The sequence below is a fragment of the Microcaecilia unicolor genome, chromosome 8, assembly GCF_901765095.1.
Source record: "Microcaecilia unicolor chromosome 8, aMicUni1.1, whole genome shotgun sequence".
Lineage (NCBI taxonomy): Eukaryota > Metazoa > Chordata > Amphibia > Gymnophiona > Siphonopidae > Microcaecilia > Microcaecilia unicolor.
In genome coordinates this window covers 73,899,434-73,960,007 of record NC_044038.1, presented here as the reverse complement: position 1 = coordinate 73,960,007, position 60,574 = coordinate 73,899,434, and the positions used below count along the sequence as shown (strand labels likewise).

Sequence of the window (60,574 nt, the reverse complement as noted above, 5' to 3'; positions counted from 1 at the left end):
GAATTCAGTGGCTCTAAAGGAGATTTCATCAGCTGGGTGAGAACGACATCAAGATCCCATGACACTGGTGGAGGTTTGACTGGGGGCTTTGACAAAAGCAAACCGCTCATGAAGCAAACTACTAAAGGCTGACCAGAGATAGGCCTACCCTCTACATGGCGATGATAAACACTAATCACACTCAGGTGAACTTTTACGGAGTTGGTCTTGAGACCAGACTCTGATAAGTGTAGAAGGTATTCAAGCAGGGTCTGTGTAGGACAACAAAAAGGATCTAGGGCCTTGCTGTCACACCAGATGGCAAACCTCCATTTGAAAGAGTAACACTTTTTTGTGGAATCTTTCCTGGAAGCAAACAAGACTCGGGAGACACCCTCTGAAAGGCCTAAAGAGGCAATTTCTAAGCTCTCAATATCCAGTCCGTGAGAGCCAGTGACTGGAGGTTGGGATGTAGAAGTGACCCCTCGTTCTGGGTGATGAGGCTCGGAAAACAGTCCAATCTCCACGGTTTTTCGGAGGACAACTCCAGAAGAAGAGGGAACCAAATCTGACGGGGCAAAGAGGGCGCAATCAGAATCATGGTTCCACGGTCTTGCTTGAGTTTCAGCAAAGTCTTCCCTACTAGAGGTATGGGAGGATACGCATACAGAAGGCCTGTTCCCCAATGTAGGACAAAGGCATCTGACGCTAGTCTGTCGTGGGCCTGAAGCCTGGAACAGAACTGAGGGACTTTGTGATTGATCTGAGTGGCAAAAATATCCACCGAGGGGGTGCCCCACGCTCGGAAGATCTTGCGGGCTACTCCCATGTTCAGTGACCACTCGTGAGGTTGCATTATCCTGCTCAGTCTGTCGGCCAGACTGTTGTTTACACCTGCCAGATAAATGGCTTGCAGAAACATGCCATGATGATGCGCCCACAGCCGCATCTGGACGGCTTCCTGACACAAAGGGTGATATCCGGTGCCCCCCTGCTTGTTGGTGTAATAGCAACCTGATTGTCTGTCTGAATTAAAATGATTTGGTTGGACAGCCAATCTCTGAAAGCCTTTAGAGCGTTCCAGATCGCTCGCAGTTCCAGGAGGTTGATCTGAAGATCTTTTTCATGAAAGGACCAAACTCCTTGAGTGTGAAGCCTATCTACATGAGCTCCCCACCACAGGAGGGATGCATCCATCATCAGCACTTTTTGTGGCTGAGTTATTTGGAATGGACATCCGAAAGAGAATTCCGAAAGTCGGTGGGCAGTTGGATTACATCCTCTAGATCTCCCGCAGCTTGATACCAGTGGGAAGCTAGGGTCCATTGAGCTGATCTCATATGTAGACGTGCCATGGGAGTTACATGAACTGTGGAGGCCATGTGCCCCAGAAGTCTCAACATCTGCCGAGCCGTGATTTGTTGAGACGCTTGAACCATGGACACCAGGGACAGGAGGTTGTCTGTCCTTGCGTCGGGAAGATAGATAATCTTGAGCTGTCTTTGTGTTCAACAGAACCCCAATGAATTCCAACTTCTGTACTGGGGTGAGATGGGACTTGGAGTAATTGATCACGAAACTCAGTAGCTCTAGCACCTGAATAGTCATTTGCATGGACTGTAGAGTGCCTGCCTCCGAGGTGCTCTTCACCAACTAATCATCGAGATAAGGGAACACATGCACTCCCAATCTGCATAGCGATGCTGCTACTACCACAAGACACTTTGTAAACATTCTGGGCGCAGACGCCAGACCAAAAGGCAATACACAGTACTGAAAGTGCTGAGTTCCCAGCCGAAATCGAAGATACTTCCTGTGAGCTGGAAGTATCAAGATATGTGTGTCAGCATCCTTTAAGTCCAGAGAGCATAGCCAATCATTCTCCTGAATCATGGGAAGAAGGGTGCCCAAGGAAACCATCCTGAACTTTTCTCAAACCAGAAATTTGTTCAGGCCCCTTAGGTCTAGGATGGGACGCATCCCCCCTGTCTTTTTCTGCACAAGGAAGTACCTGGAATAGAATCCCAGCCCTTCTTCCCCTGGTGGAACGGGTTCGACCGCTTGAGCCTTTAGAAGGGCAGAGAGTTCCTCTGCAAGTACCTGTTTGTGCTGGGAACTGTATGAATGAGCTCCTGGTGGGCAATTTGGAGGTTTGGATTCCAGATTGAGGGTGTATCCTAACCGGACTATTTGAAGAACCCACCGGTTGGAGGTTATAAGAGGCCACCTTTGGTGAAAAAATATCAACCTCCCTCCAACTGGCAAGTCATCCAGTATGGACACTTTTATTGAGGCTATGCTTAACTGGAGCCAGTCAAAAGCCCGTCCCTTGCTTTTGCTGGGGAGCAGAATGGGCCTTAGACGCACGCTGTTGACGAGAATGAGCGCGCTGGGGCTGAGCCTGGGCAGGCTGCCGAGAAGCAGGAGTGTACCTACGCCTAGGATAGGAATAGGGAGCACTCCTCTTCCCCCCAAAATACCTCCTAGATGAGGAGGCAGTAGCAGAAGGCGCCCGGTGAGAGAGGGAATGCATAGCATCATTATGCTTTTTGATCTGATCAACAAGATCCTCTACTCTTTCACCAAAAAGGTTGTCCCCCCCCCCCCCCCGGCAAGGAACATCCGCCATTCGCTGCTGGACAGAATGATCCAGGTCAGAGACACGCAGCCATGAGAGTCTGCACATCACTATACCCTGAGCAGCGATCCTGGATGCTACATCAAAAGTGTCAAATGTACCCCTGACCAGGAACTTTTGACACGCCTTCTGCTGCCTGACCACCTGGCGAAAGGGTTCGGCCAGCTCCATAGGGAGTGCATCAACCAAGCTCGACAGTTGCCGTATCGAGTCCTGCCAGTGCACGCTCGTGAAGAGCTGGTATGACTGAATCTTGGCGGTGAGCATAGCGGCCTGATACGTCTTCCTCCCAAAAGAATCAAGAGTTCTACCTTCTCTGCCTGGGGGCGCCAAAGCATAGTCTGTAGTACTCCTGGCTCTCTTAAGGACGGAGTCCACCACCATAGAATTGTGGGGTAACTGGGACCTCATCAATCCAGGTTCACCGTGGATCCTATACTGGGATTCAGCTTTCTTCAGGACCACAGGGCCAGACAGAGGGGCCAACCAGTTTCGCATAAGGACTTCCTTCAGTACCTTATGCAGAGGAACTGTTACAGCCTCTTTAGGTGGAGAAGAATAACACAGCACAACAAAAAAAAATTTTGTGTGTGCTACTGGGCAAAAACCATTTGTCCTATACTAAATTCAGTGTGCGTATTCCAAATCCGAAGTCAGAATTGTTGTAACACGTCAGGAAATTTTGTTATGCATAAGTTTGCCCAAATGAATTAAGCACTTGGAAAGCACTGAATAATTTTTTACAGAACGAGTTTTACTCCAACAATTACCTGATCTACATCAAAGTTTTCCTAGTAAACAGTATATGAAAATGTAATGGAATAACAAAATTTCAAAAAAAGTCTCGTATTCCAGTTTAAAAGTCTTACTTCAGCAAGGCCCAGTACTGTTAAAAGTGCTTCAGGCATCTACTTTTGCATTTGTGACCGGTCATATTTTCCTGTTGCAAAAACCAGCAGTAGTCCCCCATCATGTTGGGATTCCAGTGGTCTTGATATCTGTTCTCCATTGTAGAAATGTCTTTATGGAACCTCTCTCCATGTTCGTCACTTACGTGTCACAAATTGGGTGGGAAAAAGTCAAGATGGGAATGTAAGAAATGCATTTCCAATGACATTCGGCAGCCAAGTTGTTCATATGCTTTAAGCATGTTGTCTACTAGTTCAGCATAGTTTTCAGCTCGTCTGTTCCCAAGGATGTTCTGCACTACTAGCACAAATGCATCCCAAGCATTAATATTATAAGTGAATAGGCTTGGCATGTATAACTTAAAATCTAGACGTATCAGGCAAATTCGAAGCTCATATTTGGAATTGGCGGGTTCAATTTAGTATAAATCACATGTTTTTCTCTCAGTAGCAAAATTATTGTTGCGTTGTGGACCTTGAGCATCTCAGCCGTGGGCTCATCCTCAACCTCCACGGGGAAGGGAATAGCCATAGCCATTTCCCGGACAAAAGAGGAAAAAGACAGACTCTCTGGTGGAGATAGTCTCCTCTCTGGTGGAGGGGAAGGATCAGAGGAAATCCCAAAGGACTCATCAGAAGAAAAGTACCTGGGATCTTCCTGTGACTCTCATGAACGCTCCTGCTCAGTGTCAGATAAAGCCTGTGTCAAGGCACTTCGACACTGAACCTGCCTCGACGCCGAGGAACAATGTCCTCTATGGCGATGTCGAGAGGCCGACGCCCAATCTGACTGCGGCAAAGCTCCCTCCACCGACGTCGAAGGGGAGTCGACCTGGGTGGCAGCTGATGCCGATGCCGCTGCAGCAGATGGTACAGAAGGCGCAAGCACCCCCCGACACCGAAGCTGACTGATGTAGCATCCCTCCAAAAGTTCTGGAAACAAGGCCCGGATGCGCTCGTCAAGAGCCGCAATCGGAGAAGGCTGCAGGGTCGGTGGAACAGGCAGTGTCAGAATCTGTAGAGGTTCGGGAGCAGGTATGGAGCTCCTAGGAGACTGACGCATCAGCACCTCCTGTATCGAGGGAGAGTGATCCTCTCGGCACCGACTCTTCTCGGGTGCCGACTCTCTCGATGCCCCAGAGCTCCCGGTAAAGAGCGAAGAACGATGGCAGTGCTTCTTCGCCTTCGCTCGAAGCCCGTCATCGAGACTCCTCGGTACCGATGAGGAAGACATAGAATCCTCACGTCTCCTCGGGGCCGGGGCCAATGAAGGTCGGTCCCAGGGGGCCTGCATAACAGGAGGCCTTGAGGCAGTTGGAGACCCACTCGATGCCTCACTGCTCCCAGCACGAGTTGGTCTCTCAGCAGCCATTACCTCTGCTCCCGACGTCGATGCTCCTCTCGATGCCGAAGCTGATGCCACTGACCTCAGTACAGATGTCGATGGACCGGACCGAGCCCCAAAAAGCTTTTCTCGTTGGGCTTCTCAAGACGCTTGGGTCCGTTTCTTCATACGAAGACACAGACTAAAAGCGGCTGGGCTATGGTTGGGCCCAAAGCACTGGATACACCAGGCGTGGGTATCGGTACCTGAGATGGTCCGTTTGCACCGAGTACAACGTTTGAAGCCATTGGGTGTCTTCGATGACATGGAAGGAAAAATGGCTTCAGTGAAATCAAAAGACGTGATTGTGCCTGTTAAAAGAAAAAAGGGCACAAAAAAGAAGGGAATAACCAACCGCGCGGCCAAAGCCAGCCGTGTCGAAAACAAAGGAAACTTTAAAAAGGGACAAAAGTAAAAGAAACTATGGGAACTTTTTTTCTTAAACTGTAGAATTGAATAAAATAAAGTAAAATAAAGTGAAAAGCCAAAAACTCGCGAAGACTCTTTCCTGGGCCTGAGAGGAATGCAGAAAAACTCTACCGCACCTCAACGCAGAGAAAAGAAAACTGAGGAGGCACGCTCACTCGACGGGCGGGAAGTCGTACGCGCATGCACGGTGCGTGTGGTTCGCGCACCAGAAAGCTCTGGCAAAACTTAATTTTGCTGGTGAAAAATTTGCCGTTTTCTGGGCCGACGCGGACGTCGACCCACATGTGAGAACAAGCAGCCTGCTTGTCCTTAGAGAATGAAATATACACATGTATGTATAGCCGGGGTCTTGGCAGTGGGGTGTTTTGTCTACACAGTGGGGGCTGTTAAAGGGAAAAGGTAGGTGGGTCCAGGTTTTTGGAATAGTATATGTCTATTATTATGACTGGAGTTGGATTATTTCAAGTTTCCAAAAAGGCTCAAAATGTATTTATTTTTTTGTGGAGGAAAAATCCATAATCTGCTATAAAGTAGACATGGGGAAAGCCACTATTTATCCCTGAGATCAGGAGCATGGAATCTTGCTACTCTTTTGGATTCTGTCAGGTACTTTTGACCTGGTTTGGTCACTGTTGGAAGCAGGATACTGGGCTAGACAGGCTATCGGTCTGACTCAGTATGACCATTCTTATGTTCTTATTAAGTTACCGTTTGACTGAGGTTTACAGTGATTCATGTCACCCAGTAGCATACCAAGGATGGTGTGGGCGGTCTGCCCTGGATGCAGGCAGCAAGAGGGCCCCAGAACAGGAAGTAACATCAGAGGGGGCAGGGGACCGGCAGAGCCAGCCGACATGACTGCACTGTGCATCCCCTTGCTAGGAGGAAGGGTGGTGGGAGTGATGCGCCTGGGGAGGTGGGATGGGGGGTGGGAGGTGATACGCCTGGGGGGGGGGGGGTGGTGCAGTGGCGACCCGTCCCAGGTGGCAAGCAAGGTATGCCACTGCTGCTGCCTTGGATCCTACGACCTTAGTATATTATTTGAGTTTTTTAGGGATAGCTCTGTCCCAGGAGAGCTCACAATCTAAGTTTGTACCTGAGGCAATGGAGGGTTAAGTGACTTGCCCAAGATCACAAGGAGCAGTAGTGGGATTTGAACTGGCCACCTCTGGATTTCAAGACCGGTGCTCTAACCACTAGGCCACTCCTCCTCTATATTTTTTAACATGTGGTACCAGTCTGTAAATTACTTTCATGTTTGGGATTGAACTATAGACTGTATGCAGTTGATTTACAAGATTTTTTTTTTTTTTTTTGGGGGGGGGGGGCGTTGCCAGTCAAGGTTACAAATTCTGCTATTGAGTACTTGTTTTTCTATATTAAGACTATTATGGAAGTCGTTAAGATGGGCTTGGGAGGTCACGTGATGCCGAGCTAGGAAGCGGCTGTGATTGAGGAGAGCTCCCGGTTCGACCCTCGAATTAACAATTTAACAGAGCTTTGCCACAAGATTTTGGTGCTGCAGATTGAGGACGGATCTCTGGAAAGCAGCTGGAATATAGCGGGCTTCTTTGAGTGCGATGGCCCTTCGTGCGCCGCGAAAAGATAAAGATAAAGCGCGCCAGAGTGAACACAAAATGGCGGACGACGGCGAATCAGGCCAAGCCACGATCAGCTCAGCTTGGGTGGCGGAGGTTGTGGCGGAGGTGCGGAAAGTCATTGACGCCTCCTTAGATCAGCGGCTGCAGAAAGTGGCAGATAAGCTCGACACCGTGGACGGAAGGCTAGAGGACTTGAAAGGTGAATTCTCAGCCCAATGCCAAAGAGTATCTGACTTGGAAGATCAGGTGCAGCAGCTAACGGCTGGGAAGGAGGACCTGCAAAAACGTGTGCGTTCGCTGGAGGATCAGATTGACGACGTCGAAAACCACTCTAGGCGAGCTAATTTGCGGCTGGTGGGTCTCCCAGAGAAGATCGCGGATTCGGAGCTTCGCGGATTTTTGGAATCCTGGTTAAGCAAGAGTCTTCAATTGAAATCAGAAGCGGGAGAGCTCCGCATTGAACGCGCCCATCGTTTGGGCCCGCGGAGGGCCGCGGAGGCCAGGCCACGAGTGGTTATCTTTAAGCTTTTAAATTATGTCCACAAGACCGAAATACTTAAAGCTATTCGAAGTAGGGGCACTTTAACCTTTGAAAATCAATCGGTACTTTGCTTTCAGGACTACTCTTCTAGGGTGGCCCTGTTGCGCAAGGCCTACGCTCCTATTTGTGGAGAACTGCATCGGCGGAACATTCAATTTGCGTTGCTGTATCCTGCGCGGCTCAAAGTATTCACCGAAGGGAAACCGCAGCTGTTTGAGACAACTGATGGAGCCAAAGCTTTTCTGCAAACGCTAACGCCGTTGTAAGCGCAATCACCTGGAGAGGTGGACGATAAGTATGGTAATTCTGGATGGTGGTGGTTGCATGAGAAGGGACTTTGCAGCTCTCACAGTATTCTTTCTTTAATGTTTGTTCCTTATTTGTAAAAAAGAAGTTTACTGTCCATGTCTGAAAAACCATATGGGATGGTGTATGGGGTATCTTAAATTTGAAACAGTATGATTGCCCAATATTTTGTTGATAACAGTTGTTTTTTGGATATTAGATGTTTGTAATGGGGTGACTTCAGTTGGATGTATAGGATATGAGTTATGTTGAATTTGAATCCCTGAGGGGTATAAAAGGGGAACTGAAGGGTAATTGCTTTGGGTGAGATCTGAGTGACTTGGATGGAGGGAGGTAAGGAAATGCTTAGAGGATGCATGATGCGAGTGTGTGGGGCATGGTAGATGTTTTGGAGGATGAAAAAGTAGAGATATGCACTAGTTATCTCTGACTGGGTGATGGGCAATGATAACTTAGCCTTCTTGATTAGCAGAGGGGGACCGGGATAGTGCTTCTCCTACGGGGCCTACTTAGTGGGGGATGGTGGAGTTGGGAACTTCAAACCAAGGGAGGGAAGGGGAAGTGCAAGCGGTCGGGGGGGAGTTTGGTTGGGTTAGGGGGGGGAGATGTTTCATTTGTTATGTTTTGTTTATTTATTTTTTTTCTTGCTTTAATTTTTGTGCTGGTTTTGTTGCCCGGGTGGCTCCCCCGGTCTGTGGGACGGTGCAGGCACACTGGAGTAAAGTGAGAGAAGTGGGGGGCTGGAAGGGTTATTGCTGGGGTAGCCCTGAGGCCTATTTTAAAGGGTTGGATATTTGGAATTACTTGCATTCTATTCCTCCATGACTACGCTCAAATTGATATCATGGAATGTGAATGGGGTTTCTTCACCTATAAAAAGACAAAAAATTATGCAGGCCTTAAATCGGCAGAGGGCAGACATAGTTTTTTTGCAGGAGACTCATCTGCCCACTTCAGAACACCTTAAATTTAAGAAATGGTGGGTGGCAGACTTGGTGGAAGCACCGGCGATAAACCGTAAGGCAGGACTGCTGATCCTATTCCGGAGGGGACTGGAAGTTCAAAAGAAGCAAATTTGGAGAGATCCCAAGGGTCGTTTTCTAATTGCCAGGGTGATATTGGATAAGCAAGAAGTACTTTTATGTAATGTTTATGGTCCCAACAACTATGATAGTAGCTTTATACATACCCTTACTCGTAGATTGCTAGAAATGCCAGATATACCTATACTGATGGGAGGGGATTTCAATTTAGTTCATAACCCAACTATGGATAGTTCTTCAGGAACCCGGAGGGCGGGAAATTTTAATAAGGGTATTCCATTACTCTGCACTACGCTACATGTGCTAGATGTGTGGCGTACGTTACACCCCATGGAGAAGGATTTCACCCACCTTTCGAGGGCCCATGGAACTCAGTCACGGATTGACTATTGGTTAATATCAACATCCTTGTTCTCGAAGGTAAAAGAGGCTGGGATTGGGGCTTATAGTGTGTCGGATCATGCATGGGTGTGGTGCACACTTGCAATAGGTTCAGTGGAGACAAGGGCATTTAGGTGGAGGTTTCCATTGCAATTGTATTGGGATGCTGAGTTCCGAGACTACTTGCTAAAAAAATGGGCTGAGTATCAGGAAGATAATGCTGCGCACAGGAACAACCCAGTCCTTTTCTGGGAGACGGCTAAGGCAGTGTTGCGTGGTGAAATTATAGCATACACGGCGTTTAAAAAGAAGGCAAGAGACCGGGAAATTTTGAGGCTAGAGAAGCAATTGATTAAGGAGCGGATTCTTTATGGGAAATGTCAGTCGGAAGATAGGCGGAGTGCTTTGATGGCTGTGCAGACCTCATTGGGGGAATTACTTCATGCGCGGGCGGTTAAATCCATGCAATATTTTAAGTACCAGTTATATAGGCATGGGAACAAATCTGGGAAGCTAATGGCCCGACTGGTTCGAGGAGCTAGAGGTTCGTCTAGAATATCTCAAATTGATAGAGGGGATGGTGTGTTAGTGAGAGAAGACTCGGAAATTTTGGATGTTTTCTTGAAATACTATAAACAGTTATATGCAACTTCAGAGGGGGAGTTATTGGAGGGTGATACCTACTTACATAGTGTAGATCTTCCTTGTGTGCATGATAAAGACCGTAGAATGCTTGATGCAGACATCACAGAGGACGAGGTGGCGTTAGCCATACAGCAGAGCACTGTGGGTAAGGCACCGGGGCCAGATGGCCTGAGAGCTGAATTTTATAAGCTCCTTTCATCATCTCTTGTACCACTACTGCATTCGGTGTTTACGCAATTTATTTGTGATGGGGCTCTCCCTTCATCACTCCAGGTGGCTCAGATTAGTCTGCTGCTGAAGCCTGGGAAAGATCCTACGAAACCGTCTTCATATAGACCCATATCCTTATTAAATACTGAGGCTAAGTTGTTTGCCAAGGTGTTGGCGAATAGGCTGTCACGGGTTCTGCCTTCGGTGATAGCCGATCCACAGGCGGGATTTGTCAGGGGTAGAACCATCGTGAAAAATGTAAGGAAGATCATGATATCTCTGGAACAAGTAGAACGCACACAGACACCATCCCTTGTGGTTAGCTTCGACGCGGAAAAAGCGTTCGACCGGGTGAGCTGGGGATTTATGTTTGCGGTCCTGCAGAAATATGGAGTGGGAGAGTCTTTTCTTCAGGCTGTACAAGTACTTTATACGTCTCCATTAGCCATGATTGGTTTGAACGGGGGATTCACGCCCCCCTTTGCGATTCACAGGGGTACACGTCAGGGGTGTCCTCTTTCTCCCTTGCTATTTGTTCTTTCACTTGACCCTCTGGTGAGGGAAGTGGTGAGTAATCCAGAAATAAAAGGGGTGTGGGTTGGGAGTCAAGAATTCAAATTGTCTGCATTTGCAGATGATCTGCTGATTCATATTGTTGAGCCCCAAGGTTCGTTAACAACTTTAATGGAGAGCTTTCGGGAGTATGGGGAATTTTCAGGTTTTAAGCTCAATCTGGACAAGTCTTTGGCACTAGCCACATGCGAGTCTGTACGACGGAAGTGGGTGGGTGGATTTCCTTTAAAATGGGGGACTAATTCGTTTAGATATTTAGGTATTCAACTCTGTACGAGAACATCACGGATGTATAGGTGTAATGTTGAGAGGTTGCTGAATTCCACGAGAGACTGGCTGCAGAAGTGGATACATTTACCACTCTCACTTCATGGGCGAGTACAGCTCTTCAATATGGTTCTTTTTCCAAGATGGTTGTATGTACTCCAGGTCTTACCGCTGCGGTTATTGAAGCGGGATCTGGGTGTGATGAGAGGATTGTTATCTAAATTTTGTTGGGCGGGGAAAAAACCCAAAATGGCCTTTAGATACCTCTTAGGAGCTTGGAAGCATGGTGGTTTTGGACTGCCAGATCTGAGAGCGTATAATAACGCATGTCTAATGCGACATCTAGGAGACTGGTATTTGAGTGAACAGACTTTTACACCAGTAGAGCTTGAAAGAGAATACTATGCACCTTGGCATATTAACTATTTGATGCAGGAGGTAGGTAAACAGCTGCCCAAAGAGTTGAGAAGTAGCATAGTATTGCAATCGGTGCGAGAGGCCTGGAGATATTTAGTCCTGTTATTGGGGGGGGACCCTGGGGTATCAGACCAATTACCCATTCGGGGTAACAAACAGTTTTCCCCAGGACAAGATAATGCTAGTTTTCAACGATGGGCTAATGGGGGGGTTAACTCTTTTTAGGCATGTATTAGATGAGGAGGGTAGATTATTTAGTTGGGCGCAATTTCAAAGTCAGTTGGGAGTAGACCAGAGAGATGTGCTAGCCTATTTACAATTACAGCATTATTATAAATCTTTGGATAGGAGAGCATTAGGAACCCGAATGGGACCCTGTTTAGATGACTTTTTTGGGCAGTTTTCAGAGAGGGGACTGTCGATTTCGTCTCTCCATAAGGAGGTGCAAAAACGGGTAGTGAGTCGGTCCAGAGCGGCGATTTTACGTCGTTGGAATCAGGATTTAGGGGAACATCTGACGGAGGTCGATCTCTCAGTTTTGGTTCGGAAGATCCCTGAGGTGTCTACTAGTGTAGAGTTGAGAGAGTGCCAATATAGGGTCTTACATCGAGCATATATGACACAGGAGCAGTTATTTAGATTTGGAGGAGTGGAGACACCGGTATGTCCCAAATGTAAACAAGGAAATAATTCATTTTATCATGCTTTTTGGGACTGTCCAGAGGTTAAAATGTTTTGGGCAGAAATCTTGAACTATGTGGGGGGTCTCTGGAAACACCCTCTGCCGATGGTGCCTGCGGGAGTGTTGCTAGATAAATATGAGAAGTTTGGGGTAACTAAACGGGAAACAATACTGTTTATACGGAAAGCAATAGTGGTAGGGAAGCGGATTATCTTGAGAGAATGGATTGGAACTGAGAGCCCCTCGTTTTGGGCTTGGAGGAATCGTTTGCATGTATTGTTGTTAATGGAGAAACGAGAGATGTGGGGTACACCAAAGAGGAAAAAACAATTCTTGTCGATTTGGGACCCATATTTGCAATCACTCCCGCATAGAGCGAGGAGCCTCATTCTAAATACGATTTAAGATTGATCTTTTGGACAGGGTAATAGACTATGGGTAAATAGGATAAAGGAGTTCTTGTCAGGGTGCCTGTGCTGAACCACGGGGGAAAGAGGGGGAGCACCGGGTGGAATAAGGACAGGAGAAAGATGCACGGAGGGAAGGTAGGAGGGGGGACCACGAAGAGGGGTCTCTTTTTCTTTTTAGGGGGGGTTCAGGGTGTGAGAGGTGCCATAGGGAGGGGGTTGGGGATAATGGGGATTGTTTGTTCTTTCTCACCGCCTTTGGGGGCTATCAGATCACAAGCTCCCAAGGGCATTGCTGAGGGGAATTTTTCTTTTTCTTCTGTGTATGGGAGGGAGGGAGGGAGTTATAGGGTTTCAATGGTAGGCATTTATTGGTAGACATCGAGACTGTATTATCTCTACATATGTGATGTGAAATGATATTCTCGTGTATATAATTGTTATTTTATGAGTTGGAGGACGGGGGGTGGTTTTGGGGGAAGGAGGAGGGGTTAGGGGAGGGGATGGAAGGGAAAGGGGGAGGGGGGAAGGGAGTTTGAAGAATGTAGTAGATTGGTCTGGAATAGATTTGGGTTGTTTCGTCACAATGCTGTTATTTGTGCACAAGACTGTATTGTTTTGATTTGTGTGAAAACTCAATAAACCGTTTAAACATAAGACTATTATGGATGACAGTAAATCGGTTTCAGCTGAATGTGAGAAAGACTCAGATCCTCTGTCATGCCTTGTCCAGAAACTTTGGTGGTTAATGGAATCAATATTCATTACAATACATTATTGTCCTTATATTCCATATCTACCCTAATGAGTTCTATGCCGATTACAAAAAAATAGAGACTAGGGCATAGCTAGGAAATGATCATACCAGGGGCGTAGCTACGGGTGGGCCTGGGTGGGCCCAGGCCCACCCAATCTCGGCTCAGGCCCATCCAGACAGCCGGCAGCTCTCCAGTCCTCGTCCTCCCGAGTCCTGATACGGAAGTTGTAGGCAGGTCTGTCATTGTAGCGGTTGCGCTACAGCTGCAGCCTGCACGTCATAGTTCAGTGCCTTCCTCGCTCCCCATCCGGTTCTGTGCTCAACTTCCTGTTTCCAGCAAGGCGGGATGCCTCAGAGAGAGAGAAGCTGTGTCATAGGGGATGGGGCACTGGAGAAGGAAAGCTGTGGAATTGTTGGTGGGCAACCTCAGGTATGAGTTTGACGACGGGGTGGGGAGAGAGATGCCGGGTTGCCTACAAGGAGGTGAAAGACAGAGGGAGAGAGGTGGCAAAACCGGTTGCCCCGAATGCGTGTGAGGCATTGGGGGGGGGGGGGGGGGTGCTCGGCGAGTGAGAGTGTGAAGGCAGCCGAATGCCAGTGACATGGTGGCCAAAACTCCTTCCCTCTCCTCGGCTCTCTGCTCTTTCCTGCTGCCCTTGTGAAGGTGGCTGCAGTTCCTGGGTGGTGGTGGTGGGGTGGCTGGCTGGGAGATCCTGGGTGGTGGGGTGGGAGATGGCCTGTTTCCCCCCCCCCCCCAGGTGGCTGCAGTTCCTGGGTGGTGGTGGTGGGGTGGCTGGCTGGGAGATCCTGGGTGGTGGGGTGGGAGATGGCCTGTTCCCCCCTCCCCCAGTTGGCTGCAGTTATGTTTGTGCAGCAGTTGTGTTTGTGCAGCGCTGCATATGCTTTGTAGCGCTATATAAATGCTAAATAGTAGTAGTAGTAGTGCTTTGCCTTGCTCTTTGTTCCCCGCCCCCAATGCGTGTGCATCACAGCGCCGAAGTTGAGCTGAACGGGAAATGTTCTGTGCCGGCTGAGGCTGCCATCAGTGTCTCTGTCGCCCCCACCCAGGCCTAGGAAACACATGTAGTTTTAACTTTTGCCCAAACCATGCTTCTTCAAATCTGTTCAGGAAGGGCTGATGGCAGTCTATGGGGATGGATGGGGGGGGGGGGGGGGGGGGGGTAGGGAAAAGCTGATGCTGGGCTATGGTTGGTTGGGGGGGGGGGGGTAGGGAAGGGAAAAGCTGATGACGGGCTATAGGGATGGATAGGAGGGGGTTTAGGGAAGGGCTGATGTCAGGTTACAGGACAATTTCTAAATTTTGGTCCTTTATTCTGTAATTGATGAGGGTTGGTTTGTGTTCTTCATTTGACTGAGTATGCTGGTATGTGGTTTGTGTGGGGATCTATGAGTGACTTGTCTGACTTTTCCAATGGAATGCCTAGTGCTGTTGTGTATATTCACTGCTGCCTTTGTAAAGGTATTGTTATTGGAAATGGTGTTAAAGTTTGCAAAGTTTGAAGTATATATTGCTGTAATTATATTGCAGAATCCTGTCATGTGTGTTGAGATGTTTGCCATTATAGTAGACTTACCAGCTTATAATTGAAAAAGAAAAACGCCTATATTGCGACCCAAATCGGGAGATAGACGTTTATCTCACAAAAACGAATAAAGCGGTATAATCGAAAGCCGAATTTGGACGTTTTCAACTGCACTCCGTCGCGGATGCGGACAAAGTTGATGGGGGCGTGTCAAAGGCGTGGTGAAGGCGGAACTGGGGCGTGGTTATCGGCCGATCAGAGATAAGAGCCTTTCGCCGATAATGGAAAAAAAATATGCGTTTTTAGCGAGAATTTAGGGCACTTTTCCTGGACCCTGTTTTTCCATGAATAGGGCCCCAAAAAGTGCCCTAAATGACCAGATGACCACTGGAGGGAGTCAGGGATGACCTCCCCTGACTCCCCCAGTGGTCACTAACCCCCTCCCACCACAAACATATGCCGTTTCACAACTTTTTATGTTCACCCTCAAATGTCATACCCACCTCCCTGGCAGCAGTATGCAGGTCACTGGGGCAGTTATTAGGGGGTGCAGTGGACGTCAGGCAGGTAGACCAAGGCCCATCCCCCCCCCCCACCTGTTACACTTGTGCTGGTAAATGGGAGCCCTCCACACCGCCCCCCAAACCCACTGTACCCACATGTAGGTGCCCCCCTTCACCCCTTAGGGCTATAGTAATAGTGTAGACTTGTGAGCGGTGGGTTTTGAGGGGGATTTGGGGGGCTCAACACCCAAGGGAAGGGTGCTATGCACCTGGGAGCTTTTTTACCTTTTTTTTTTTTTTTAAAGTGCCCCCTAGGGTGCCCGGATGGTGTCCTGGCATGTGAGGGGGACCAGTGCACTACGAATCCTGGCCCCTCCCACGAACAAATGCCTTGGATTTATTCGTTTTTGAGCTGGGCGCTTTCATTTTCCATTCTCACTGAAAAACAAAAACGCCCAGCTCACAAATTGTCGAATAAAACATGGACGTCTATTTTTTCCGAAACTACGATTCGGTCCGCCCCTTCACGGACCCGTTCTCGGAGATAAACGCCCATGGAGATAGACGTTTTCGTTCGATTATGCCCCTCTGAATGTAGCTATATTTAAAAATATTTATTTTTCCATTAAGTATGTATATGGTTTATATTGATGCAGGGCAGCTGTTGGGCAGATTACTTAGAAATTCATCATCAAGTTCATTCTAAGGCATTATTTTGTAGTGTCCCAAGAAACACTACTCATACCAATATACACAGTGCCCACCCATATTAGCCCTGGGCCCACCCAAAATGTCAGGTCTGGCTACGCCACTGGATCATACAGTTCAATCAAAATCTGGTCAATAAATACTTTTGAAAAATTAATGTTTTTTTAACTGCCTTCCTGGAATATGACTGATAGTTAGATAATTGTCTGGTTTCCAGAGGTAAAGAATTCCATATTTTTGCAACTTTATATGAAAAGGCTATAGTAAATAATTTTTTTAATCGAGTTCCACTAGGATTTGGAAATTTTGATCAAGTTTCTTCTGCATCAATCTAGAGGATGAATTTTGTGGAAAAAGCAATAAATAAACCTTTTACATGTCCCTGACACACCCCCTTGTGATCTGAATGCACATCTGATGGACTTCATAGAAAAACGTCTAAAAATTGGTTTCAAAAATACCAATTTGAACATTTTTGTGAGAAAAACATCCAAATGCAGATTTATGCCACTTTTATTTTTTAAACCTTAAATTTTTATTGAAAATTGTAGAAACATACAATTACAACCATAGTCATCACAACGACCCAACAAATACTATTGAAGCACCCTACTTTTACATGCAACAATCCAAAACAATATTCCCCAAACCCACCTCCCCCCCTCCACCGCCTTCTCCCTCCTCCCCTCACATTCATTTCTTTTTCAGAATATGATCCAGGTGTATGCATTCCTCAGTTGCAGGATCAAAGCGGCCCAATCTATGGTCCATTAATTTCTCAAGTTCACCCTTCAACTGTAATTTCAGGATCCAACAGTTTAAGGAGGGACCTGATCCCCTCTTCCAATGTGCAGCAATCACCATCTTAGCTGCAGCAAAACAGAGGTGCTTGAGTCTGCATGCCACTTCATACCCCCACGATTACCCAATCCTAGCAAACACCATTTAGGGTCACAAGGGCAAGCAGATCCCAAGGTTGCAGATAAGCACTGAATAACCTCGTGCCCAAACTCCTGCAATTTGCCACATGTCCACCAGATATGAAAATAGGTGCCCACAGCTGCACCACACCTCCAGCACAAATCTGTAGTTCCTGGATACATAGCTTTAATCTTGTCAGGAGTATAATACCATCCCCTTAAAACTTTAAATGCATTCTCTTTAATCAGTACACATATAGATGCTTTTTTCACCTCCATGCACACCGACTTCCATTCATTCATACTTAGTTCACATCTCAAATCCACCTCCCACGCCCTCATGTACGGGAACTTAACAAAAGTGTTTCCTCTAAGGAAGCGATAAAGGAGCGTTATTCTCCCCCCTACCTTTCCCAAGGATTCCCACAAGTTCTCAAAGTGTTCAGTGTCATCCAGATCCTCATGTAACCACCCCTAAGAAGATATGTAGTGCTTAATCTGGAAGTAAGGGAATAGATCAGAAGAAAGCCCATACCTTTCCCACAACTCCTCAAAAGAGCGCATTTCCCCCACATCCAAAAAATCCCTAAAACGCACAATACCTCTGCATGCCCAACCCAAAAAAGTTGCATGCCTCCTTCCCACCAAAAACCCCGGGTCTTGAACAACATGTGCAAGTGACAAAGGACCGTTCGTACCCCACATCCTGTTTAAAAAAAAAAAAACACAACGATAACAGATATAAACGGATTAGAGGTCAATCGCCCATACGCCCGACTGGGAAGAGAGGCCCACAGTACCGCGTCTAGGAAGTAATCTGTCACAAAATGTTGCTCCAAATGAGTATTAGGAGACTTCGCTCCCTCCAGTGATGGACTAGCTTTAACTGCGCCACCCAATAATACCATAATAAATTGGGCATACCTCTCCAACCGAACTCCATGGGACCCCACATTACTTTTTTAGCCAGCTTTGACTGGCGACCTCCCCAAACAAAGCCAGAAACTTCATACTGAAGCTTCAAAAGCTCCGATCTCGGCACTAATAGGAGTAAAGATTGAAACAAAAACAATAAACGAGGCAGTAAATTCATCTTTACCGCCAAAATTTTGCCCCACCATGACAGCCATCCCTCTTTTCAGCCCGCCAGTTCCCTACGTAACTGCTGCAACAAAGGGGTATAATTCAATGCATATAGTTTAGATAAATCTTTAGGCAGTGGCGTGCTGGTAAATGTTTAACAATAGACTCTCTCCCCGGTCCACCTCTGCACCCCCCCCCCCCCGTCCACCTCTGTGCCCCCACTCCAAATTGCAGAGCTGGCTATAGCTGGGAAGAGAGCCCGGGGGGGGGGGGGGGGGGCAGTGCATTACTCTCTACAGGAAAAAAAAATTAAATGCTCCCAGGTTCCAATCTAATTCATGTTTAATGTGGGATAAAATACCATAAGTAAATAAATATAAACTTTTAACATTGAGCACCTCATTCTCAAAGTGAGCATATTCCAAACACTATAATGAAAACAAAATGATTTTTTCCTTTGATGTCTGGTGATTTTGTTTTTCTGATCATGCTGGCCCAGTATCTGATTCTGCTTCTATCTGTCCTCTTAACTCCATTTCCAGGACTTCCTTTCCATTTATTTCTTTACTTTCCTCCTTTCTTCTTCATTTCTTGCCCTACATCCATAAGTAAAAGCTGGGTTCTCCGCAGACTTGACTGTCAGTGGATCCAGCTTCTGCCTATTTTCTTCATCCATGTGCAGTTTTTCTCCTCTCATCTCCTTCCTGCCCTCCGTCCATGTCCAGCATTTCTTCTCTCCTTTCCCTCTCCTCCATGTCCAGCATTCTCCTCTCCCTCCATTCATGTTCATCTCACTTCTTCTCTTCCCTCCATCCATGCCCAGCATTTCTTCTCTCCCTTCCCCTCCATCCATGTGCATCTCTTTCCTGTCTTCCCTCCCCTCCATCCATGTCCAGAATTTCTCCTGCCTTCCCCTCCATGTCCTGAAACTCTCCTCTCCCCTGCCCTCCATTATCCATGCCCAGCAACCCTTTCTCCCCTCCATCCACCCATGTCCAGCAACTCTCCTCTCCCCTGCCCTCCATCCACCCATGTCCAGCAACTCCCCTCTCCTCTACCCTCTGTCCATATCCAGCAATTCTTCTCTCCCATCCATGTCCAGCAATTTCTCCCTCTCCCTGGGCTCTGCCCTCCATGTCCAGCGATTCTCCTTTGCCCCATCCATGTGCACCTGCCTGCCCTCTTCTCCCATCAACGTCCCCCTTTTGTTCCTGTCACCCTGTGTGGTTTAAATCCTTTATTTACCTCCAACACAGCGGCTGTATCAGTGAAAGCCTTGCCCGTCTCTAGCCTTCTCTTCATTCCCTCTCAGTGTCCCATCCTCGCGGAAAGAGGAAATGACGGAGGTAAATAAAAGATTTAAAACCCCCCAGGGGGGCGCGGGTGCAGGCAAACGAGGGCTGTGGGAAGTGAGGTAAGCGGCAGTAAGCAAGGCTTGTGGCGCCCTCCAGACATGCTTACCCTGCTTACCGGGTTGTGCCGGACCTGGAGAGCTGGCTTGCTGTGCAGAACAACCGGCTCGCAAGATGTTAAAAAATTTAACTGGCTCTTGTTAGCCGGCTCCAGCACACCACTGCCTGCGAGGCACTCATTACCATTTATTAAGCACATTCTTATTCCTGCTTATACTTAACATTACCCTTATTCCTCCAAGTTCTCCCAAATTCCATTAAACAAGTAGAGGCAAGCTCTTTGAAACCTGCCTCCTTCCAGTGTACCCTCCTAACAGATTCTGGCAAACAACTGCAGCCACTACAGTTAAAAACAGAGGGGCCTCTTGAAGGGGTCAGAAATTTTTTTTATATATTGCCTTTCTGTGGTACCACCAAAGCAATTTACATTTATTATATGCAGGTCCTTTCTCTTTGGGGCAATGAAGGGTTAAGTGAGTTGCACAGGATCATAAGGAGCCACAGTGGGAATTGAATCTAGTTTCCCAGACCAGTCCACTGCACTAACCATTAAGCTATTTCTTCAGTCTACTGGCTAGACCCACGTTGATCTGCCTTGCAGAACTGGGGTACAGAATGGAAGATGTTCTTGTATCCTTTCTTATCGATCACCATAGAAACTGGGCAGGGGATCCACCTCGATACTAGTGTTGCTGTTGAGAGTATCAAAGCTAGAATATTAAGTGAAGTTCAACTGGAGGTAGGGATATCCCTATGCAAATGGTGAGTTAACAGAAAACTCTTTTACTATAGAAAAAATATATATGAGAAATGCTGAACGAGGGATGGATAGGAGAGGGGAGGGGTATTAATAACCAGGGACACCCCACTCTATATCAGTGCAGCCTACCATTAAGCATAAGAATAGCCATACTGGGTCAGACCAATGGTCCATCTAACCCAGAATCCTGTTTCCAACAGTAGCCAAGCCAGGTCACAAGTACCTGGCAGAAACCCAAATAGTGAAGTCTCAAAGATATTTCTCATAGGCAGTGTAAATATGTTCTGGTCAATATTCAATCTGCGGTGGTCAGCGTTCTTTTAAACATGGGCAGAATTAGTTTCAAATAGTCAGTCCTGGACCATGTTCTGGCAACTGCATTACATAGCTATTTCAGTGATGTTAGCTGTTGGAGCTTATATAGATCCTGGCTGAATACTGACCAGGACTCATGTTACAAAAAACAAAATGCTGATTCCCCCTGAAAATACCCCCTCAAATCACTCCTGAAAGAAGGCTGCACCCACCTTCAAAGGGGTGAAAGTGGGGAGCAATGGAGGGAGCCCGCCCACATTCACAGTGGTGCCCAGTTTAGCTTGACATCAAAGGAGCTCTTTTACTAAGCTGCGTTAGGTGCTAATGCACACCTAACACAGCTTAAAATGGCAGGACACGGTCAGGTATCCTGCATATTTCCAAATTATTGCGCACTAATCCGGGTGCTAAAAAAAATTATTTTGTGAGCGAGAGAGAGGTTGTTGCTGTGCTAAGCAGCACATCCACATTAGTGTGAGCTAACTGGTTAGCGCAGTAATACTGGGTGAGCCCTTACCACCTAAAAAATGGGTTGTAGTAAGGACTCACATAGTAATTTTTTGGTGATGTCAGTGTGCTAATAGCAACGTTAATGCATGAGAATTAATACAAAAATAGAAAACCGGCCATTTTACAGCTATGGTAAAAACTGCATTAGGAAAACCCACAAGAGGGTGTGCTAAGGCCACTTTTAGCCACAGTTTAGTACAAGGACCACAAAGATACGACAGCCTTTTTTCTGGCATAACTTTATGCACTAACCTTACCAGTTAACGGTCTGAATATCAGCGCTAACCAGCCAGGGCCATGCTCCACCCGATCTTTGCCCCTGGCCCACTCCTAACCTTGCTGGTTACGAGCTGGCCGTTTAGCGGCAATATTCACTGTCACTGTCCGGTTAAGTGCTGATGAATATTACTAGTTAGCCTCCACCAAGCGATTTAAGCAGGAACCTCTCTTGGCCATTTCTATTGCTTTGAATATCAGATGGGGAATTTCTTGCCGATTTCTCCTTATATTTTTTATTTTAGTTACATTTGTACCCCGCGCTTTCCCACTCATGGCAGGCTCAATGCGGCTTACATATTGTCAGGATCACTCGCTGTATCCTCACCACTCCTTCACAGTCTCTGCCTCCTCGGCATCGCACATCATCCACTCCCAGGGTTAAAGGTCTGCAATCAATGTCTCCGGAATACAGAAGATTCACTAGAAGTGCTTTATTAGCTCCTTAATACCGCTATTCTTCTTTAAGTCTTCCTAGACCTTCTCCTCTACCCGGTATAGTCCAACTTTTAAACACAATTCAATTTAGCACTGCTTTTCAACACAGTTTAGCTTAGCACTGCCTTTCAACACAGCTCAGCTTAGCACTGCTTTCACTTCAGTTCTTAACTCACTTTAGGAGCCCTCCAGCAGTACTTCCATTCCTCCTCATTCTCCCTTTCTTCCACCTCCTCCAGTTCCATTCTCTCCTCCCCTTGCTCTCCATCTAGGGGTTCCTCCCCTCCCACATCTGATTCCATTTCCCAATCAATCCCCGGCTCCTCCCTTTCTTGCATAGAATCCTCTCCCTTCACCTGATCCCTCTGCTGTTGCTGCACTGCCTTCTGGATCTTGTAGTTTCTTAGTTCCTGGTTTCTCTGATGTTGCCCTGCCTTCTGGGCTTTGTAGTTTCTTAGTTCCGAATTTCTCTGGTGCTGCACTGCCTTCTGGTCTTTGTAGTTGCTTTGCTCCTCACAATATACAGGTACAATGGTCAGTACTCTCAGTGGAGAAGGGTAGTTAGTGGGGTCCTGCAGGGTTCTGTGCTGGGACCGCTGCTTTTTAACATTTTTATACATGACATAGAGATGGGAGTAATTAGTGAGGTAATTAAATTCACAGATGACACAAAATTATTCAGGGTATATAATATGGAGTGTGTTGAGAAATAAACTAAAGCTAAAACTCTCTCTACTTTTTTTCTTGCTTTCTTTCTGTAATATTTCCTCTAACTGATAAGTTCCTCATAATAAAGAACACTTATTTATTAGGATTTATTTATTGCCTTTTGAAGAAATTCACCTGAGGTGGTGTACAGGAAGAACAATCTAGACAGTCAACAAACAGTTAAAGCAGTAAAAATATTCAAATAACAATACATAGAATATCATAGTATGCTACTTACAATATTGACACAATACAATGTCTTAACAGACTAGGCAAGTTCTTTGTGATATGTGAGGGAAGTAGCCTGGCAGACTGAACCAGAAAATTGAGGGATTCATTTGACATTATTCTCTACCTCCTTCCCCAAACTCCTCAGTTAACCTACCGGCACACCACATGAAGAGAACCATTTGTACAGTGTCTACTCACATTCTCTGAGAAACTTTGCAGGGTGGTAGATCTGCTTCAGAGAATATTTATTACTAATTTGTACATCACTGTTACAAGGTTTGGGGTAGGACTTTCTAAAGGCATTTTCTGCAGGCAGATGTGTGTTTATCCATGGAGATAGCTCATTTGAATATTCCCTTCGCTTCTCTGTAGGAAGAAGTGCCCAAGGAAGGGCAGTAGGGCTGAAAACAGACCAGCAACGTTTGTGTGAGGAATTTAATTGCCCCACGTGCAAATGTAAGTACCCATAGCTCCCACCAAGGAAGGGATTTTCAAAGAGACTCCATGGACAGTTTCACTTGCAAATCAGGTTGTAGGCCAGCAGATATCTGCAAATCTAAAGCTCCATGTGAAGGCTCAAAATCTGTCCTTTTATTAGCTGTTTCTCACCCCCTCCTTGTATTGACATATCTGCCATATGTTTGTAGAATACTGTGATCTAAGCTGTGTTGGGAATAAAGAGTGCACATTTACAAACTGCAAGAAATGTTATATAAGCATTTTTTTCTAAAAAACATTTTATTTATAGTATGGCTGAACACTAAGAGTTCAATTTTCAAAAAGCAAAATCTAATTTCTTAAATGTGGGTAGATTTTCAGCAAAATTTATACCTATAACTACTCAACTGAAAAATGTTCCTAAATTTAAGAATGTACAATTCCTTTTTACACAGCTGCGGTAAGAACGAATTAGTGCTTACCACAGCTTCAAATGGTATACTACTGGTACAATGCGATATCCCATGGTAATTTTTGCATGTGCATGTGTACACTGCGTGCTAAAATATTTTTTCAAATTTTTCACACAATGGGCGCTTCTATACAAATCTATTTGTTCACGCAGATTGCTAAATTACCGCAGGACACTTCAGCATGTCCCACAGTAAGCACACTTTAGTGCTTACGACAGCTTAGTAAAAGGACCCCTAAGAGTAATACATGCTGGGAATGTGTAGAAGGTGATCATTTACTAACAGTAGTATAAGAATGCAAACCCAAGAAACTAGTGAGTGAAGATGTGAAGGAAAATGCCCTGAGAGAAGCTTCATCAGCAGGAACCCAGTGAGGATTGGAAGAGGCCATTAGAGGAGGAGCCTCATCAGGTGGAGTCCAGCGACGGCAGGAACAAGGAGGCTGTAGTGAAGGCAGATGGCATTGCTGCATTCAAGCAAGTTGACTTTTACTGAACCTCCTTCGAATAATACATTTTGTGAGGAGCTGCAGATATTTTCTGAAGCACATCCTCGCAGAGCATACTTGATTTTACTGGAACCTGGATAGAGAATATCAGCTTAAATCAGTACATATGCAATTCTTATCAACATACCTTGTCTGTTAACATCATGCTGGGGGCTGGGGAATAGTTCAGTACCAGTTAGGAGGAAGTGCGAAAGAGGCCTTGTGAGACTCAATAGTGAAGAGAAGGAATAGGTAGAAGCTGATGAGGATAAAACAAAATTGCTTGAGTATTTTGTTGTGTTCACAGATGAAGGGCAAGGGAATAGGACCACAGAAAACATACACAAATAGGAATAGAACTGAACTAGACATGGAAAGATTTTCAGAAGACTGTGTTCATGGGAATCTAGCTAAACTAAAGGTAGACAAAGTGATGGGGCCAGATGAGATACATCTCAGAGTACTGAAGAAACTTAAGAAAGTTCTGATGGCTCTGTTGTCTGATCTTTTCAATGATTCTTTAGAGTAGACCTGGATGACTCAAGATGGTCAGATGTGGGCCTTCTCCATAAAAAGTGAAAGGAAGGAGGAAGTTGAGTACTAGAAGGCAGTTTTTCTGACCTCTGTGTTGAGAAAATTAATGGAAATGCTTCTAAAATGGAGAACAGTGCGATTTCTGGAATCCAATGGATTGCAGGACCTGAGGCAGTATGGTTTTACTACAGGTAGGTCTTGTCAGATGAATCTGATTAATTTCTTTGACTGGATGACTACAGAGTTGAATTGAGGAACAGCTCTACATATGGTGTACATCGATTGCAGCAAACCCTTTGACACAGTTCTGCATTTACAAATTATAAATAAACGGTGCCCTCACTATGAGCTCTAAAGTGATTGACTGGATTATAAACTGGTTGAGTAGGAGGCAACAAAGTGAAATGGCAAATATCTGTAAGCAATATGACATAAGGGCTGTCTGGTAAGATCTGCCTCTTTAGGGATGATACCAAAATTTGCAATAGGGTAGACAAATTAGATGGAATGCCCATCATTCCACATTGCAATCACACCTTCAGTACTGTGTGCAATTCTGGTCACTGTATCTTAAAAAAAGATATAGCAGAATTAGAAAACGTTCAAAGAAGGGTGACCAAAATGATTTAGGGGAATGAAACTCCTCTCATATGAGGAAAGGCTTAAGAAATTACGATGCTTCAGCTTGGAAAAGATGGCTGAATGGGGAGATGATAGAGGTCTACAAAATACTTAGTGGTGTAGAATAGGTAAACATAAATTGATTTTTACTCTTTTAAAAAGTACAAAAACTAGGAGACACTCAAGAAAGATACATGGTTCTACTTTTAAAATGAACAGTAGGAAATATTTTTTACTCAATGAATAGTTAAGTCAGAGGATGTGGTATCAGCAGTTAGTGTATCTAGGTTTAAAAAAAAGGAAAATTCCATAGTCTGCTATTGAGATAGACATGGGGGAAGCCACTGCTTGACCCTGGAATCAGTATCATTACTAGTTGGGATTCTGTCAGGTATTTGTGACCTGAATTGGCCATTGCTGGAAGCAGGATACTGCGCTAGATGGACCAATGGTCTGACCCAGTATGACTATTCTTATGTTCTCTTGATAAGATGAGGAGGGATCACAGAATGTGGTTCCTATCGACCGATCTCTCTACTTAATACTGATGTAAAATTTCTGGCAAAGATTATGACAGATCGCTTGAGTAGGGTACTCCCACAGATTATCCATACCAATCAATCTGGATTTGTGCCCAGATGCCAGGTGGCGGATAATATTAGACGAACTATTAATATACTTTTGGGGGGGGGGGCGCAGGTACAGGGGGAGTCATTAGCCCTGCTGACTAAGGATGCTGAGAAGGCATTCAATAGGGTCGAGTGGCCGTATTTATGGGAAGTGTTCATGAGTTTCGGCCCCAAGTTTCTAGGTTGGTTGCAGTGTCTCTATGATGTTCCTGTAGCTCGCATTAAGATTAATGGAGGGTACACAATTCTCCATTATGAGGGGGACCAGACAGGAGTGCCCACTTTCTCCTCTGTTATTTGCATTGTCCATTGAACCATTGGCACAATGGGTTCAATCTCTGCCCGACATAAAAGGGGTTCAGATAGGGGGAACGGAGAACAAGATAGCTTTATTAGCCGATGATATACTGTTTTATGTGAGAGCACCCCAGTTGACCCTGCCTATAAGAATCCGGGAACTGAATTTTAAGAAAATGTCGGGATTTAAAGTTAATTATGACAAATCAGAATTTATGGGCATTACCATTCCAGAGGGGGAGGAAGCAAGGTTGTTACAGTCTTTTGTCTTTTGTAGGGCGCGGATCAGTTTTCAATGTTTGGGTATACAGATACCCAAAGATTTGTCTAAATTATTTGTATTGAATTATACCCCCTTATTCCACCAGCTTCGCCGAGACTTGAATACTTGGAAGAATGGGTGGTTATCATGGTGGGGTCGGATCTCGGCAGTTAAAATAAACCTGCTGCCACGGTTGATGTTCTTGTTTCAAGCTCTTCCACTAGTGGTACCGAGGACGGAACTCATGCAACTCCAGTCAGCAATTTCTAGCTTTATATGGGGAAGGTGCCCTTCTAGATTGGCTAAGAAGGTGATGTGGGAGCTGGGGGGAAGGGGAATGCCTAACTTAAGTGTGGTATTATTGGGCTGCGCAATTAAAACTTATATCTGGTTGGAGTCAGGGGGGCAGATGGTTACGACCTCCCTAGAACAACATTTTGTGAAGGATCCACTTTCCGTGTGGAGCCTTTTAATAAGTAAGTTGAGGGGCTCATGTGTCCCCTCCTCATTTGCTCATGTTACTCAAGAGCCAGGTTTTTCAGCAGGCCTTGGACAGGCTATTTTTGTTGATTGGGCCCAACGTGGTCTTATTAAATTTCGAGATTTCTTAGATGTTGGGGAAATGCGCTCCTTTGAGGAAGTTCAGGAGTCTCATGGGTTACCCCCTACAGATCTGTTTTTGTACTTACAAGTAAAGCACTACATCTCTACTCAGGGGTGGCTGAGGGTTGACCTGGATGAAACTGAGCATTTAGAAAATCTATGGGCCTCATTGGGGATGCTTAAGAGAACCATTACTCATTTATACAATTTTATACGGGGAAATGACTTCTCTAAGCATTCTTATATGTGGGCGTGGGAAAAAGATCTGGGGTGTGAACAGAGTATGAACGAATGGAAGGCGATATGCCTGGAGGTGTAAAAAGTTTCCATCTGTGTTCTGATTAAGGAAAATGCATTTAAAGTATTAATTAACCTCTCCGTTTTAATCTGCACTGGCTCCCCATTGTAGACCGTGTTACCTACAAAATCTGCTCATTGACTCACAAGATAATATATGGGGAAGCCCCTGCCTACAAGCTAGATATGATAGATCTACCATCAAGAAATGCTTCGGAGACTGCTTGATCCTACCTTAATCTACATTACCCAAGCTGCAAGTCTGTTAAATACAAACTGCTCTTTTCATCTTCTTTCTCCTACGTCAGTCCAAAGACTTGGAACGTCCTACCAAGACATCTAAAGGTGATTGACAACCACCAGCTATTCAAGAAATCCTTAAAAACATTTTTATTCGAGAAAGCTTATCCCCCCAAATAATGCTGTCTCCACCTTTCTCACATTGCCTATACCCGTTTATCCAACGTGTGCTATCCTTATGTTCTTTCCCGTCCTTCTGACTTTTGTGTCATTACCCTCCTTGCATTGTAACCTTTTGTAATATTGTAAGCCACATTGAGCTCGCTCTATTGGGAAAATGTGGGGTATAAATGTACCAAAAATAAATAAATAAATTATATGGTACTATACACCAGATAGGATAAGAGCTATGTATCCTGGGTCCACTGATCTGTGTTGAACATGTGGCACAGACATGGGCACTTTTTTCCATATCTGGTGGACATGTGGGCAGCTTCAAAGGTTCTGGCAGGGAGTTACACAATGTCTGTCCTAGAGAGTTGCACGGGGACAGAAATCCAACCCGTCCCCGCCCGTCCCTGCTGGAATCTTACCCGTCCCCACCCATCCCCACTGGAATCTTACCCATGCCCACCCATCCCCGCAAAAATTTAAACCATCCCAACCCGTCCCCACCCGTCCCCGCAAGAATTTAACCCATCCCCACCCATCCCCGTAAGAATTTAATAGTACATAAAAGAAAGTTCCAGTCAGCTCCCTCAGTCTCTTTCTGGATTTGAGCCACAGCACTGTAGGCAAGGAAGGAATGGACGTTGGAACTTGGAACACTCTGGTGCGCACATGTAAGATTTGTCTCTGATTCACTGGCAGTGTGTGCTGAGAGGCCGCCACATGCAAGCGCCAGTAGGTCAGGTGACATCTGATTCTCGTGCCTGTGTCAGAGCTGAGGTCTGTGCACCAGCCTGGGAGCAAAGAGGATTAATAGTAACATAGTAAGTGACAGCAAATAGACCTGAACGGTCCATCCACTCTGCCCAATAGTCTCACTCATGATCAATTCATCATTAAATCAACGAGTGTGATATTATATACTTGATTATGGTTTTTCTTTCGTGTTTCTGGAACAAAGACCACAGAAGTCTATCTGGCCCCATCCTTATGTTCCAACTGCTGGAGTTGCCATCGAAGCCCACTCCAGCCTATTCATGTTCTCATTTGTGGGACACAGACCGTAAAAGTCTGTCCAGCACTGTCCTCATGTTCCAGCCACTGAAGTTGCTAAGCCCTTTCCAGCCCATCCTACACCAGATTGCCATGTATGAGACACAGACCATACAAGTCTGCCAGGTATCAGCTCTAGTTAATCACAGCCAGAGTCGCCATCTAAGTGTCACTTGACATATCCACACACATGCAGCCATTTAAGGTTAGCTTTTATATAACCTCCATTTTCTAATTAGAGATCCTCTGTGTTCATCCCACACCTTTTTGAATTCCGTCATCATTTGTGACTCTACCACCTCCTTAATGGAAGACTTTCCACATTTATGCTGTTAAAGCAAGGAAGAAGGAGGAGGAGGAGACAGCACTCAAATAAATTGGTATTTGGTAGATGAGAGGCTGGTGCAGGTGCAGCTTACACTTCCACGGGAAGCCCACAGAACTGGTTCCATCCCCACGGGAACCCCGCAGGAACTGCCACCGTCCCCGCAGGAACCCCGCAGAACTGCTTCCATCCCCATGGGAACCCCGCAGGAACTGCCTCCGTCCCCGCGGGATTCCCGCGGGGACGGAAGCCGTGCAGCTCTCTAGTCTGTCCTCACTCCTCGATATTGTGTTTCCTTGTGATCCTAAATGGGGCAATCGTAGAGGCCCGAAATGGCAGTGTCGCCTCAAAAGGTTATGCTTAGCTTCAATGAAAAGTATCATAGTTGCCCACTAGAAGCAAGACAGAGGACCAATACTAGCTAGCTGGTTTTTGAAAACCAAACTTTTGGGGGATCTGGAGAAATTAATGGACCGCAGACGGGGGTGATATGATTCTACTGCTGAAGAATGGTGCATCTGAATCTGCCACTGAGGGGTACTTAAGGGTGTGGGGAGGGGTGGGTCATGGTTCAGTTGGATTCCTAGACCACCAGGGATGCCTATGGGGGGTGGGAGGGGGGGTTCTTGGTGAAGCATTTAGTTTCCTTTGGGATGAAGGGGAAGGGATTTGGAATTTTTTTTTTTTTTTGGGGGGGGGGGGGGGGGGGGGTTGGGAAGGAGGGGGCTTTGGTCCCTTGAGGGTGGGGTCAGGAGAGAAGAGGTGTATTGGAATCAAGGGTGCGTGGAAGTACCTGCTTCCCTTATATGGGTCACAGCCGATATTCGAGTTCAATTTTGTTTTCTGGCAGGGAACACTCCTTAATTAGGGCAGTACTAACTGCTTCCACTGCGAAGAGTGATATGGCATTGGATTTCTTGTCTGCCTGTTTCATTATTGATTACTGTTCCAAGCAGGTTGTCTACTATTTCTATTACTTCTCAAGCATGGATAAGATTTACCAGTCGTCAGATTTTACCTTTGTCTTCTTCATGTTAAGGTGCAAGCCCATTTGAGACTGTGTTCCTGATCCTGACAATCAGATGTTTCAGATTGTCTTCACTTTCAATCAGTAACAGGGTATCACCAGATGGCGAAGGTTGTTGAAGAGACTTCTACCAATTTTCACACATTGGGTTTCTTCATACAGTCTGGCTTCTTTTATGATTTGTTCTGCATACAGATTGAACAGGTAAGCAGAAAGTATACAGCCTTGTTGTACACCTTTGCCAATTTTAAACTATTCTGTTTCTCCTTGTTCTGTGCAAACTATTGTTTTTTTGATCAATGTAAATGTTGTGCATGAGAACTAGCAGGTGTTCTGGTGTACCATGCTTTATAATGTGACCGAAAGTCTTGCTGTATTCTTTCTTTTCAATAATCCATCTCCCATTCTTAATTATGTCTCTTGTTCTTTAACCTTTCCTGAACCGTTTGATCTTCATGCAGCTCTTTATCCAGGCAGAGTTGGTATGTGGAGTCAAAGCAACTGTGCAATAATTTACACACTCAATTATCTCTTTTATCCAGTATTGGTGGTTAGCGTAGATCTTTTTCCAGTCAGACAGCCATGATCATGCCTTCCAAATTTCCTCGTAGAACTTTGTAAGTATTTTAATACATGCCTCTGATTACTGTAATACTTCATTGGGAGTGCCATTAACACCCGGTACTTTGTTCTTCAATAAAGCTTTCAGTACTGCTTTGAATTTTTTCTTTCATGAACAATGGTTCCTGATTAGTGTAAGGTACAGGTTGAAACAACTGTAGCTCCACTTGATCTTTATGGTATAATGGCTCAGTGTATTCTTTCTGAATTTTCTTGATATTCTCAACATCAATCAACATGAACAGTACAGTAGAGAAGGTAAAGTACTTCTGTGCACGAAAGAAGGGGATCATATCTGATTATCTAAAGGTGCCTAAACAGGTAGAAAAGGTGACAGTAAAAGCCAGAAGGATACTTGGACACACAGGGAGAGGAATAGCCAGCATGAAAAAGAAGGCGCTATGCAGGCATGTCTCTTATTTTATGTAATTTTAGTTTTATTGCGGTCTTTTTGGCCTCTATGCTGCAAACCATCTGGAGCTATAGGTTGTGGTGGTATAGAAAAATTATGTCTGTTGTTGTTGATGCGAGCTCAACTTATTTCCAATACAATGTTGAAAGCCAAACAGGAAACTACAATCCACACCACAAAAGAAAATGCATGTAGACAAAACTTAACCTTCATCCCTCTTTTTCCTTTTGGCCTCAATATACTACTACTCGGAAACATAGAAAATGACAGCAGATACAGACCATATGCTTATCCATACCATCAACGATCTTTTCCTCTCTGCCACAGAGATCCTTTGTGCTTGGCCCATGGCTTCTTGAAATTGGATACATCTTCATCTCCCACCACCTCCACTGGGAGGTAGTTCCATGTATCCACCTCCCTTTCTATAAATATTTCCTTAGATTACCTTCTAGAGCGAGATTCACCTCCTGTGCATTTATGAAAAGGCTTAACAACGTTAGCAGTATATCAAGTTTAATAAACGATAAATGATTTAAATGTCTATTGTATCTCCCCTCTCCTGCCTTTCTTCCAAAATATACATATTGATATCTTTAAGTTTGTCCCCATAGCTTTATGATGAAGACCACTGACTCCATCCTGCTTATATCACTCGGGAAGTGCGGTCTTACTCACAGTACTCTAAATGTGGTCTTATACAGAGGCACTGCGGTTTTCTGTTTGGCTATCAGCATTGTAGTTGAAAGAAGTACAGCTAGAATCAACAACAACACAGAAAGTTTCTATAGCTGTGAATAGTTTACAACATAGAGGTCAAATAGACCTCATTAGAACTTAAATATTACATAAAATAAAAAAGAATAATAATAATGCAGATGGCATTTTTTGGCTGTTTAATATTGTTTTTCCAAAATAATTTATGCAATCCATAGATTGTTTGTTTCTCACAGTTAGTTGCCAAACCAAAAGTTTGTATTTTGTTAAATTTTTGTTGTACTAGGGTCACGTGATGTCGTGCTGAAGGAGCAGACATTGGTGAGTGAGGCTCCTGGTCCCAACCGCCAATCCTGCCTTATATAGCAATTGAAAATAAATGCCCCACAAATAAAAAGTGGAGGGAACGACAGAGGAACACCTAGCGCGCCTGGAGGGAGTTCAAATCTGCGCTGATGACCGCACGAACGACTCGCAGAGACAAAGACATGCTACCTAAGAGCAGTGGCGTACCTAGGGTAGTTGACACCCGGGGCCGGTTATTTTTTAACACCCCCCCCCCAAATGCAGTACTAGGCATGCCGAGAATAAAAAACACTCAGGACCTATAGAGCAATTCTACCATACCATAAGCAGTCATTTCTACGAGTCACACAAGGAAAAGGAAAGCATCTTAAACACTACAGTGAGCACTAGAACATCAATTCACCTATTGTAAAACGAAACCAGACAGAATAGTACAGATCGTAGATCCTGCACAGTCAATGCCAACTGAAAGCCATGTCTTTTTCACAAACACAGATACACCCTAATCCACTATAGAATAAGTAATCATAAACTTTCTATTTAGACAAAAATTAAACTGAACCCCCAATGCCAGACTCTGCATACAATGCAACACCACAGAAACTGTCCCCTAGTACTGTGCAAAATATAAAGACAGCAGATGTAAATTTGAAAAAAACTAACAAGTACCAATCACCACTTTACAAATTAACAAATAGAAATAAAACAAATATAGAAAGTAAAATAATACCATTTTATTGGACTAATACATTTAGCTTTCAGAGGCCAAAACCTCCGTCCTCGGGTCAGTACAGTATAGTGCTGTTACAGTATCCTATCCTGACCTGAGGAAGGGGGTTTTGTTCTCCGAGAGTTAGTCAAAATGTATTAAAATTAGTCCAATAAAAAGATTACCTTATTTAGATGTTCTATTATAAACATTTAACACATCTACAATACTTTATCCTAAAGCAAAAAAATAAAAAAAAATATTTTATTTACACTTTGTTGTCTCTGGTTTCTGCTTTCCTCATCTTCTTTTCACCATCTTCCTTCCATCCAGCATCTGTCTTCACTCTCTCTCTCTCTGCCATCCAGTGTCTGCCCTCTCTGCCGTCCCTTCCATCCACTGCCTGCCCTTTCTCTCTGCCCCCTCAATCCACCATTTGCCCTCCCTCTCCCATCCATCTAGGGTCTGCCCTCCCTCTCGCTCCCCCTTCCATCTAGGATCTGTCCCCTCTCTCTGCCCCTTTTTTCAGCCCCCAGTTCCAGCCCCCTTCTCCCCTCTGAACACCCCCACCCCAGTCCCCTTCTCCCCTCCCCTTCTCCTGTCTGAGACCCCACCACAGTCCCCTTCTCCCCTCCCCTGTCTGAGACCCCCACCCCAATCCCCTTCTCCCCTCCCCTGTCTGAGATCCCCACCCCAGTCCCCTTCTTCCCTCCCCTTTTCCCCTCTGAACACCCCCACCTCAGTCCCCTTCTCCCCTCTGAGATCCCCACCCCAGTCCCCTTCTCCCCTCCCCTCCCCTCCCCTGTCTGAGATCCCCACCCCAGTCCCCTTCTCCCCTCTGAACACCCCCACCCCAGTCCCCTTCTCCCCTCCCCTTCCCCGTCTGAGACCCCCACCCCAGTCCCCTTCTCCCCTCCCCTTTTCCCCTCTGAACACCCCCCCCCCAGTCCCCTTCTCCCCTCCCCTTCCCTTCTCCCCTCTGAGATCCCCACCCCAGTCCCCTTCTCCCCTCTGAACACCCCCACCCGAGTCCCTTTCGCCCCTCTCCTTCCCACCTCAGTCCCGTTAAAACCGGCGAAGCAGCGTCGCAGGCAGCGCCTCGTGCCCTGCTTGTAAAAAAAAAAATCAAATCTCCTTCCTTCTCCTCGTCTTTACGTCGACTCGGGCCTTCCAATCAAAGGCCCGAGTCGACGTCAAGATGAGGAGGAGAAGGAAGGAGATTTGATTTTTTTTTTTTACAAGCAGGGCGCGAGGCGCTGCCTGCGACGCTGCTTCGCCGGTTTTTTTTAATGTGCGGCGCCGTGGGAACGGCCACGGGAGGCGGCGGGAGCGGAGCACCCCCCACCCACTGGCACCTGGGGCGGACCGCCCCCACCGCCCCCCCCTTGGTACGCCACTGCCTAAGAGCGGATCCAAGATGGCGGCGGGCAATGGTGAAGGCCCGACTTCGGTGAGCTCCGCATGGGTGGCCGAGATTGTTGCGGAGGTCACCCATGCAATAGATGCCACGTTGGACAAGAAGCTGCAAACTTTGTCTGCCAAGCTTGATAATGTAGATGGTAACGTAGAGGCACTCAAAGGAGAGTTTTCGGCATGTACGCAGCGGGTTTCCGACTTAGAAGACAAAGTGAAACAGTTGGAGACACTGACAGAGAAGCTGCAAAACAAAATGCGAGACCTAGAAGACAAAGCAGATGATATGGAAAATCGATCCCGAAGGGGAAATTTAAGACTTGTAGGTTTACCCGAGTCCCTCCCAGAAGCTGATCTGGGTAAGTTTTTGGAAGAATGGCTGACAAATACTTTAAGGCTATCACAGACTATGGGGCCCCTTCGAATTGAACGAGCACACAGGCTGGGGCCTTGTAGGGCACCAGATGAAAGACCCAGGGTGGTCATTTGATGCCCACCCTGCCCACAAGATGGATATCTTGCGGACCATCAAAGCGAAGGGGCCTCTAAAATATGAAAACAAAACTGTACTATGTTTTCAGGACTTTTCAACGCGAGTGTCAGGTATGCGGAAAGCGTATGCATCTATATGTACAGAGCTGCATAAGCGCCATATACAATTTGCGTTAATGTACCCAGCCCGATTAAAGGTGTTCCAGGAGGGTAAAGCGCAATTTCATGACACTCCAGAATCCGCCAGGCTGTTTCTTCAGGGGCTGCCTGGGAGTGCTGCCAGTACAAGTCGCTAGCCATAATGCATCCAATTAAAACTGAGAGATACTCGATGGAACTCTAAATTGAGAACTGAGGATGTTAAAAAGGAAGTAGAACTGTGACAATGATTGTGTACTAGTTGGGAGAAACAATAATATTGGGCATGGATTCCTGTACCCGGAATATAGAGCATGGAAGGACAGATACTTTATCGGGTGGATTACGGATGATTACAAAGAGCTGCAAGACAGATTTTATATAAAATCTCTGGATACTCACGCAGGCATACATGGAGATACAGACTGTGGATGTACAAGTTTGAATGGAGAATTATGAAAACTGTGGCAGGAGGACCCAATTGGAGAGAGAAGGGACAAAAGCTAAATAGAAGGGACGCTATGTTAAAGAAGTGTAACATACTTGTGTTACCTGAAAAGGATATGAAACAGGGGTAGGAGATCCTACATGACAGATATGCATAATTTGGCTGGCATGGCTAAAGGTGGGAAGACCTGGTATTCGTATAGAAATCTGTATGGGGGGCACTCGCAGATAGATCCTGCTTTGCTCTTGATGGGCAGATTGGGACTAGAAGGGCAGAGGTGGGGGGGGGGGGAGAGGCGGGACTGGGAGATCATTCACACGGGCCTTGTCCATAATATACAATGGATAGATATGGGAGAGAGGGAAGGGATATAGGGGATATCCAGGGGCGGGAACTAAGAGGGAGGGTAATAATTGAACATGGCTCACCCGAAAGTGGGAGTGTTGTGAGGGGGAGGAGGGGAGGGAAGGGGGGGGGGGGAAGTAAGTCGTCCGTCTTTCTGTAATGATGTGCTGCATGTTGTAGTGTTTTGTGTCCTTTTCTGTTATGGGGGGAGATGGGGGGAGAACTTGTGGAGGAGGAGGGGTCCGGGGGCTGCTGGCTGGGACGGCCCTAGACCACCCCTAGTAATATGGTATGGAAACAAGTTCACAATGGATGAGATAATGGGAAGCTGCTAAAGTTTGTTTCCTGGAACATTAGTGGAGTGTCCTCACCAATTAAAAGGAAAAAAATAATGCGGGATTTGAACAGACATGGGGCAGACATTGCATTTTTACAAGAGACTCACCTATCAACGGTGGAACATCTCAAATTTGGCTGTTGGTGGGTGGGTCAGGTAGCGGAGGTATCAGCAATAGGAAAGAAGGCGGGACTGCTGATATTAATACGGAAGGGTTTAGATGTAGTTATACAACAGACGTGGAAAGATCCGCAAGGCAGATATTTGATATTGAAAGTATTACTTAATAAATTACCTGTGTTGTTTTGCAATATATATGGACCCAATACATACAACCAAAAATGGGTGAGGAGATTAATTGGTAAAGTAACCAGTTTGGGGGAAATGCCACTGATAATGGGAGGGGACTTCAACATGGTGCATGATCTAACTCAGGATAAATCCAGGGAGCCCCTAAAAGCTAGTAATAATCCAGATAAAGGTATTGCATTGCTCTGCGCTAGATTAGAACTGATAGATGTATGGAGGATTTTACACCCCACTGAACGGGACTACACGCATTTATCTAGAGCCCATGGTACACAGTCTAGAATAGACTATTGGTTGATATCTAGAGAGATGTTTTCACGGGTAGGGGAGGCAGGGATTGGGCCATATAGCATATCGGACTATGCATTTGTATGGTATACATTAGAGTTTGGAGAGCGCAGAGATCAGCAATATGTATGACACTTCCCACAGAAATTATATCGAGACCCCCAATTTAGAGATCATATTCTGAAAAAATGGGAAGAATACCAATACCACAATGAAGAATATAAACAACAACCGATACTATATTGGGAAGCAGCAAAAGCTGTATTGAGAGGGGAGATAATAGCGTACTGCTCCTTCCAAAAGAAAATGCGAGATAGGGAAATCATACGTCTAGAAAAGCAGGTGAGAGTCACTAGAATTCAATATGGGAGACATCCTACCTCCAAGAGCCGTGCTCTCCTACTGACACTCCAGACTAGTTTAAATGAGCTCCTTCATGAAAGGGCAATGAAGTCCATTAAATATTATCAATATCAGCTCTTTTTACATAGTAATAAAGCGGGCAAACTCATGTCGAGGTTGATAAGACAGGCAGGAGGCTCAAGAGTTATTACCCAAATAGAGAAAGCAGAAGGGGGATTAGTGAGAACTGATACAGAAATAGCTGAAGTGTTCAGTAGATATTATCAACAATTGTATGGCAGGACCCCAGAGGAACCCATGGATGGAAACATGTATTTGGATAATTTAACTCTGCCGAAGTTAGGAGAGAGGGAAGTTAGCGAACTGAATAGAGACATCACAGTAGAAGAAGTGGAACTGGCCGTTAAGCAAAATGCGCTCTACAAGGCACCAGGGCCAGACGGTTTTAGAGCGGAATTTTATAAATTGCTATCTCCTTTGATTTTGCAGACATTACAAGCATATTTCACACAATTTGTAATAGATGGCAATATACCGCAATCACTTCAGCTGGCCCAGATAGTGTTGCTACTAAAATCAGGGAGAGACTCCAAAAAACCATCATCTTATAGGCCAATTTCGCTGTTGAACGTTGAAATGAAATTATATGCAAAGATTCTGGCCAACAGACTGGCTAAAGTGCTGCCTCAGTTGATCCTAGAACAGCAAGTGGGATTTGTGGCAGGCCGCACTGTAGCACACAATATGAGACAAATAATGTTGCCCATGGAATATGTGGAAACAGCGAAAATACCATCTTTACTGGTCAGTTTTGACGCTGAAAAAGCATTTGACCGTGTACATTGGAAATTTATGTTTACGGTCCTTAGGAGATATGGCTTTTCGGGATTCTTTTTAGAAGCCCTGAAGGTGCTATATAGATCTCCCAGAGCTAGGATTCAGGTGAATGGAGTACTGTCGCCTGAATTTAACATATATCGCGGGACTAGACAGGGGTGTCCCTTATCACCTATGCTCTTTATATTGACGATGGACCCTCTGCTTAGAGAAATTATGAGCAATGCAGAAATTAAAGGAGTGGAGATAGGGAAGCAGGTATTTAAAATCTCTGCATTTGCTGATGACTTATTAGTACATGTGGTAGACCCCCAGGTGTCCTTCCCAACGCTAATGGAGTGTTTCGAGGAATATGGTGAATATTCTGGGTTTAAATTGAATTTAGATAAATCCATTGCCATGCCTATGGAACACGCCATGAGAGCGGGTTGGCTGGGATCTTTTCCAGTAAAATGGGAATACAACTCGTTTAGATATTTGGGAATTCAACTATCGAGGTGCACTATGAATTTATATAGAACAAATATAGATACCCTATTAGAACACTGTAGAGGGACTTTAGCACATTGGCAGCAGTTACCTATTTCATTATATGGCAGAGTTCAATTGTTCAATATGGTGCTTTTTCCGAAATGGCTATACATTATACAATTACTACCTTTTAAAATATTGAAGAAGGATCTAAAGAAATTCCAGAGGCTGATCTCTTGTTTCTGTTGGGCGGGGAAAAAACCACGCATGCAGTTTAAATATTTGATAGGAGCGTGGAAATACGGTGGAGAAGGCATTCCAGATCTATCCTTATATAACTATGCATGCTTATTCCGACATCTAGGGGATTGGATCTTGGGAGAGGAAAAATATACGCCTAGAGAATTTGAGGCTGCATATTATTCCCTATGGCATATCAACTCGTTATTACACTGCTCACAAGCATCCCTGCCAGAAAGGCTAAGACAGAGTAGATTGCTCAGAGCAATGAGAGAGACGTGGAAATTTTTGACAACATTGCTGGGGGGACGGGGAGATATATCAGATCAGCTCCCAATAAGGGGAAATGTTAATTTCCTGCCAGGGAATGACAATATCAGCTTTGCTCGATGGGCAGTAGAAGGACTTACCCTAGTACAACATGTGATAGATGAGGAAGGTAAATTATATACATGGGGAGCTCTGCTGGAAGCTGGGAAAGTCGAGCACAAAGATTTGATGGCCTACCTGCAATTAAGACATTACGTAAGGACTTTGGAGAGAGAGGCCTTGGTACTGTCCCTGGGAACAAAAATAAGGGGGTTCTTTGATAAATTTCAAGAGGGTGAACTTTCGATATCAGGGTTACATAAGGCAATACAGAGGGACTCTAAGGAGAGGACATTTGGGAACCTTGTCGCCAGATGGACTCCAGAAATAGCAGGGAGATTGAACCCTTTGAAGCTAATAAAGAGAATTCTAGAGATCTCGATTAATGCAACCTTGAGGGAATGTCAATTTCGTGTTATTCATAGGGCATATTTCACACAGGAGAGATTGTTTAAAATAGGGGCAGTAGATTCGCCCATATGTCAAAAATGCAAACAAGGGACTAATTCTTTTTTTCACTCCTTATGGGAATGCTCTCAAACTAAGATTTTTTGGAAGGAGGTACTTGGATATCTAGCAAAGTTAACTGGGTGTGTAGTTTTGCTTTCATCAAGGGCCGTACTGTTAGACTATTATGAAGATTATCATATAGAGAATAAAGCATACACGCTACTGTTACGGAAGGCAGAGATTCTGTGGAAGAAAGTGATTTTAGGAGTGTGGGTGGGAGATGAAACACCGTCTTTTTGGGTGTGGAGAAATAAGTTTCATGCCCTAATGACTTTTGAGCATAGGTATGCTAAACGCACGCCCAAGAGGCTGAAACAATTTCATGAAGTGTGGGGAATGTACATGAACTCTCTTCCACACAGGGCGAGAAGTCTGCTGCTAAATGCGGGTTGAGAACTGTAGGGTTAGAGAGGGGACACTCCAGGGAGATCAGTGATTTGTACAGGGTGGGGGGATGGTTCCCCCCTTTGTTTTCTGATCATTGTCTTCCTCCTCTCCCCCCCTTACGCTTGATATATTTACATATAAATACCTGCAATGGGGTGGTTTTTTTTTTTTTTTGTGTGTGTGTCTGTGTGTTTTGGACTCGTATTTGTCTGTGATCTGGTTTCAGATGAAGATTGCTGTTGAGAGATGGCGACTGGGCGGGATTGGGAAGGAGGGAAGGGGAATAATTGGGAATGCAGAGGATGCTAAGTTGAAATTTCATTGGACATATCACAAAATAGAGGTATATTGATGGGGACTTCAAGCACATATCCATATTGTTTTAATTGTCCCTTAGAACCCACAATGTAATCACTAATTGTTCAGCTTCTGGGATAACGATAAGGTAGGGTGGGAGATAGGAGATTGAAGATAGGATCGGGTTGTGTGCACGTGTTACCATATAGTTATGACTGAGGGTGGTCACAGCCACAGACTTGACAACTCCCTTTCTGTTGGGTGTAGTGTACGCCAAACATCTATCAAGTCTAATGTAGTGCACATGTCTGGTAGACCTCTAGTACTAGGTTCCCCTCGTGTCAGTGGTGGATGAGATTTATCAATTTGTGAATCCCATGGCATATTAAAGTCTCCACCCATCATCACCGGAAGTGCTTCCATTTTGGTGAGGGCCACAGTTGCTTTTTTGTAAAATTTAAGGTCTAGCATGTTTGGGGCATAGACACTACCCAATATTATTTGTTTCCTAGCAATAGTGACTGTACAAAAAACAAAACGGCCCCCTGTGTCTTTATGCAGATTATGAATTTGGGATACCACCCTCTTTCTGATAAGAATGGCCACTCCCCCTTTGTTTCCCACCACAGACTTAACTTATTTCTGGGGGTCAGCTTCTAAGCTGGCTTCTGCCTATCCTTTCTGGAGTAGTTTTCCTTCTGTGTGCGGGCTGCTTCCAGCATTGCTCTAATTACTCCGCTCTACTGCACCTGGGGGTGCTGCCTGAGTTAGCTCTACCTCTGTCTCCAGCCTGGCTCTGTTTGCTCCTCTGTGCTGCATCTAGGTATTCTAAGTCTCCCTATGTTCTGTGTGCGCTCTGCCTGCTCCTTGGTTTGTGCTCCTTTCACCCACTGGTGGCCAGAGCCAGTGGCTGCCATAGTTTGTCTTGCTGTTCCTACCCATTCCAGACTTTAGCTCAGTCCGGTCCAGTTCTTCCAGGCTGCCGGACTTGTTTCTCTTGTTTGTGCCTGGACAGCCTCCATAGTTACTTACTGATGGCTGCAGCTGCTCCTCAGGTGTTAAAGGGCTTTATTAATCACTTAGAGACTGCAGCCTTGGCCTTTGCATCGTCTAAGGTCCCTGGTATGTTATAGTGCTCTGTGCACTGCTACCTTGTCCAGTTCAGTGTGAGTTTCTAGCTTGTTACTAGTAGCTTGGGCATAGCTTTTCTTGTTGGCTTGTGTACAGCTTTACTAGTTCTCCTGTGTGTTGTGTTGTGTGAGTTCCTAGCGTGTGACTAGTTAGCTTGGGCATAGCTTTCTTGTTAGCTTGTGTACCGCTTTACTAGCTTTCTTGTGTTTAGCTTTCTGGTTTTCCCGTGTGTGTTTTCCTTTGCTTCTGGAGCTTCAGCCCTAGTCCTGTCCGCTGCCAGTACTCCTTGCTACTGGAGCTCCAGCCATAGTCGTGCTACTTGACCTGACCATTGCCTGTATCTGACTACTCTCTGCCTGCTGCCTGAACCCCGATACTTGCTGCCTGCTGCCTGACCCGACTACTGCCTGAACCCGGATATTCTCTGCCTGTGGCCAGACCTGACTATCTGCCTTGCTTTCGCCTAGGTGCCTGGGGGCACTTCTGTATCCTGATTCCTGTTGTTCCTGCTTGCTAGTTCCAGTTTCGATTTTCCTGTAAGCCCTGCCGGCTGCTCGAACCTGAGGGCTCAACCCTTGGGGAACGGTGGCTAAGCGTAGGTGAAGCCTAGGTCCAGTGTGTTCCTGTCCAGCGGGTTCCGGTCCCGTGTGTTCCAGTCCAGTGGGCTCCACTCCAGTGTGTACCTGTCCAGTGGGTTCCAGTCCAGTGCGCACCCGTCTGGTGCATTCCAGTCCTGTGTATTCCAGTGTAGACCTCCAGTCCGGGGTTCCAGTCCAGCCTTGCCTCATCTCACAAACCCAGTGCTTCCAGGGAAGAAGCCTGACAGGAGTACACTCACCAATCCAGAGCTCACCAAACTCATTCAAGGATTGATTATCTGTTGATCTCGCGCAAGATTTTTACATACATTAATGAAGCGGAGATAGGTTCTTGTGCAATATCAGACCACGCAACAGTCTGGATGACCTGGCAGGCGGGGGATGATAGTTACCAAAGAGGGGGAGGATGGACATTTCCTAGCTATCTTTATAAAATTCAGGGACTATCTAATAACTAAATGGGAAGAATATAGACATTTCAATGAAGGATCGGTGCTGGAGGCACTGACATACTGGGAAGCAGCAAAGGCGGTCCTCCGAGGGGAAGTTATTAGCTTTGTCAGTAATTACAAAAAACCAACGTGATAGGGAATTATTGCGGTTGGAAAAACAACTAACACGCTTGAAAAAACAATATGGGCACAACCCGACCCCAAGGGGGCATAGAGAACTAATCTCGATTCAGACCGAGGTAAATTCCATGTTGCACGAGAGGGCAGTAAAGTCCCAAGTATACTACCGATTTCAACTATATAAACATGGCAATAAGAGCGGTAAACTTTTGGCTAAATTGATAGCTCCGCAATATGTCTCAAGACACATAGCTGCTATTAAAGGCAGGGATGGAAAGTTATTACATAAGGACAAAGAAATAAGAAATACCTTTCAGGAATACTACCAACAGCTCTATAGTGCCGGGAAAAACCAAGGTTTGCAGAATGATCTTTACTTGCAGAATATTGAAACCCCATTGTTGAGGCAGACAGTGTTACAACACCTGAACGAACTTATAAGTTGTGACAAAGTTACTTGGGCAATTGGCCAAAGTAAATTGGGGAAAGCACCGGGGCCCGATGGTCTTAAAACTGAATTTTACAAATTGATGGGGGAACCACATTGTCCCCACGTTAGTGAGGTATTCAATGCATGGGTGGCAAGGGGGAACCTTCCGGAGAACCTTAATCTAGCCCAGATAGTAGTGCTGCCAAAGCCAAAACGTGATGGACAGCTAGTATCTTCCTACAGACCCATTTCTCTATTAAACTATGAGGTAAAATTGCTTGCTAAAATACTGGCTAAGAGATTAGGGAAAGTACTACAATGTCTTGTTCATGAAGCACAGGTGGGGTTTGTACAGGGTCGTTCTGTAACTAAGAACTTGCGAGGCATTCTGTTGTCTCTGGAACAGCTCAGGGGGCCTTCAGAACAAGCGTTACTGGTCAGCTTTGATGCCGAAAAGGCATTTGACTGGGTGGAGTGGCCCTTTTTATTTTCTGTTTTGGATAATTATGGATTCTCTGTCTGGTTTGTACAAGCAATTAAAGCCTTATATTCCTCGCCTCGAGCAAGGGTCCTGGTAAATGGAATGTGGTCCGAAAGTTTTGAGATCTATAGGGGGACCAGACAGGGATGTCCACTCTCACCATTACTCTTTGCACTATATCTAGACCCTTTGATTCGAGATATAAGCTCAGCGAGATCTATCAGGGGAGTAAAGGTGGGAACGATGGAATTTAAAATCGCTGTGTTTGCTGACGACTTGTTAGTGACTCTCACTAATCCTAGAACATCACTTGAAGATCTTTTAGAAGTATTCGAGGAGTTTGGAGATTACTCAGGATTCAAATTAAATCTAGATACGTCGGAGGCCCTGGCGATTCCATTGAATACCAGATCCCTTTGGAGAGATGATTTCCCTCTGAGATGGACAGAGGTTTTTTTTTAGGTATCTGGGGGTCCTTCTTACATCTCAGACGGAGGACATCTATAGACAGGGCCGCCGAGAGGGGGGGACAGGGGGGACAAAAGTCCCCGGGCCCGGGCCTCCAGGGGGGCCCGACGCTGCATGCCCATAGCTCCGCCCCTCCCCTCCGAGTTCCAGGGCCCGCCCATCATCCGTCGAGTTCCAGGGCCCACCCATCGTCCGTCCCTTTCACCCGAGTTCCAGGGCCCACCTTCTGTCCCTCCCTCCATCCGATTCCGAATCATGTCAAAAGCGATCGTCTTGTTCTTATCTGACCTCGTGGTTACGGCGCGAGCAGCACGCGGTGAAAATCGTGCAGGCTCGCGCTTCAGCCTTCCTTTGTCTGTCTATCAGCTGAGGTCCCGTCCCGCCCTCATTTCCTGTTTCTGCAAGGGCGGGACCTCAGCTGATAGACAGACAAAGGAAGGCTGAAGCGCGAGCCTGCACGATTTTCACTGTGTGCTGCTCGCGCTGTAACCACGAGGTAAGAAGATCGCTTTTGACATTCGGACGGAGGGAGGGAGGGGTGGGGGCTTTGTTCTCGGAAGGAGGGGGGCCTTGGATCTCGGAGGGCGGGAGGGGGGCCTTGGATCTCTAAGGGAGGGCATGGATCTCAGAGGGAGGGAGGGGGGCCTTGGATCTCTGAGGGAGGGAGGGAGGGGCTTGGATCTCTGAGGGAGGGAGGGAGGGAGGGAGGGGGTCTTGGATCTCCGAGGGAGGGAGGGCTTGGATCTCTGAGGGAGGGAGGGGGGCCTTGGATCTCTAAGGGAGGGCTTGGATCTCAGAGGGAGGGAGGGGGGGCCTTGGATCTCTGAGGGAGGGAGGGCTTGGATCTCAGAGGGAGGGAGGGGGGTCTTGGATCTCGGAGGGAGGGAGGGCTTGGATCTCAGAGGGAGGGAGGGAGGGGGGGCCTTGGATCTCTGAGGGAGGGAGGGCTTGGATCTCTGAGGGAGGGAGGGAGGGAGGGGGTCTTGGATCTCCGAGGGAGGGAGGGAGGGCTTGGATCTCTGAGGGAGGGAGGGGGGCCTTGGATCTCTAAGGGAGGGCGTGGATCTCAGAGGGAGGGAGGGGGGGGCCTTGATCTCTGAGGGAGGGAGGGCTTGGATCTCAGAGGGAGGGAGGGGGGTCTTGGATCTCGGAGGGAGGGAGGGCTTGGATCTCAGAGGGAGGGAGGGCTTGGATCTCTGAGGGAGGGAGGGCTTGGATCTCAGAGGGAGGGAGGGAGGGAGGGGGTCTTGGATCTCCGAGGGAGGGAGGGAGGGCTTGGATCTCTGAGGGAGGGAGGGGGGCCTTGGATCTCTAAGGGAGGGCTTGGATCTCAGAGGGAGGGAGGGGGGGCCTTGGATCTCTGAGGGAGGGAGGGCTTGGATCTCAGAGGGAGGGAGGGGGGTCTTGGATCTCTGAGGGAGGGAGGGCTTGGATCTCAGAGGGAGGGAGGGGGGCCTTGGATCTCGGAGGGAGGGAGGGGGGGCCTTGGATCTTGGAGGGAGGGAGGGCTTGGATCTCAGAGAGAGGGAGGGGGGCCTTGGATCTCGGAGGGAGGGGAGGGCAGGGGGGAGAAAGAACATATCACTGGACAGGAGGGGAGAGAAGAGATTGCTGGACAAGAGGGGAAGGCAGGGCAGGGGGAGAGAGAAGAGATTGCTGGACAAGAGGGAGGGCAGGGGGGAGAGAAGAGATCGCTGGATAAGAGGGTAGAGGCATGGGGGAGAGAGAAGAGATTGCTGAATAGGAGGGCAGGGGGAGAGGAGAATTGCTGGACAGGAGGGGATGCCTGGCAGGGGAGAGAGAAGAATTGCTGAACATGGATGGATGATTAGAGGGGCAGGGGAGAGAGGAAATTTACTGGATATGGGTGGATGGAGGAGAGGGAAGTCAGGAAGGAGATGCACATGGATGGAGGTGAGGGAAGAGATGAGAAATGCTGGACATGGATGGAGTGGAGGGCAGGGAAGAGAGAAGAAATGTTGGACAAGGATGAAGGGAAGGAAAGACAAAGGAAGGAGATGCACACAGATGGAGGGAAAAGGAGAGAGGAGAAATGATGGACATAGATGGAGGGGAGGGAAGACAGGAAGTACATGCACATGGATGGAGGGGAGTGAGGAGAAATGCTCATGGATGTAGGGGAAATTGCTGAATTTAAGGGCTGGATCGGAACACTTTCAGGGCAGATGCTGAAACTGGAGGAATGATAGGGACAGGGCTACAGATGGTAGACAGGACGCATAAGGACACAGGAGGATGGTGGACATGGTGAGAGAAAAAAATATCAAATGGAAAGAAGACACTGCATAAAACAGAAGACACTGGGACCAAAGCGAATAGAAAAACTATGATCAGACAACAAAGGTAGAAAAAAGTATTTTATTCAGAATTTTTTATGTCAGCTTTTGGAAATGTGTATCTGTGATGTTTTTCATGTAAGTTTCAATTTTTCTAGTATTGCTGCATGCTGAGTCTGACTTCTTCAGGTAACTTTCTAGTTCAGTATTTTGCCTTCATATTTTTTTTTATTTCTAGTTCTTTGTGTCATATCTGTTGCCATGTGTTTTTCATGTGTGATAAGGTACAGTATTCTGCTAGTGTGTAGTATTTGCAGCCCTTTTTGTTTTGTTTTTCATTAGGTTGTGTACTGGTGTTTTAGAGCCCGGTATAATTATAGTGCTGCCTTTCCATGCATAAGGTTGTAGCTCGTCCTGTCCTTGGAATTAGTGCTGTTATGGTTTGGTAAGGTTATGAGTGGGTTTTTGCACAAGTTTGTGTATAGTGTTTTGCAGTGGAGAGATTGTGTTTTGACCTTACTGAGGTAGCACCAAAACATCAGAAAAAGTGTAGAGCCTAAATCATGACACACTACCTCTTGAAGGATATACATATAGTACAGGGGCCCGGCCCGGTGGCGGGTGGAGCAGCCGTGACCTCGGAGGGGGGGGGGGGGGGGCCAGGGGTGGCCTTGTCCCGGGCCCGGCCCAGTCTCTCGGCGGCCCTGTCTATAGACTAAATGTCAACAGGTTGCTAAGTCAAACAGAACAACAGCTGGAAACGTGGCGATGTTACCGGTGCCACTGGTCGGTCGAGTCTGTCTCATACGAATGGTGATTCTGCCCAGATGGTTGTACGCGTTACAGGTTTTACCGCTGAGATTACTACAGAAAGACATCAAGTGTTTTTATCAATTAGTGGGGCAGTTCTATTGGGCAAGGAAAAAAGCTAAGCTTAAACTACAGTTTTTGCTGGGGGCCTGGCGGGAGGGCGGACTGGGTTTGCCTAATTTACAATACTATAATCTAGCTAGTTTATTAAGGTTGGTGAGAGATTGGATTTTCTCCACGAACACACACTCTCCTTTAGAGTTAGAGAAAACATACTTCAGTCCTTATAACCTAATTACCTTGCTGCATCTTAATAATACCTCGCTGCCAAAGTCACTTAGAAATAGTATTCTATTGATCCCTCTACAAGAAGCATGGAAAACTCTGGGGAAGAAACTGGGGAGTAAACCGAACACATCAGAACTGCTGACCATAAGAGGGAATCCGATGTTCACACCAGGAATGGAAAACCCAGTTTTTCAGCAGTGGACAGGAAGGGGTTTCACGTGTTTAAGGACAATAATAGATACTGAAGGGAAAATTAAACCTTTAAGAGAACTCATACCTGTTGAAGAGAGGGGATTGGGGGGATATTTTTGGATATGGCCAGGTAAAGCATTATGTTCAATCCTTAGATGGGGAAGCGCTTAAGTTTCAACTGGGGGGAAAAGTCAAGCAATTTTATGATGAAATATCAGATGAGGCCCCCACAATTTCACAACTCCAAAAGAAACTGTGGACCTTGATATCGAGAGTGGAGTTGTCTCCGCTTCATCAAAGATGGGAGGCAGATATGGGGGCAGACTTAACTAACTGGGACATAGCAGCCTACATTCGGAGCATCCCCCAATTGATCAGTGGCGCAAATTATAGGGAATGTGCATTTCGGGTGGTGCACAGAGCATACTTCACACAGCTTCAACTCTTTTAGAATGGGAGGGATCAACACACCAACATGTCTGAAGTGCAAGCTGGCAGAGAACTCTTTTTACCATGCATTTTGGGAATGTACAAGGGTGCAGTCTTTTTGGAAAAAGATAGTGGATTTTTTGACCTCAATCACATCATGAAAAATAGTGGGCACTCCCCTACAATTGCTATTGGATTGCCCAGAGGCATTCAGAGGCCTTACTGCAGAGGAGACATTGTTATGTCGCAAGCTTTGCCTAGTAGCAAAAAAAATGCATTTTACAATCCTGGACGTCAGATAAACCCCCTGAATATTGGCACTGACATAACCAGGCACATCTTTTAATGACATGGGAAGGAAGAGAAGCAAAAGGTTTCTGCCATCGCAAAAAATGTTTTCTTAAAATATGGGGGTATGTTAGACACATTATCTCAGAGAGGCCGGAGTCTAATACTTAACACGCTATGATAAGATTATTAGATGCTGGTACACAAATATGGAACAATAACTACATATATGCTTTTATTGGGCTATAAGGGGGAAATGGGTGGGGGAGGTATTGGCAGGGGAAAGAGGGGTGAGGAGTAGTGCTTATAGGGGACGTTAATTTTTTGAGAATATGCCTTATAAAGTTCAAATGAACAATGGTCGAAAGGGGAAGATATTAGACATATTTAGAGACTAGGGTAATATAATATTGATATAAGGTATAACTGTTCTCTTTGATGCCACTCATAAAAAATGTTGTCAAACATAATGAAGGGGGGGGGGGGGGAAGGATTAACCGTTAAAAGATTGATGAAAGAATGTAGCAAACTGAGCTTGCTGTACATTTACTAGCATTTGGATCTTTGTACAATTTGATTGTTGACTGTGTCTTTTTGAAATTTCATCAATAAAAAATGTTAATATTAAAAATAAAGGCCCCTATTAAATTTTAAAAATACAATTATATAGAAGAAAGGAGAGTATTAACAAAAATCAGGTTAAATGTTTGGTAAACAACCAAACCTTTAAGAGCTTTCTAAAGTGCAAATACTTCAGTTTACCTCTAATCTCTGCTGGTAAAAGTTCCACAAATTCGAAATCGCTGGGAAATTACCATCAGTACCATCTCAGAGGAAAATGTTCCCCCTACCATAGGTGCCAACTCTGTGGGTGTCTGGGCATCCCCAATATTCTATAATGTACTTTATTAGATTTGGAACAGAAAGCTCCATGCTACAGAGAAACACAGGAAGGTAGGAATGATGTGCTTCTGTATCCCAGCTACTGCTCCTGCCTCCCTCTGCAGCTATTTGCTATCTGTGTCTGACCAGTGGGCTGCAGGAGGAAGAGAGATATTCACTGGGTGATCATTTGGCATCTAGTTATCACTGGATGGTGTGGTTGAATATTAAGACAGATGAGGAGAGGGTTTATTCAAGATTGAAGGTTACAGACTTCAAAACGAACAAATTTTGTCAAAATGGGGGGAATATCTCAAGGAATTGATAGTTGGATGGGAAAAGCTGGGAGAAATAGAAAACAAGTGGGCAAAACTGAAAAAAAAGCTATTTTAAATGGGGTGACAAAACTTTTTTTTTAGAAAAGTAAATAAAAATAATGAGGCAAAGAAAGCCACTATGGATCTCAAAACTAGTAGTTAAAAAAGTAAGAGAAAAAAAAGTTAACCTTAATAAATTACAAGACATTGCAGAACAATGAAGACAGGCAACAATACCTAGAAAAGCTAAGAGAAGCTGGAAGAGTAGTCGGGAAAGTAAAGATGCACATGGAAGAAAAAATAGCTGAATATTGAGCAATGGGGTCTTTCTTGCCCAGTTAAAACTCTTTGAATATCGAGCCCAAAATAATTATGGTGTATTGAGTTTGATATAGCGTAATTAGAAAATGTTCAAAGAAAAGTGGCCAAAATGATAAAGGGGATGGAAGTCCTCTCATATGAGGAAAAGCTAAAGAGGTTAGGGCTCTTCAGCTTCAAAAAGAGACACCTGAGAGGGGATATGATTGAGGTCTACAAAATCCTGAGCACTGTTCCCTCTAAACTGAGTGAGAGTCCTCCATCTACAGCCCTGCCAGTTGTGTGGGGGAGGGGGAGGGGGAAGGGTGATGTTTCACTACCACATTTTCAATAGTGAGAGACAGGCAAGTTCTTAGACTCCAGGGAACCTGCCTGTCTCTAGTGACTGAAAACACAATATTGAAGAACCATCCTCCACAGGCAGCAATGTGGTTGGAGGACTCCTGCTCAGCTTAGAGGGAACAGTGTTTCGGAGCAGGGGCGTAGCTACGGGTGGGCCTGGGTGGGCCCAGGCCCACCCATTCTTGGCTCAGGCCCACCCAGTCCTAGTCTGCGAGCCAATCGCAGACCTGCTGTTATTTTTTTCTTACCCGCAGCGGCGAACGGACGGCCCTAAAAGCAGCAAGCAACCAGGATCATCGACTCCGTCCTTCCTTCGCTTCCTGCCCTCTCAGCGTCCCGCCCGCTCGAAAGGAAATGACATCAGAGGAAGGCGGGACGCACGCAGAGAGGGCAGGAAGCGAAGGAAAGACGGAGTCGACGAGCCTGGTTGCTTGCTGCTTTTAGGGCCGTCCATTCGCCGCTGCGACTTGGGGAGTGGAGTGGAAGTGAGCCAGCAGCCTATCTATTCCACTCCCCCGCGCAGCCGTCGCCGTTCAGGCAAGTTAAAGCAGGCAAACCTGTGAGCTGCCTCAAGCTGCATCCACGTTGTCGTTGTTTGAGACAGACAGATGGGAGATGCTGTGAAGGGGGAGAGAGGGGGAGGGAGATGCTGGATATAATGGGGAAGGGGATGGATAGAAACAGGATGGGCAGGGGAGAGAGGAGAATTGCTGGACAACAGGGATTGCTAGAGGGGACAGAGGAAATTTGCTGAAGATGGATGGAGGAGAAGGCAGGGGAATGGAGAGTTGCTGGATATGGAGCGGAGGGCAGGGGAAGGAGGAGAATTGCTGGGCATGGATGGAGGGGAAAGGGGAGAGAGGAAATTTGCTGGAGTTGGATGGAGGACAAGGCAGGGGAATGGAGAGTTGCTGGACATGGCGGAGGGCAGGGGAAGGAGGAGAATTGCTGGGCATGGATGGAGGGGAAAGGGGAGAGGAAATTTGCTGGAGTTGGATGGAGGAGAAGGCAGGGGAATGGAGAGTTGCTGGACATGGAGCGGAGGGCAGGGGAAGGAGGAGAATTGCTGGGCATGCATGGATGGAGGGAAAGGGGAGAGAGGAAATTTGCTGGAGTTGGATGGAGGAGAAGGCAGGGGAATGGAGAGTTGCTGGATGGAGGGAGGGGAGAGAAATCAGGGAGGAGATGCGCATGGATGGAGGGGAGGGAAGAGAGGAGAAATGCTGGACGTGGATGGAGTGGAGGGCAGGGAAGAGAGGAAAAATGTTGTACAAGGATGGAGGGAAGGAAAGACAAAGGAAGGAGATGCTCATGGATGGAGGGGAGGGAAGACAGGAAGTAGATGCACATGGATGGAGGGGAGTGAGGAGAAATGCTGGATATGGATGGAAGGAAAACTGCTGAGTTGAGGAAGGATAGGGACAGGGCTACAGATGGTAGACAGGACACATAAGGACACAAGAGGATGGTGGACATGGTGAGAGAAAAAATATCAGATGGAAAGAAGACACTGCATGAAACAGAAGACACTGGGACCAAAGCGAATAGATCAGACTACAAAGGTAGAAAAAAGTATTTTATTCAGAATTTATTAATTGGAATATGTCAGCTTTTGGAAATGTGCATCTGTGATATTTTGCATGTAAGTTTCAATTTTTCTGGTATTGCTGCATGCTGAGTTCAGTATTTTGCCTTCATATTTTTTGATTTCTAGTTCCTTGTGTCATGTGTTGTTCATGTGTGATCAAGGTGCAGTATTCTGATAGCGTGTAGTATTTGCAGCCCTTTTTGTTTTGCTTTTTTTTTTCACGAGGTAGTGTATTGGTGTTTTAGAGCCTAGTGTAATTACAGTTCTGCCTTTTCAAGCATAAGGTTGTAGCTCGTCCTGTCCTTGGAATTAGTGCTGTTATGGTTTAGTAAGGATATGAGTGTGTTTTTGCACAAGTTTGTGCATAGCATTTTGCAGTGGAGCGATTGTGGGATAATGTAATTATATTTAAAAATATCAATTTTTCCATTAAGTATGTATGTGGTTATACTGATGCAGGGCAGCTTTTGGGCATCAAGTGAATTCTAAGGCATTATTTTGTAGGATCCCAAGAGACACTGCTCATACTTATATAGACAGTGCGTGCCCACCCATATTAGCTCTGGGCCCACCCAAAATCTCAGGTCTGGCTACGCCACTGTTTCGGAGTAGTGTAAAACAGGTAAAAGTGAATTGATTTTTCACTCTTTCAAAAAGTACAAGGACCAGGGAACACTCAATGAAATTACATGGAAATATTTTTCCACTTAAAGAATAGTTAAGCTCTGGAACTTGCTGCCGGAGGATATGGTAACAGCAGTTAGTGTTATCTGGGTTTAAAAAAAGGTTTGGACAAGTTCCATATAAATCCATAGTCTGCCACTGAGACAGATATGGGGGAAGCCATTGCTTGCCCTGGGATCAGTAGCATGGAATGTTGCTACTATTTGGGTTTCTGACCTGAATTGGTCACTGTTGGAAGGATGCTAGGCTAGATGGGTCATTGGTCTACCCAGTATGGCTATTCTTATACCACCTTCTGTCAAAAGCAGCAAGGTGGTTTACAAAATTAAATAATTAGCCAACAGATAGGCAATTGAAGATTGTTCAAGGATGTTCAAGTTGGAGTCTAGGCTGGCTAGTGACCCACTGGGGTTCTCCTTGTGTATTGTAGGAATGCAAAGAACATTTGGGGATGGACTGATGCTTTTACACCTTTCCTGGGAAAGAAATGTCACACTTTAGACCCATTACAGTTACTGTACCTATTGAAGTTAAAGCGCTGTAGTAAATGCAACGATTCTCAGCTCCCACACAATTTATTATGCTCGATTCCTCACATTTGTCTTTGTTCATAGCAAAGCACGATGGGCACTGAAGTCCATTTGCAGTGTTGTTTTCTGGCACTAAAGATGGGGAATGGAACAAAAGATTGCCTTAATATATTTAAGAACATAAGAAAAGGACATAAAAAAGAGAAGAACCAATCTCCGCTAAGGAACAACCAACAGAGAATACTGGAGATGGCTGAGAGGAAAAGGAAGGCTCAAGATTGATGCAGTAAAAGGCGTGGCCTAGTGGTTAGGGTGGTGGACTTTAGTCCTGAGGAACTGAGTTCAATTCCTAGCACAGGCAGCTCCTTGTGACTCTGGGCAAGTCACTTAACCCTCCATTGCCCCATGTAAGCTGCATTGAGCCTGCCATGAGTGGGAAAGCGCGGGGTACAAATGTAACAAAAAAAAAATTAGGCCTTTATTGAAAAAAACATCAGTTTTAATAGAGGCCTTATTTTGGGTTTTTTTTTTAAAATAATTTGGAACCTCTCTTTTCTGCTTCTTAGTCATTTCCACTATTCTCTGTTGGTTGTTAGAGCATAAGAAAAGCCATGCCAAGTCGGACCAAGTCCATCAAACCTAGCATCCTGTCTCCAACAGGTCACATGTACCCAGTGCTTTTTTTGTAGAAAAAAAAGGTGCCGGTACTCATTATGGGCGGGGTCACCACATATGGCTCCATCCCTATGATAGCCACACCCACATTAGCCACACTCATTATACCAGCTATGGCGCATATAAACAGACATCATTGAAAATATTATACTAGTATAGGAGAAAAAATAACGTGATTTTTTTCATCAGAAATAATTTCTGTAAGCTGTTACAGCTCCAGTATACCCAGTGCAAAATAAGACAGCAGATGTAAATTCTTCAAATTGGACATATTTCAAACACTAAAATGAAAATAAAATGATTTTTTTCTACCTTTGTTCTCTGGTGACTTAGTTTTTCTATCCATATTGGTCCCAGTCTATGATTCTGCTGCTCTCTATCTGTTCCCTTAACTCCGTTTCTGGAGCTTCCTTTCCATTTATTTCTTTACTTTCCTCCTTTCTTCTTCATTTCTTGCCATACATCCATAAGTAAAAGCTGGGTCCTCCTCCATGGAATTGACTGGAAGAGGTATAATGTGGATCCACCTTTTCCCTATTTTCTCCATCCATGTGCAGTTTTTCTCCTTTCTTCTCTTTCCCTCATCTCCATCCATGTGCATCTTCTTTTTTCTTTCCACCCCTCCATCCGTGTCCAGCACTTCTCCTCTCTCCTTCCCTCCATCCATGTCCTGCATTTCTCCTCTCTTCCCTCCCCTGTATCCATATAAAGCAATAATTCTCTCTCCCTACAGCCCCTATGTTTAACAGGTCTGGGCTTTTGACAGTGTGTCAAAACAAGTGCAGGATTGTGCCTGAGCAATCCTTCCACACTTTTACCCTTATGATCCGAACTAATAGCGTGCCTAAATTTGAATTCTATTAGCTCTGGTCATAAGGGCGTAATAACCCCACACTGTTTCAGTGCTATTTTTAGAGCACTGTTTGGAACAGTGCTTCCCCAGTTAAAGGAGGTTCTGGCCTTGCGCAAGAGGCTACAAGAAGAAGGAGAAAGGCCACAAAACTGCAACGTACTGAAAATTAAGACACGAGCTGAGGAGAGATTAAGGGCACTGTTTACAACAGCGCAATAGCTTTTTAGCACACACTAACCATGTAGATGCCCGTGGAGGGGCATAATCGAAAGGTCGTCCAAGTACGCATTAGGACGTCCTTACGAAAACGTCCAAAATCAGGCATGTATAATCGAAAAATAGTATGGGCGTTTTTTGATAATCGATTATCCCTGTTGCAAAACGACCAAATGAGGAGCGCATAAACGTTACTAAATAGGACGCCCTAACACGTTCGATTATCGCAGCTGTAAACGACCAAATCAGAAAGTGTGTAAAAGAATGTACATAGTTGTACCACAAGTACAGTGCATGCTGTTCTGGACATCCAGGTACAGGAAATATGAGGGACGTTCATACGCGTCAAATACAGGAAGATCATGCCGCTCCACCGAATATTCCTCATATGTGCCCTATCTGGATGTCCGGAACTGCATGCACTGTACCTACTGAACATGCAGCTATATGCATATTATGTGTATGTGAAAAGGGTTGGGTGCTTCATACTCATCTATATAAGACAAGTTCCGCATGCATAACAACCAGTCATGCACGTCAGGGACGTCTATGAATACGACAGCGTCCACGTGCTGATAGGACCATATATGGGATGGTAATCCATATATGGAGCTGTGCACGAAACGACGTCCATCACGCAAGGGCGTCCCTATAAGGCACTTGTTTTCCAACACCTATTCTCAATGAAAAAATGGCACACCTGAGAAGGGAACCTAATTTCAGCCATACTGAGAGCCTGCTGCTGGTGCGGCTGTGCCTTAGGCACCGGCACAGGCTGTTTATCCAGCACCACCACCTGCCCCCCAGGCTCCAGGCCATGAGAGCCTGGTCCCGCATCAGGGACAGGCTTGAAAGTTAATTGTCTGGCCCACCCCCCACCCCTCCTGTACCTACACATATAACAACTCCGTCATCAATGTAACCAGTAACTGGAGTGTGCATGCAAGGATAATGAGTAATATGGGTACATGCACAATCACTAATAAAATGTATGTTCTTGAAAGGACGACCATTCCCACATCCCTACAATAATGTATTTCGTTATTTAATTATTTCTTGCATTTGTACCCCACATTTTCCCACCCCTCTTTGCAGGCTCTATGTGGCTTACAACACATCATGAATAGTGGAAACATTACACCAATTAAACATATAGCATACTTGATAACATGGTAATGATAACACATACAAAGTAGTTTAAAAAGCATAACTTATAATGCATACAAACGGGACTCTCTGGCCTCATGGCCACCTCTATGGCATCATCTGCATAGGAGCCAACTCGGTGGCTGCTGTGGGTGCTTCAGCACCCCCAATATTGAATAAATTCCTTGTATGTGTCCAGGGAGGGATGATCTCCACTGGGGTTAGCACCCCCAATAATTTTAAAAAGGTGGCTCCTATGAATCTGTACCAATAGAAGTGATCTCCCCCCCCCCCCCCCCAACAGTGTTGACCCTCTCTGCTATTTGATTGACAAATGAATGTGTGTGCAGAGGGCAAGAAGGACCATCCCCTGACTCCTGCTCTACAAACTTATATCTTACAGACGCTTCGGGGTTCACCGGGACCTCGAGTCCCTGAGGAGGAGGTTCCGCTGTGTGAGGCGGGAGAGCCCTGATCTCATCAGGGCAGTGCGACGGCACCTCAGGGCTCGCCGTAATTATTCAAAACTGGACACCTGTACTGATTTGTAAATATATTTATTGAATAATGCAAATGTCCTGTACAATATCAATTTCCATGTGGCTAATAGCCAACTACTAAGTAATAACATATCTGTCCCAGATGAAGGACGCAGGTTGCAGGTGCCCTCCCATGACTGTGGCTGCAATTTCCAATGACCATCCCCCCCCCCCCCCCCCCCGAGATGAATGAGATGACATGCTTCACTTTACTCTCCCCCTTTCTGGGGTGGGTGGGTGGGTGGATAGTGTGTCCTGGTAGACCTGCCTGAGGCGCTACTTTTACTGGATGTCATGGCCCCCTCACATAAAAGTTATGTGCTAAACACCCTTCCCACCGCCCCCCCCCCCCCATTAAAAACAACAAAAACAGGTCAGCAAACCCTCGTCGCATCTCACAATGCAAACTTGCTGGTCACCAATGAGTGTGGTCTGCCAACATGTCCTGTGTGTGCTGTGTCAGAGCAGCTTCCAGGGTTCCCTGTCATGTCATCTGATGCATCTCGGTCCCCATGGGTATAGGCCACGCCTCACCACACCTTTCCCCCGCCTCAGGCCACCCAGCTACTGCAGTATGCAAGCCATGTTGCATGTGCTGATCTCAACCACACTCTTTTTACATACACAGGGCTCCAGCACCAGCAGGAGGAGCAGGCGGATGAGGAGGGGCACCTGGAGGAGGAGGAGGATGAGCCAGCCCAGGAGGGCCACCAGCAAAAGGAGGAGGAGGAGCCAGCCGAGGAGGCCCACCAGGAGGAAAAGGAGGAGGTGGTCCTCATCATTGATGAGGACATTCTGGAGGACCCCTCCCCACCTGGGCCACCTCCATCCCCTTGGCCATCTCCATCCCCTGAGGCAGCTCCATCCCCTGGGCCACGTCCATCCCCTGGGCCAGCTGCAGTACTCCTGCGCCTCCTGCAGCAGGTGGTAGATGGCCAGAACCAGCTGCTGCAGGAGGTCAGAGCGCTAAGGCAGGGTAATGAGCAGCTCCAAGGCCCACTGAGGGTGGTGCTGCTGCTGCTGATTACCCTGCTACAGAGGGCGCTGGTGAGAGGCCGTGGCCGGCCTTGACCTACTTTGGGGGGGGGGTTGTATGTGGGGGGGGGGGGGATATGTGGGGGGGGGGTGATATGTAGGGGTTGTGGAGAGGTGGGGGGTTGGGTGAATTGGTGAAATATGTGTGGGGGGTGTTGGGGGAATATGTTGTGGGGGGGAGGAATTGTCTGAGAGGGGGGGTTGGGGGGATATATACGGGTGTTGGGGGTTTGTTGTGTGTGGGCGGGATTTGTAGGGGTGGGGGGATTTTTACATAAATATATTTGTTATCTTTAATCTAACAGGGTGTGTGTGTCTCTCTACCTTGTGCATTATATATAACCAAATGGTGGTGTTGATGTAAGAGGAGGCAGCAATATGCATTGTATGAAATTTAAAGTGTGAGTGGGAAAGTTGATGCATGTCTGTGATAATGTTGCCCATACAGAAGGCCACCTGTTCATTCCCACCTGCATGGCTGTATGTGCAGAGGGGGTGGGCCGCGGAGGCTGGATGGCTATTACTGTTATTGAGGAACACAAATGGCCATCCAGCCTCTCTCCCTCCCCCTTACCAAACAGCCCCACAGCACAGAACATAAATAATAGATTTGTTGTCTAGCACTTGTGATCTGCCAAGTACAAACTTGCACATAACCCTAGGTAGCACATACTTGATGGTTTCTCAGTGTGATCACCAGACACCCTTACCCACAACCATACCAAATTGGTGGGGGGGGGGGCACCAAGGAGCTACAAACAGCTGCCTCATCTTTTCACATTCAATGCATCTGCAATGGTATATAGTGCTGAGGACAAAAGGGAAAACAATGGGAAAACCATTAGATGGAGGCTTACTGCATCACAGTTGCAATATAATACAAGAGTTACAGAAGGGCACAAATAAATATGGTGTTCACTCACACCTTTTTCTGTAGTAAGTCAAGGTGACCTACCTTCCTGTATTCTGGGTCTTTCCCTGTCCCAGGAGGACTGTACGTTTGTACCTGAGGCAATGGAGGGTTAAGTGGCTTGCTCTGGCTCACAAGGCACAGCAGTGGGAACTGAACTGGCAACCTTATGATTACAAGGTTGTAGCTACCTGCAGGTAATTTGGGTTTGGACCTGTAAGCACAAACCCTCTCCCTCACCATGTCTTAAGGGCTCAGTAGGCAGTACCTGTGGCCACCTTGAAACTAGTTTGCAGCCTACGTGTTAGAAATGTTGTTGTTCCAGAACTATGGAGGATTGTAGGACTGTGTTCAATACTATGCTAAAAACATGAATTGCCTATATTGTTCCCCTCCCCCTCCTATCAAAAGTGAGAATGGGTGGCCATTTCATAAATGGGGACTGGGGTTCAGCACATAAACAAGGATTGAACCTACCGGGAACCAATACAGCAGCTGCAACAGCTGGCCCACAACATTGAGGACCTGGCAGAACCACACAGTACAGGGCTGATGGCCTCCAACCAGTGCACAGGAACCTGTGGTGAACATACAGCTAAGAGTTGACTGCAGACTACATACAGTGAATGGCAAATCAAAAGAAAAAAAGCAGATCAAAAAAAGACAAAAAAATAGAACAGGAGGGTAACAGAAGAAGTGGTTTATTACAAGTTACCCGACGTGGCCACGTTTCGCCCTCAGGCTGCGTCAGGGGTAAAAAAACTACAAAATAAAAATACATAATGAGTAAAACAAACTTCACCATTGTATATTTGATAATAAAACATATCTAAAAACACTATCACATCATATAAAATAAAAACAGATCAAATCTAAAAACATAATACAATAAAATATAATATCAAATCAATATCAGTTAAAAACATTCAGATTAAATATGCATGCAATAAAATAATAATTTTAATACAAGACATGATATCAACACAAAATATAACTGCATCGGACAGATAGGTGGAGATGTACAACACTAAAATAACTAAATGACCATACATACTAAATATCACCTACCTAATAGGGGTAAAAAGCAAAGTGAACCCCTAAAAGTAGTCCTACAACCACCTAAAAAATACAAAATGAAATAAATAAAATCTCACAATGCTTGGCCTCAATTGTCGTCTTTTATGCACATTCAATGATCTAAAAATATTGAAATTAATATTCACTTTGTTAAAAAGTGAGAATCAGTGGGTTTCCATGTTCTAATAGATAGCAACTCAAATCAATAGAAATTGATACAAAGTACCTAAAAACATCATACTGTTCTATGACAATCACATGTATGCTGATGATGATATCATTCAAAAGAACTCCACAGTGGCCATGAAAAAAAAAAAAAAAAAAAAAACTGATTACAACTCACAGGCAATCCAGCACTCATTGCTGTTGTTTGAATGTACAAACATCAATTGAAATTGTGCTGTTGCCATTAGAAAAAACTTTGTAATGGATGTAGCAATACTGATTCAGAGGCGCTCAGCCAAACTCACAGGCAATCCAGTGCTTTATGTTGCTATTTAAATGGGTGGATATCCATACATAAACCCTAATGATTTTATCATTAGAAAGAATTTAGCAATCCCACTCAGCACAACTGGCATGTAATGCAGTGCTTTTTACTGATACTTGAATAGATAGATATACAATCATCTGTTTCAATCATAACTGTGGCAACATCCTGAACCCCCTCTAAGTATTGAAGCTAACAGCACTAAGCTGATCAGATTACACAAACTTCAATAAAACAGACATGGAGCAACAAGCAACTGGCTTAGAAAAAATAACTGACTTAGAATTTGCACTGACAAAACATATTTAAAGCAAGCCAAACTGTTTAAACAATACACATCACCATCTAAATTCCATATGGAGTATCTTATATCTTACCTTACATAAGTGCTTCCCAAGCTTACTCAGCAAACTTCACAATGCTATGTTGACTGGCAGCATTATAACAAACACTCTGATTAGTCCTTTAAATATCCCCTTTGAGAGTTCAAAGGTCAAAGAAAATTCTAGAACAAGAACCCACTAATCCAAATAAAAGTGTATATAAAATACTATGGATATCTCAAAAACAGATAAGTGAAAGTACAAATAGAAAAAACAAAAAAACTTTAAAACTTTAAGAAACAGAGATAATTATTTTTAAAAAATCTGTCATGTGACATTTCCAGGCAAAGGATATGGAACAAGCATTGGAGACATGTAGTAACATATACTGAACACCAGGTGGCTGATTTGGTCAAACATTGGATTGAGCAGTACATAATGGCAATCTGCTGGTAGTACTATAAAAACACTGAGAGATCAGTTTCTTGATTCAACCCAAAAGGTTTAACAGTCTTAAATCTATAAATCAAACGTTGTTCAGCTTGCAATAGCAATTTGTTCACATCTCCACCTCTCCAATTTGAATATATTCTTAAGAGAACTAAAAATCTTAACTGGTTAAAAT

General features: G+C 45.6%; 1 long non-coding RNA gene across 1 annotated transcript; it reads right to left on the bottom strand.

The window, feature by feature from the left end:
• Positions 1-23,246: 23,246 nt before the first annotated feature.
• On the bottom strand, positions 23,247-52,968 carry LOC115476712. The gene is made up of 2 exons (XR_003943223.1): positions 52,677-52,968; positions 23,247-24,068 (listed from the first exon to the last, which is right to left on the bottom strand). It is a non-coding gene; the product is annotated as an uncharacterized LOC115476712 (long non-coding RNA).
• Positions 52,969-60,574: the final 7,606 nt, after the last annotated feature.